At 40.8% G+C, this 72089-nt stretch overlaps 1 protein-coding gene and 1 pseudogene across 3 annotated transcripts; both read right to left on the bottom strand.

Annotated features, from left to right (window-relative positions):
* Window positions 1–4208: 4208 nt before the first annotated feature.
* Window positions 4209–4838, bottom strand: LOC308418816 (glutathione S-transferase P-like; annotated as a pseudogene). Its single transcript has one exon. The product of its transcript is annotated as a glutathione S-transferase P-like (transcript).
* Window positions 4839–13029: 8191 nt separating this feature from the next.
* ATL2 (atlastin GTPase 2) lies at window positions 13030–54840 on the bottom strand. Of its 2 annotated transcripts, XM_080914329.1 has the most exons (14): window positions 54707–54840; window positions 38938–39182; window positions 29807–29941; window positions 29465–29569; window positions 26554–26604; window positions 26221–26277; window positions 24869–24961; window positions 22238–22376; window positions 20566–20693; window positions 19207–19263; window positions 18305–18376; window positions 17067–17498; window positions 15437–15451; window positions 14836–15343 (listed from the first exon to the last, which is right to left on the bottom strand). In XM_080914329.1, the coding sequence occupies exons 1-14, from the start codon at window positions 54822–54824 to the stop codon at window positions 15236–15238; spliced, it is 1755 nt and encodes a 584-aa protein (XP_080770455.1). In that variant the 5' UTR covers window positions 54825–54840; the 3' UTR covers window positions 14836–15235. The 2 variants fall into 2 exon arrangements, with proteins under 2 accessions (XP_080770454.1, XP_080770455.1); XM_080914328.1 differs by lacking the exons at window positions 14836–15343; window positions 15437–15451 and adding an exon at window positions 13030–14829.
* Window positions 54841–72089: the final 17249 nt, after the last annotated feature.

Here is a 72089-nt window from a genome sequence, read left to right on the forward strand (position 1 = left end):
TTGGAAAGCATAACAGCCAAAGATTATCTCAAGCTTGGATGGGACCTTTGTCCTTAACAAACTCTCTTTCTTTCATAATAATTTGAGATTTGCAGGAATGTTGCCGACGCATTGCAGAGAATTCCCATGTGCCCATGGTCACAGCTTTCACTGCCTTTGTCAGAATGGACAAGCGGAAGCTTGCATGGAGGCAGTTTCCCATTGATGCACCAGAACCTCACATTCATGTCACAACTTCTTAGTCTTAGCCAGTCTGTGACACAGTCATTTCTCATTTGCCAGATTTCATGGTTTTAAAGGGTGTCCCGTGTTTGGTACAAGGTTCCTCAGTTCACTCTGGTCTGAATCTGTCAGATTAGGGCTATGAGGTTTTCAGGAAGGGGTGCCTGGGACAGATAACTTTTCGAAAGCAGGTAACTCAGAAGTTACCAGCTTGCCTTTAAACCAAATCCCCCTTTGTCTCATGGAGCCTGTTTTTAATGATGTCATATGCTGGCTTTGTGGTGAATTTTTCCAATTCAAGTTTCTAGCTCCTTTAAGTAGTGAGCCCCAGGCCTCTGCAGGAGCCACAAGTGGGTAAGCAGGTGGCTCCTTTTAGAGCAATGGTTCTCAACCTTCCTAATACTGCCACCCTTTAGTACAGCTCCTCGTGTTGTCATGCCCCCAACCATAAAATCATTCTTGTTGCTACTCCATAGCTGTAATTTTGCTACTGCTATAAATTATAACGTTAATATCTGATATTTCCGGGGATCTCAGGCTACATTTGTAAAAGAGTTGCTCAACCCCTCAAGGGGTTATGACCCACAAGTTCAGAGTTTTAGAGTTGGGTGCTACCTAGTGTTCGCAGAACCAAGACCCAGCTGCCATGGATCAAGGTGTTGGGCTGAAGCAGAATTTTCATCAAGTCTCTCATACTGTTTTCACAATGGAAGGTGACCCAGATAAACCCCCAAGTCAAGAAAAATAATGCAAGAGCAAAAGATGTGGCAGCCAAGCCTCAGAAAAACTTCATTTTCCTACTAATGGACAATGCATGAATGGAGTGTAGGGACTGACTGTCACTTTCTACCCTTGGTCCATACAGCATGACCTTTGCTTGTGGCTTGGAGTCTAAGAATTGCGTGTGACTCCCTATCCTCTGGTCCACACAGCATGACTGTCACTTGTGTTTGGCAACAGAGTGGAGGGTTACAACTCAAGGGAAGCTGGCTGAGAGCAAAGTCGATAAATGGACAGTGACAATCGCCCTCACTTTTACTTACTAAGCCACTTGCTGGGACAGGGCCACTCACTGAGGGCCACATAGTTTTACCTAGCCTTGTCAGGATCTACACTCCTGAAAATCCCAACCAAGAAGCTGGAGGCACAGAGAGAACCTTTCTGATGTCTCCTCCTCCCTTGCCCTCCGGCTATCAGTGTTCTGCCTCTCTTCAGCCCTCCATCTCTTACTTGATGGAAGACAGTGCTTCCTTATGTTGTCTAGGCTGGCCTGAAGTCCTAGGCTTAAGCAATTCTCCTGCCTCAGCCTCCCTAGCCTGAGATGACAGGCTCACGAACTACGCCCAGCTGCAGGGGTGTCGCAGAATCCAGAATCCCATCTTGGCTCAGATTTCTAAGCCCCAGTCACCTCTTCTCAGACAGTGAGACTAGCTCCATTCTCTCCTTTCCCACACCCCCCAGCTCCCTAGCTTCCCTGCAGGCATTGAGGTGACCACAGCACATTTCTAAGCCCCCCACTAATGTGATTATCCCAGTCAAAAGTAAACACAGGGCAGAGGAGGGTAAGCGAGTCTGGACCAGGCATCAGTGGGTCTGGTGGTCCTGGCTCCGATGCCATTGGTACCAGGCAACTACCTCACCTCTTCTTTCAGCTCTCAAATCAGACACCATTTCATCCCCCTTACCTGCCTCCTGGTTTCTGTGATGTGTACACATAAGCAAGACACTTAGAGTCTCGCTGGTCCTCTTGTCCCACAAGCCCATGCCAAGTCCTTCTCTGTCTGTGCCTTGGCTGGCCCTGTAATCATGTCACTTTGCTGCTTGCTGGTCACACCTGCACTCCTAATCCTCAGACAAGTGTGTTAAGGACACCAGGATCTCACTCGAACATGGGACCTGGCAGAGCATTCCTGTTCTGGCACTTGATGTAGGCAGGGCATGCACATATTATTGAATGAACAGAGAACCAAGCAGGTAAACAAGTACTGTATGTGAACATGCTTGTAAACTGTCGAGCTGTGCATGTACGTGAAGGGCCAGATGAGATTTGGACACCTAACATGTCCAGATCAGCTGCCTTCTCTCTAAGAACTTGTTCTGTTCTGTGGACTCCGTCTCAACCCTGACCCTTCCCTGTAGCCAGGGTCTGGCTGCAGCTAAAGACACCTGTCTCCAATCTGCTTATCCACTGACTGTCAGGTTGCCAGCAGGCTCTCCCACCAGCTGAACTCTCATCACCCAGAAGATGAAAGTAAGTGAATCGGAGTCAGAACTGGGACGACCATGTGGGTCCATTCCAAGCACTGGGATCCAACAGGGCAGGAAGAGCTGGGGAAAAGACGTGGAAGAGATCATCTGGACCTCAGGCCTGGAGTCTCCAAATCCCAATTGCACTTCTGGTTCCCTGGTCTTTGTTCTGTCATTGAAAGTCTAGAGATGACTTCTGGGCATTATACAAATTCTTTGGGTGATCTGGAGAAGGGTGGGGCTTGCCCTTCACAAAGGTAACCTTTCTTAGGGACCCTGGGAAATAGGAAAGACTTGTTAGCAGGTACAAACACAGCACAGCAAGGAAAAGAAAGCCACCATAAGGGCTGAGACTTCTGATGAAGTAAAAACAGAAGCAAAGACTCCTTCCTCTGGTGCACAGCAAACTCTGGTCAAGGCAGCTGCCTCCCAGGGATAAACCTGTGCTGGGTGAGTAGAAAGCAGGCAGAGTTTCCAAGGAAGTAGCCCTTAGCTGCCTGGCATGTTACTGCTAGAGCTGAGAGCTGGCTACTCACGGCCAGTCCAGAAAGTGCTCAGAAGTGAAGACTGGCTGCCTCTGAAGGCATAAGCCAAGCCAAGAGCAGGCTCACAACAGGCCAAAATGCTAATCAATCACATGAGCCAACAAAACCAAGAGAAGAGAGAGGTGCAGCGAACCTGAGGCATGGACACTTAGAAGAAAAGAACCACCATCCAGGACCAAACAGGAATGCTCTGCCAGGTCCCATGTGTTTATGGATTTTCCTTCTCTAAGAGGCAGAACCATCATTTTTGTTTGCCGTTGTTGAAAGCTCTCTGGTTTCTGCCTAATGCTTGAAGCAAGAATTAAAACAGGTACTTCTAAGCTATGCTCATCCTAAGCATACAGCAAGTACCCGCTCTATCAGTGGCTTCCACACATCTAAAATTCACATGTTCTCCAACTTGGAAACTACAGAAGAAGATGAATATTTATTCAATAACGTGTGTACCCTATGCACACCACAGCACAGTGTGGGGGCAGAGAATGACTCTGTGGGGCTGACTCTCTTCTTCCACCTTTACATGGGTTCCAGGGGTCAAGCTCGGGCCTCCCAACATGCTCCTTCACACTCGGCCATTGTGACCTCTCCGTCTTAATTTTTAGGACAGGCTCTCCCACTGAACCTGGAGCTCACCGGTTGAGTTACAGTGGGAACGCTTCCTCATGGAGCCTGAAGGAAGCATGGCAGCTTCAAAGACCGTAAGCAAATGTGCTTCTTACTTTGAAGAGGAAACATTATCTTCCAAGGTTGTTTCTAAGCATCCTTGAAAAGATGCTCTAAAACCAGGGGCAGTCAGCACTTCGCCAGCACACACAGAAGAAGCTGAGAGGCCAGCGGGAAGCTGCTCGCTCTCGGTAATGTGCTGTAGCAAAATAATGAACCATTAAAATCTGTTCATTCTTAGACAGTAGCTACACGGATGTCATTACACTATTTTCTGTCCCCAACCAAAAGAAAAGGAAACAAGACTTTCTGGAAGTGGAATAATTGTCTCAAGATTTAAGTGTTACAACAAAATATAGACTTCTCTTTGGGGTATTATAGATTTCTTTATTTGGACAAGTGGGTCGTTCTGATTCTTGAAATCTACAGACAACGTTGAATGTGCAGATCTGAAGGCTTTTCTTTCTTTTTCTTCTTACAAACTATTTGTCTGGGAACAGGGGAACAAGAAGCTCTTGTCTCTTTGGACCACTACTGTTTGCCATTGACGGGACAGTTCACATGGTCAGGAGAGGACAGAAAAGCCTTGATCTTGGGCCGGGCACTGAAGAGAACCACACAGGCAGAGAGCAGGGGGAAGCTGTCTAGCCATCCAGGGGCCAGGACTTGGTGGATCAGCAGCAGGTCCAGCAAGTTGTAATCAGCAAAGGAAATCTGGTCACTCACAATGAAAGCTTTGCCTCCCTGGTTCTGGGGCAGCAGGGTCTCAAAAGGCTTTGGATGCCCAGGCAGCGCTGTCACATCACATAGTTGTCCTTACCAGTCTCACAGTTGGTGTAGATGAGGATGCTATAGTTGCAGTGAAGGTCCTCCATCCTATCATTCACCAAATCCACCAGGGCGACCTCCCTCTGGTCTTTGCCATAAAGCCCAAAAGAGCGGCCCAGGTGCCTCAAGATGGCCTTAGACTGGTATGTGAGGTCTCTATCCTCAAACTTTGGGAGCTGCCCGAACAGACAAGTGGGCTTGAGCAAGCCTTGCATCCAGGTATCTATGGTAACCACCTCCTCCTTCCAGCTCCGGCCTTGGTCAGCCAGCAGCATGCGCACGGCCCTCACACCGCCCTCAAACTGGGAAGCAGACATCGGTGTATGGCGGCATGGCTGTTGCGTAGATGGTGACGTATCTCGGGCGCGGACCCTGAAGGCTTTCATTGAGGTCCTTCCTATTCCTCCATATCCCACATCCTCACAGATGAGGTGGGGACAAGTTTAAAAAAAAAAAAAAAATCTGCCCATCTCTTCAGTTTTCCCATGCACCACTGGGAGGACCGTCGCTGGGAGGACCGTCGCTGGGAGGACCGTCGCTGGGAGGACCGTCGCTGGGAGGACCGTCGCTGGGAGGACCGTCGCTGGGAGGACCATCACTGGGAGGACTGTCGCTGGTGTTTCCAGAGCAGTGGCTTATGAGAAAGTCACGGATGAGCACAGGCGAGTCAGAGGTTGGCAAGACACATGTGTCCTTGTCCACAGAACTTGCTGTCTTGGAGGGAAGAAAAATGACTGAACAGAATCACAGAGATGTAATTAGCTCTTATAAGCTAGAAATTAATTTCCCAGCACGCCAGCACCTCTCCACCCCCATCTCCACCTTCCTTTCCCCACTCACCTTTCTGGGGAATCGCCGGAAAGCTGGCTGTGATCCCGTGATTTTCCTACGCATAGTCACACACAATTTGCTTTCCTTTCACCTCTGAAATTTTCCTCTGGTCACTTTCAAAATATGAGGCTGTGGGAAAGGTTGTTAGTGTTGAAATATGAGGATGTAGGAGAGGCTATTATTGTTGAAGTTGGGACAAGCTAAGGGCCTCCTCCCAGCAACAATAAAAATGTGGCTGCCATTCACTGTAAGGAAACGCTTGAGTAAAACATCACATTTATGGGAAAAGTTTAAGTCAAATTTGTACTAAATCCATTTAACACTCTTTCTTTTTAAGGTGAATCGTAGTATACTAGGACCTCTTTATTTATAGACCTCTTCCAGCAACTACACCAGAAAAAAAAAAAAAATCTTTACTTTGGAAGATGAATGAATGACCCGGAATTGTTTCTGTCTAAAAGAACCACAGGGACAAAAATGGAGGAGAGACTGAGGGAGGGGGGGTCCAGTGAACAGCCCAACTGGGGATCCATCCACCTCATGGGGAGATACCAAGGCCTAACACTATTACTGATGCTATGGTGTGCTTATACCCAGGAGCCTAGCATGGCTGTCCTCTGAGAGGCCCAACCAGCAGCTGAAAGAGTCAGATGCAGATGCTTACGCTCAACCACTGGACTGAAGTCGGGACCCCTATGGCTGAATTAGGGGAAGAATAAAAAAAGCAGGTGAAGACCAGCAATCTCAACTCACCCAGAACCCTGGGAGCTCCCAGAGAGTGAGTTACCAACCAGGAAGCAAGCACCAACACATACAGCAGATACTGCCTGGCCTGGCCTCAGTGGGGGAAGATGTACAGAGTCCTCGAGAGACTTGAGGCCCCAGAGAGGGGAAAAGCTTGGTGGTAGGAAAGCATCCTCTCAGGAACAGGAGGAAGGAGGAATGGGGTGAAGAATTGTGGGAGGGGGCCTAGGGAAGGGCAACGGCTGGATTGTAAATGAATAAATAAAATTTAAAGAAAATAAATAAACAAATAAGAAGTGTATGTTTTCTGATCTAACGTCAGATTAATTAGAGTCAAATAAATAACAAGCACAAACACAAAGCTAGATTCTAGTTTCTCTCCAAAGTTGAACAGTTACAATATGGAAAAGGCTAGGCTGCCCTAAGTCATTTCATAAATAGGCTTGATCTGCCCCCTGCTGGACGCCAGGTGAATGACAGTCCTTGCTACATCCAGGTTAGCTGCCTCAAGAAAACGAAAAAACTTAAGACAGTGGTTCTCAGCCATCCATATGCTGTGACCCTGTGATGAAGTTCTTCATGTTGTGGTGACCCCTCCAACCATAAAATTGCTTTTGTTGCTACTTCATAATCGTAACTTTGCTACTGTTACGAATCATAATGTAAACATTTGTGTTTTCTGATGGTCTTAGTTGACCCCTGTGAAAGAGTCAACACCGGCACCGAGGAAGTCACAACCCACAGGCAGAGAACCGCTGTCCTCATGAGAAGTCATGGACATGTAGCTCATAAATGTGTCCCCACATGTAGCCTAGTTTAATATATGTTCTGGGTGAATGACTGAACAAGAAAAACATGCTTCCAACTCTGAGCAGGCATGGTAGTTCCAAGAGTTTTGAGCCTCAGCGCCCCTCAAAAAATAATAATAATAAATAAAGAAGAAGAAAGAAAACATGCAAATATTTCACAATGCCCTTATTTATACATTAACGGCCCTCTTTCTTGGCCCTCCTGTGTGAGACCATATTACACAGGTACCTCAGAACTGCATGGTATTTACATATGACGTGTTGGCTACTGAGTGCTGTGAAGTGCCTGTGTGAATATACACTGCTTTATTCACTATAACAGCTACACTGCTTCCACACCACTCCTCCACCACACCTCAGCCGCCGCCAGCACTCATACAGACTAACGCTATGGCCATAGCCTGTCTTGGCTCTTTGAAGTTTACTGTCTTCACCTTGAAAGTGTCTTCCTGGACAGGAAGTGATCCAGAGAGCTGGTTAGTGAGTGAGGACTGTAAGGTTTCCTCTTGGTCCATCGACAATCACTTGGACGGCAAACTTATGTTTGAGGTGGTAAGAAGACAGTGTAAAGGAGGTGGGGGTACTGGGATTCTCATTTGTTCATATTTAAAGCATACCGTGACCGATGAAGTCTAGAGAGATTCCTTCTGATGTGTATCTCTGGAGGAGTAAGAGGTAAGGAGGATAGATCCCATTCATCTTGTGGGCGATCGGTGATGTGCGGAGTCTGTGACATGTGAACTCCGAGCTTAGTCTTCTGTAGCAGGTCAGGGACTTTATAAAAATATTTATGAGACAGCGCGGAAGTTTTAGATGATGAGTTCATATTAAGTAAGAAGAATCATTTTCCTTTGGAAATGGCGGGTATTTTGCTTGCTAAAATTATGGTCTTATTTCACAACACATATGGAGACATTTGTGATTAAGGTGGTTCAATAGCTAAAAGTGCCTTTGGAGGACGTCGGCTGCACACATGAGAAGAGTTGGGCTGTGTGGCACGCCATTTAGGCTGCATGATGAACCAATGGCGATTCGTTCGACTGCTTTGTAATGTTTGGACATTTTCACAGAACGTCCTGAAACACCCCTTTGTAAAGATCTTCACTAAGGTCGCATATCACATACCTAGCACAGCAGGCAGCTCACAAGTGCCTGAAATTGCAGCTCCAGGGAATTCTATGCCTCTGATCTTCTCGGGCACCTACACACTGTGGGGGGTCTCTGTGACCACCACAGCCAGTGATGATCCAAGGAGGCAAGAAGGTAGTTTGGTTCAACACAACTAAGTAGCTAGTATTGGTTCAAACTTGAGGAATCTGACCCCCAACTAGTCTATTTTAGGCATATTTAAGCACAGCACAATTTGCTAAAAATTTCCTTGGTGATAATTCAGTCTCATGTGGCACAAAAAAAAAAAAAAAAAAAAAAAAAAAAAAAAAAGATGTGACCACATTGAAACTATGGAAATGTGATGTCTTTCATAGAAATGGGTTCTTGAGCTTAACAAGCTCACCATAGGGTTTGGAGGAGGGGCCTCTGTGGTTTTGGCCACACAGATACCATTAACCATGTTCATTCCCAGCCTTCTGGGTGGAGAACAGGTCATCTATCCCTCCGTTTGAAGGAACAGCCCAGTGAGTTTAACATTCCTGGTTCCCCCGCAGCTTGTCTGTGAACACAAGGCCCTCCATACTTCACCTGTGTTCACACCCACATACCACACAGATGTATAATTTAAAACTAATAAAACCATGTCTTAAAGATCTGGAAGTTTCATTTCATGTGTGGACAGGATTTTCTAAACACTGTATATTTCAGATGTTTTTGGATAAGTGCAGTTATTTTTCAGTGCCAGTTAGATGGATCCATTCACTTCTCAGGGCCTCTCTCAGTGTTTAGTGCTGTGACAGGTAGTTAGTTCATCCGATAGACTCTGCCGCTGAGGTGTGTGTTTAAAAACTGCGGCACATTTTAAAGGCTCAGGAAGTTAATATCTGTACATCATGTTCTCGCTTGTTCCAGGCACTGCTTAAGGGATGGAGATATGACTGTGAGCAAAAACAAGCCCTGCCTTTTAGAGGCCAGCACCCTCAAAGGAATGTAATAGTGAGTGCACACAGGGGGAGTGTGGAGTGTAAGAACCACAGTTAACATATCGTATTATGGTTGGCAAGATGGCTCAGTGAATATAGGTGCTTGCCAACAAGCTTAAGACCTGGGTTCAATTCCCCATAACCACATGGTAGAAGAAATCGACTCCTCAGGCTGCCCTTTGACCTCCACATATTCACCATGGTACATGTACACACAAATACTGACAGCGTAGAGATACTATGTAGGGACAGTCTATTGTGCACTGGGCAAAAGCATTAACACCTGTCAATAGAAATCTGATGGCCAATAAGCTGAGGCAGAATTAGAAGGCGGGACACCTAGCAGACAAAAGGGAAAAAAATCGATACACGTCTCTGTAATATCCAAACATCACAGCCCTCACATCATCCACAAAGCCCTTCATCACCTGGCCAGCCTCTGTACCCCACCTCCTCGTCCGTCCCGGCCCCTCCCCTCCAGCCACCTTACACCACGTCCGTTGTGTGGTTCTCCCCTCTTTGTGGTACTATACACTTAGCTTTCCATCCCAGACTGCCTTGGTAAATGTGACTTCTTTGAGCCTCAGGCAACAGTAAAAATGAAGGTGAATGGTTGGAGAGACAGCTCAGCAGACTAAATGCTTACAGGGCCTGAAGCTGGATCCCCAACACTCACGTAAAAAGCTTCGCATTAGCAGTCCACACATGAGACTGAAGAATCCTGGGTGGGGGAGGGGTAGGATGCTGGCCTATCACTGAGCTCTGGATTCAGTGAAAGACGCTGTCCCAGAAACAAAGCAGAGAACAATAGAAAAAGATACCCCAGATCAATCTTGATCCCACCCATACACACATACAAGTGAGAGGGAGCATGCCCACTCTTGGACTATGGCAGTGGCAGAGGCATAGACATAGTCTGAATGTTAAACCTTCACTCTTGTGCTAAGTAATGTGAGCATTCTTTGTCCATCCTCTACAAGATTAATATTGCCAGGACTTTATTCCAACAGACAGCACCATAAGCCTGCTTCCAGGTATAGGCAGACATTCAGGATGTTTATTAGTTTGCTATACAAAAACGTTAATCTAAATATTTAAAACCTTTCATCTCTAAATCTTCCACAGCACGTTACAAGGTTTTAGTTAACTACTGGATGCCTTAGTATACTGATGCCAAGGGACAAAACCTAGCCTCTGGTATCTAGGAGTAGTTATCAAACACCTTCCTAGCTCAGGAGCTGACACAGGTATAAAGAAGATAGGCATGGGGAATGACTATTTTAGCCCAAGGCTGTTACTCTGTATCTCAAACTTCATCCTGATTCTGACATTTTGTTTTCCTGTTTTTGAGAAAGGATGTCACTATGTAGCCCAGGGCTTGTCTTGAGTTTTCTATTTTCCTATCTTAAGCCTTGAGTATACTGGCCTAGCTCTCAGAGATCCTCCTGCCTCTGCCTGTGCCTCCAGAGCTCTAAGATTAAAGGTGTGTGGCACCACTTTTTTTTTTAATGGACTTGTAGGACCCCCTTTCGGGGACTCCCCCACTCGAGTCTCAGGACACGGGGTTACCCAATGAAACATGAGAGACCTTCTTGTTGCAAAAGCATGAGGTAGTTTAATGACGGGGCTCCGGGCCAATTATCTCACGCAGGAGTATCCAGCAAGAGGCTCGAAAGCTGGGGATTTTTATAGAGGGAGGGTAAAAGGGGAGGGGGGAGCTAGGAAGAGAAGCTCACCCAATATTCACTGCAGTCAGGGAGTCAGGAGCCCGAGCTCCACACAATGACCTCTTTGCTCCATTCCCCAATGTGGGAGCATGGGCTCTTCTCAAGGACCTGGCATTTACACAAGAACTAATTACACTCCAGGGTCCCAGGCAGGTTTATACAGATAAGTTACAGCTTCGCTAATGACTGTGAATTCTAGAGCTCTGCAATCGATGGTGTCCAGGTGTCTGAAGGAGGCAGTTAAGCCCTAAATTTCCTAGCTAACAACTGACAAGATACTCCTGTCTGTTCACTCCCGAATTCTATCTCTTTGTATAAGAGATAGCCTAGACAAATCATATTCAGACAATAGGAATCATTATTTCTCCTAAAAGAGCGAATTCAGCATTACAGAGACTGCCAGATAGTGGAAGGTCTTAATTATTAAGGACTGAAATATACTATGAAGAGAATACCAAAACCAGCAATAAAATTATCAGGCCTTGAGATTATCAGACCTTGAATTTAATTTTCTTTCAGACTGCCCCTTAATTTCATGAGTCTTTGGAAATGTTTTATTGTGCTAATAATATGTTATCCCTTTTCCAAACCCCTTTTGACATATCTTTGGTGACTTCTAATCTAGTCTTTGAGGAGCTCCTCAAGTCACACTGCAGAAAAGACATACTTTGTTGCCATGTGTTAAGGACAGTTTAATTCCTCTGCCTAAATCTAGCAAAATATATATTCCAAGTTGGGCCAATATCAGACTAGTTAATAAGGCAGCAATTCTGTGTTGCTTCATGAAGCTCCAATTTGGCTTTGACTACAAGTTAACATTTGAAGAATTCCCTGGAAGTCATCTGTTATGGACAGAGGATGAAGACAGAATCCAAGCAAGACAGAAGTAATTTGATTTATCAACTATAGCCAAGGGGAAACAAAGATGGCTGGCAGAACACAGCTGCCAACTCTCCAAGATGATTTTCACCATCCCAGGAATGGAAAACTATCAGTATGCACACATAAACTCACTTGGGCTAGCAGAAAAGAACTGAGACTGTGAGTTTTCAAGTCAAAGCCTAAGTGTGCAAGAGACGCACACACTAGCCCTAAGATGCTTATCAAAATGCCGTATTACCTACCAGGCTAAAACACCAAATCTGTATCTAAAAGGCCACTTGGGAGAGGGGGAGAAAAATGACATATGCAGTGTGAGTGTGTGGGGGGGGGCATAGAGGCCCCAGTATATAGCAGTCAGATGACAACTTGACATGGGTCCTCACCTTTTACCTTGAGGCAGTCTGCTGCGTACTACTGCATACGCCAGGCAATCTGGCCTTAACTTCCGGGCATTCACCTGTCTCCAATCTTGCCACAGGAGCCCCGGGATTCCAGCTTTGGATAGGTTCTAAGGACCCAAACTCTACCCCTAATGGTTACACCGCAAACACTAAGCCATCTCCCCAGCCCCATTACAGGAACCAAAATCAGACACCGCCCTCCCACACCCTTTAAAGGAGTGTCTTCAAAGTTCCTTAACTAAGCTAAAGCTTTTAAAAGCCCATAAAGAATGTACCCAAAACAAGCATTCATGCCAGAAGTGAAGTCACTAGCCTGCTTGGTTCAATTCCACAAGCAAAATAAAAATAAAGCCCTGCTCAGTGTTTGAAAACAAAAGCTGTGGTTAAGAGCACTTGCTGCTCTTCCAGAGGATTCGAGTTCTGTTCCCAGCACTCATTCTGGGCAACTCATAACCACTCCAGTTCAAAGGGATCAGATGTCCTCTTCTGGCCTCGGTGGGCACCTGCACGCAGGTGCACATACCCACAAACACACAAATACATAACTAAAAACCTCTTTCTTTAAAGAAAACAAAGCCTCAAAAGTGAAATAGTACTATTTAATTTTATAAATAAAAGGTTTGATTATAAGCAAAGGTGACTAGCAGTCTATATTCATTAAAAATAAGACTCGTCACCAAAGCCACAGATGGTTGTTCACCATCTGACATCAAGATATGTCTTTAGAAGATAAATCCCGTCACTGGGAAAAACATTCATCTTTAAAAGAAAGAAACACCTGTTTAGTACTGCTACCCGAAACTGTAGCAAGAAAACGCGCCAATACCAAATTGTTATTTCAATGTTTGTCACTGATCCTGTCTTCTAGCTTAACAATGGCCAGGGCTTTAGTCCTAAAGAGAATTCTTGAGAAAAAAACCAAGTTTTTGACAAGAAACACCATGGTGTCCGGTGGTAAGAGGAGTTAAACTGTTGAAGTTTTTAATTTCAGAACAATTGCTAGTATACAACAAACTTTTTATTTTCATCCATAAAAACAATGTACAGCATTCGTAAAACAAGGTGATCAGAGAAATAGACTTGTTGGATGGGTTCTTCCTGTATAGGAACAGACCGAGGGAAACGATGGCAGCCCATATGAAGCAGGACTGGGAGTGGGAGGAAAGTTTGACCAACCAAAGCAAACTCAGACCTTTCATGCATGCAACTCAACATCTCAAGTCTCTTAAAAACCAAACGAGTGATTTAATAGGTCTTTGTAAAGAAGGTTGTAAGTACTGAAAAAAGGTAGCTTTACACATAACACAAACACACATTCTCTGTCTCTCTTTCACGCGCACACACACACACACACACACACACACACACACACACACACACACACACACGCACACAATGGGGGTGGGGTAGAGATGAAGAATCTCCAGATAGGCTATCACAAAAAATATCCCTTACATATACAGACACAGAAAAATAACTTTTACATGCTTAGCTTTAAAGTACACGACCTTGAGCTCTAACTTGGTGCAACCTAACCCACACTCTTTTCATCATGAACAAATATGAGTTATATGGTGAAATACACGCTTGAAGGAATTCATTAAAAAAAGAATCACAACTTCCATTTTATATATACAACAAATTTTTAATTATGTACTGAAAATAAATTACAGGAAATAACTTTAAAATGCAACAGAAGACGAGTCACAATAAAACATTCCCATTGAATCTCCTGGGGGTGAGACTGCAGTGCTCAGGGGAGAAAGATATCACAAGTATATCAAAGCTTCACATTGTCTATGCATCCACACCGACATGGGCCACAAACACTCCTCTCACAGGACTGTACTTATTAGCCTACCACAGAACCAGATTTTGCCATAAACTACAAAACTTTTAATACAAAATTGTATTTATATATTTATAATTCATATACATGCCCTACCTGTAATTTTTAGAAAATAAAAGCTACACACTGTACAGACACTCTTAACTCATAGCTGTAGGCAACATTTTTGGATGGAATTTCTCCCCCAATAAAATTAATGGCATATTTTATGTACATGAAGGCTAAACTGCAAAAAAGACAGTTCAGTTTCCCAGATAATGCATCTCCTTTCAGGGCAGGTTTACAAATTTAAAAAGGCAAGACAAATGTACACCTCAGAATGACCTTCTCAGCTACAAGAGTTGTCATATGGTTTCTGTGACGCTTCTGATACATGCATCTATGTAATACTGGCATTGAAGGCAGTAAAGCAATATACACTTTTAATGTAGTGGCTCAATAAAGGCTTCATTGTCATTCCGATCTGATTCTTGATACAGTGATTCATAAATTCTCTAAAAATTAAAATTTCAATGGGAGACTATATTAAAGAGACTCTAAATAGATTTCTTAAAATATTTCCCTGAAATATCCTTTTACATAAGACAAATTTCACTAACATTAAATTTGGTAAAAAGAAAGAAAAGAATTAAACATGGCCCAGATGTGCATGATAAACCAATGCTCCTCAGCCAATCTCGGGTCTAAGGAGTCATCAAAAGAAGGCTGAGAACCAACAACAACGCTCACACTCTGCGGCAACCATCTGTAAAGCCAGTTACACTAAACTACTTCTACAGTTGATTGTAAACTTTGGTTTATTTATCTGAGTTCTCATTGTACAGCAAGCATGAACAAGGGAGAGTGGAGTCCGTGAGGAGATGAACTGTCAGTCTGTCTTTAGTCTGGCATGATGAGACCCCTGGTCAGCCAGGCCTGCTTTGATAGAGTTTGTTACAGACTGCCTTATGTTTTCCTCCATCAGATTATCACCCAGGGGCTTCAATACCTGTGGTATGAGAAACGTGCAAAACAAACAAAAACATGAGGTAAAAAAAGAGTACATATAAAAACAGATATAAAAAATTCCATTTAAATCAATGACAAAAATAATCAGGAATGTGAGAAATAAAAAGATGCTTCTCCCAAAAAAAGAAAGAAGAAAAAGAAAAAAGAAAGAAAAAGTTATGATGCTACAAACAATGCAGTTAAGACATGTTATAATGGAACAGAAATTACTTTCCTCTATTCAAACCGTTACAAATCCCATGAGACGGGTGTGCAATCCATACCCTATGTGCAGCATCAAATCTGGTATGTATACAGCATTATGCAGACCGGCCCAGACGGTCCTGCTCATTGTCCTACATGTGTAAGTGTGAACACTTCAGATAGAGAAAAAGTTAAAATACTGTCTAATTTTTCTTCCTGTTATTGTTGGATGACAGTCTCTGTCGCTGTACTGATGAAAGAGCACGATGAACCATTCGACGTCTAGTGACTTCAAACAGTTTGGAAAACACCTAAAACATGGAGTGATGTGTTAGGAAAGTGACTCGCATGCCTCAAAGCTAGAGTTAAAGACTAGAAGAATTTCAGACTTTGTAGTTTCTCACCTTCCTGGGACTCCTCTGAAGCAAAGGGAAAAAAGAAATGCAAAGCAATTTTAGACAAGGCTTGCTGAACACAGCACACGTCTTCTCTGACTTGGGGCTCATACCTCACTGTGCTACACTGAAAGTAACTTTAACAGGTGAGATTCTCCCACCAAACTCATCTATAATAATGGCACCTCTAAAGTCCTAGAATCAATACCCACAGAAAGCATTTCAAAAGACACTGTGTAATTATTAAAATCAAGGTGGGAGAATAGTATTGATTCAAAAAAAATTAAGCATATTATTTCTAAAGCAGTGAAGTGATAATGATTCTTAATTTATTAGAAAATATTACAAGAGAGCAAAGCAGTAAGACTGATTTTAAGAGACAAAAATCTGACCTTGACAAAATGTCCAAACACAAACTCCTGAAGAGATCTTACACAGAGGACTTTTAAGAGTCTGAGCTAATACAGTGGTCTGTGCCTGTGGTTCTCCACCTGTGCCTCACAGCCCCTTCGACAACCCTCTACTCACCCCCAAATATTTACATTACAACTCAATTACAGCAAAAGTACAGTTATGAAGGAGCAACAAAAATAATTTTATGGTTGCATGGTCACAACATGAGGAGCTGTATTAAAGGGCCAAGTATTAAGAGGCTGAGAACCACTGGTTTATGCAGTCATAATGATGCTATTATAATACCTAATCAATTTTCTCCAGGAAAAAAATCATCGACTCCTTCAGTCTTTGAACAGAAAACCAAAATAAACACGCACCTGCGCATCCGAATCTCTAATAAGGCCTCACTCGCTGGGTCGCCCGCCTCACTGACCTCTCAGAGGTGACATGGACCAGGCCTGCCACTGCATAGTGTAATAATTAAGCCCCCCTCTGTCCCCAAATGGGGTGAGATGTCTGCTCACTTTACGAGGATCATTTTAACAATGGCACGAGAGAACATCTGTACTCAAGCAATCGGTGGAAATATCAGAAACAGCTTTCCACAACAGGTGAGGGCTGAGCCATAGCTCTCAGCCTGGCCTGGGGCTCGGCTCTGTTCTGTGTTCCCAGGGAACACAAGTCAAACTCTCTTTGGGAAGAAACGTCTGTGGGATTTCCTTTGAGTACTGCAGTAAAGGGCTCCCTCCTCAGAGAAGACAAGAAGGCCTAACAGATCTCACTTATGTTGTTTCTTGTTAATATTGGTTAGAAAAAAAGTCATTTTCCTCCCCAAAACACTGACTGTACTTTTTTCTTACCTTTAAAATTGCTCGTTGACAATATTTTATTTGCTCAAAGAAAAATATTATTAGTAAATCTAGCCCTGCCCACAGTGTGGCATAATTATCAGGCTTATGAGTAAGAATCAACCAAAGATATTACAAATTAAAGCTAATCAAAGTAAACTGTAATTATGAACAAATGGAAGCAAACCTTTAAATTAGATTCTACATTAAAAACAAAATCAAAACACCACCACCACCACACAAAAAAAAAAAAAAAAAAAAAAAAAAAAAAAAAAAGACACCGAAGCCCGTCCTCGAGTGAAGGAATAAGTAGGCGTAGAAATAAGCTAGAGAGGGAAACTGGAAATCACACAGAGTCAGATTAGTCACTGCAAGATCAACAAGTAGATACCAACCTGCTCCCATAGGGTCTCAGCAATCTGATCAATCATTGTTCCAATTTCTCTGAACTCCCCAGAGTACTTAACATATGCCCAAGTACAAAGGGACGTCAGCGCCAGCCCCATGACAAGGTTGCATAAGACAGCTATAGAGTTCAGGCCAATGAAGCCAGTGAGTCCTGAGACTATATACATAGCAAACATGACTGCGAACAGTGTGGCAGGGGTGCGAGCAGCATAGAAGATATTTTTGCCATCATTGTGCTTTATAAAATTTGCATAGGTTTCTTCAATTTCAGCTTCAAGCTGGTCCTGATACCGGCGGCAGAATTCATCTCCACCCATTTTTTTCACAGAACGAAACTGTTTGAGCGCCACTTCCTTGAGATCCAGGTGTTTTCGCTCCAAATCTGAAGGTGCAATGTACGGCTTATCACCACCACATACCTGTATAGGCCAAGTAACAATGAGAGATTACATGCTAGAAGTAACACTTGAAAAGGGTTCCCTGCTCAAAGATTTTAGTCTCATAAAATAAACCACTTCGCAATCACATTGTGCTGGCTGATCTTATGTCAACTTGATACACAATCTAGAGTTACCAGAAAGGAGAGAACCTCAATTGAGAAGGTGCCTCCAGAACGTCAGGCTAGAAGACATTTTCTTAGTGATTGATGAGAGAAGGCGCAGCCCATTATGGGTGGTGCCATCCCTGGGCTGGTGGTCCTGTGTTCTATAAGAAAGCAGCTGAGCAAATCAGAGGAAAGCAAGTCAGTAAGCAGCACTCCTCCACGGCCTCTGCATCAGCTCCTGCCACCAGGTTCCTGCCCTGCTTGAGTTCCTGTCCTGACTTTCTTCAGTGATGTAGAAGTATAAGCCAAAAAAACCCTTTCTTCCCCAACTTGCTTTTGCGCATGGTGCTTCATGGCAACAATAGAAACCAAATTAAAGAGCAAACATGTAACACAGTACTTCAAAGATGAGCATGTTAGTGCAGAAATTATTATCGGACTCAAGCTACTATTACTTCCATCCCAGGATGAAAATTCTGAATTAAAAGTCAAAAAACATATGCTGCATGATAGCCTTGTAACTTATTTTCTAACAATTCGTTCCAACAGAGACTATAAAAAGACAATTACAGAATAACATAGCATAACAATATGTAAGTAGTGCAAATAAGTTAAATTTACTTTAAATGAAAAACAACATCTACTCTTATGTAGCATAAAGCTTAAACATTAGTTACAGACCTGCTCCATACTTTTACAATAGGCATCTCTTGCTCCTGCTACTGCTGCAAGGTTATTAGCCTCAGCTGTTGCCTAAAAGATAAAATAAAGCATACCATTACTGTGGGGGAAATGGCATGACTATAAACTCCTACTAACATAATGAATTATGTACAACAAATAATTATGGAAATGAACAGAAAGAACATCACTCTCTAGTTTCCTTTCCTTTGGCAGGTGTGTCAGGACTCCCTGACTGGGATTTGTGCTCAGATTTTCAGACAATATATCACCATGTGCTCAGAAAATGGACAGAGTTATAAACACATGTAATCCCAGAATGTGCCGAGTCTTGAAAATTAAGAATTCCTTGTGTGAACAACCAGATTCACACAAAAGTGTCTTTTGTTGCAAAGCTTTAGTATAATTACTATTAATCCGCTATAAAACTGAGGAACTACCCAAAGTGGCAAATTTTAGAATACAGGAAATGTATAAAAATAACAATGCCCCCAAAGAAAACATATACAGACAAAATCTAACTGCACTAAAGCAGCTCATTACTAGCAGATGAAACCAGTCATTTCAAGCAAAAGACTTTATCAAAGACTCTGAACAAAAATAGTTCACCTTATACAAAAAGCATTTGTGTTACACTTTTAGGATCTGAAGATAAAGTTCCAAGGCTCAGATTTCTAGCTGGCAATACTTGCTCAGGGTCAACCATTTGCAGTTACAAATATACATATATATATATAGATATAGATATATCAGAATTCATTTAATATGCTATCTTAAGCATATACAATTCATTTGTATGTAAAAAAGCAAAAAAAAAAAAAAAAAACAAAAAAAACCCTTTTTTGTTTCCTCTAAAGCCATGATTTTAATTCTCCACCCCCAACACACTGTCTTCCTCTTACCTGAAGCATAGATTTTGGATGTGGTAGTTCCTCTCCTTGATATATTTTAATGTATGCCTAAAAAGACAGAAGATTCACTGCACTGGTGCACAAGTTGGTACAATGTCCCCCCAAAGAAATATCATTAAACATAATAGTTCACACCATAAAAATAAAGTTCTAGGCCTTAAAATTCATACACTCTAAGTACAACAGTCAATCTTGTCCTGAATATTAACACATAGGTATGTTGCCAAATAAAATCTTCTACAGAATTTTTTTAAATATAATTCCAACTAAAACAAAATCCTAATTTATAGTCAAAGCATAAGAAGGGGTTTTTTAAATGTACATGAAATTTCAAGGAGTAAGTGGCGAGGGGCTAGGGGATGAGGTACAGCATGGGAACAAAGTGTGAATTTAATCAACACACATTACAGAAAATCAAAGCCTCAAACAAAAGGAAGAATGAAGAAAAAGGAAGAGGAAGTTCATGGCATCCAGAGAGGAGGTTTTACCTCAACTTTCTATGAATTCAAACTTAATTCCTAATTAAACAGCAACTGCATAAAAGTGCTAACTAAGCAGGGGAGCAGAGCCCATTAGCTTCCCTAGTGTGCTTTCCCACCCACCCACCCATCTCTAGCCATTAACACAGCTCTGTATCATCAACTTGTTCCAACAGAAAAAGCTCAAAAGGAGCAGAAAAATATCTCCACAAGTAACTTACCTAGACTCAAAACCCAGATACTTCTAGCTACTCTTACTAATCCTCTTATCTTCCTCTACAGGAAGACTCTGTGAGAACTTGGGTTACAGAACTATCCCAGGCACCACTCACAATGGCAGAGCTGTGCTACAATGTGATGAATAGCTCTTCTCTCCACAACAGAGATGCAGAAAAGGAAGGATATTCTGAGAACAAGTAGTGTCACTGAGTAGAAGACACCACATTCAGGCACAGCCATCTGTGAATGCTTATGTGTACATGTGCCTGGGTGCACCCTACGCTACCATGCAGAGACCAGAAGAGCTACACGTTCTCCTCTCATGCTCCGACACTCCTTCACGGTCTTTCTCTAAACTCGGGCCTCATATTTTTGCAGTGAGCTGGGAAGCAACAAGCTCTATCCACCCCACCCCCACTGTTTCCTCCTCACAGCGAATCATAACCATGTGAGATACCCAGCTTGTTATGTGGTCTCTAGGATATGACCCATCCCTCCAGACCCTTCTGCATCCTTAATGCCGATAAAATGAATTCAAGGCAGAAAAACATACATTTTTTTGCTAGAAAGTAAATTTCTTGTCCGAAAAGATGTGTTAAAAGTTTATTACATTGCTTTTTAGACAGAGCCATTTAGCTCAGAGTTCACCTACCTTAAAATACTCTACAAGATCTCTACACGTGACTTTAGATCCACTTATCTCTTTCTCAACAAGATTTTCAGGAGCAAGCAGCAATGGAACCAGATTTCGAAGCTCCCGTTTAAAGTCTTCATCGATATCTGATGGACATGAAGTTAACCACCATATTAGTCCAAAAACACAAACAAGTTCTCAATGACATAAACTTATGAGATTTTGTTTATGAAGAGCACAGTGATGTAAATTCTACCAGTGAAAATTCTTTTTTCTAAAAAGTTCATCTAAATATGCCATGTCTCCTACAGGAAAGAAATCCCCGTTACTCTCCTATTACATTTCTCCCATTCTCCCATCAGTCTTTCAGCTCAAATCAAATTCTAGAGTAACTAAAACACCTTTGTTCAAGCAAATCATATGGGGCACTATATTAAATTCCGGTACTAGGTTGTTTTTCTAGGTATACATGCAGATAGATCACTTATATACATAAAATAAGTAAATTGTTTTTTAAAAAATTTTAAGTAAAATGGTTAATCCGTATGCTATGGCCAATAGTATGCTAAAGAGTGGCAAAGCAACCAAAGGCAAAGCTAGAACCAATACAGGAGAACACTGCAGCCACATTCTAGTGAGAATGAAAGGGTTAAGGAAACATTGCAGGCAACTAAGAAATGCTGAGAGTGGGAGGCATAGTCTCCCTCAAGGAGGACCAGACCAAGCAGTTGTTGGTCATCCCTGAAACATGGAAATAACAATCCACAAGCTGAGCAGTTATACTTAGAAACAGGTATGTATATGCACACACACATATGTGCATGTCAGAACAATTCATGAAAAAAAGAGGCCATAAATTGGGAAGAGTAGGAAAAAGGGAAGGAGAAAATGTTGTGACTACATTTATATCAAAAATAAAAGCACAGCAACCCTATTTATAATAGCCAGAAGCTGGAAAGAACCCAGATGTCCTTCAGCAGATGAATGGATACAGAAATTGTGGTATATTTACACAATGGAGTACTACTCAGCTATTAGAAACATTGATTTTACGAAATTCCTAGGCAAATGGATATATCTAGAGAATATCATCCTGAGTGAGGTAACCCAGTCACAAAAGAACAGACATAATATGCAGTCACTGATAATTGGATACTAGCCCCACAAAGCTCTGAATACCCAAGAAACAACTCACAGACCATATGAAGCTCAAAAAAAAGAAAAGCCAAAAATTGAAAGCCTCTGTCCTTCTTAGAAAATAATAATAATCAATAATTAATAATTAATAATTAATAATAATAATAATAAGTGTATAGTACCCTCTCAGAGTGTGGTACACCTAGACCTTAAACCATTAATAATTCAAGAGCTAAGAATGTAGCCTTGTGGTAATTCTTGGTATTTAAAAATCATTATGTTTAATCTTTACACACCAAGAAAACTATTTCCATGTTATGTTTTGTTTTATGCTCATTATAACTAGTAAGATTTTCAATGCATACTATCAAACCTTTAAAAAAAAAAAAACAAGTACTGACAAAAGTATATTCAGTTTTATGCAAAAATGCTTTTAAAATCTGTACACTTATCTGTTTTTTAAAATAAAGTTGTTTAATTAAAAAATAAAATAAAAGCATAGTGCAATACAAACCTTCAAGTCCCTACTAGTTTCAGCAAGCATGAGACTCACCTTTCAGTCGTCCGTCAAAACTAGGGTTCGTGGCAACTTTAAGACCAGGATGTGGTAAAAGGAAACAACCCAGATTTGAGAAACAATTGTGAATATGCTTTCTGACATTTTGTAGCTCTTCATGCTGATTTTGTTTTACCTAAAAGAAGAAATAGAGTGAGTTGTGAAAAGTTTTTTGTTTTTTCTAAACTTTAAAAAGGACACATCCATACCCACATGCACACTAAACTCCTACTACTCCAGAGGGCTGTTTTATTCTCTACTTAAAAGTTTATTTCTGGCCACTTTTTATCAACTTGAAGGGCATTTTTTTTTCCTTAAAGAAAGTTGTCTGAAATTCCAAAACATACAAACAACTAATTATAATACCTGATACCTGAATAACTAGTTAAGAGGACTTAGAAATAAAGAATGTGCCTTTAAAGCACTTATGTCAAAATTATACTAAACACACTGAAGCCAAAAAAAAAAAAAAATCAGATCATTAATTCTCCTAAGATTAAGACAGCCTCTGAGCAAAATGTAAAGTCCAGTGCAAAGTTCCAGTGTAGAGGCTGGTGGTTCAGTGGTTATGAGCATAAACTACTCTTGCAGAGAACCAGCTTTTGGTTTCCAACAAACTGCCTGTAACTTTAACTCCAGAACATCCACACTCTGACCTCCAAGTGCACTGAACTCACATGCACACATCAACAGACACACAAGCACACAGAGTGTTTAGAGAGCTCAGTGCAGTCCAGACAAACACAACTTCAGAGCTCTCAGTTATCTATTGTTTATGCCAATCAAGATCTTTGAGAAAGAGACTACTACGTATTTTATTTAAGAACAGTCTTTAAAAACACTCTTATTACATTTTATTTCTTTCTTTTTGTGTGTGTGCATGTGCATGTAAGTGTGAGAAGGCATATGTGTGCTAAGTACGCCACACATGCAGAGATCAACCTTCAACAATTGTCCTCTCCTTCTACCATATGGGTCCTGGGAGATGGTACGGTCATTGGGCTTAGAAGCAAATGTCTACCTACTAACCAATCCCACCAGCCAATGAAAAACTCTTAAACATAAAACTTAACTATTTTTTAAAGTTTTTTAAATAATTCCTAGAATGTCTACATTAGGTTGTTTTCAGACAGGGCCTCACTATGTAGCCATGGCTGGCCTGGATGGAGCCTGCTATGTAGGCCAAGCAGGCCTCCATCTCCAACTCATGACTGAGCCTCCTGCCTGTGCGTCCTGTGCTAGGATTAAAGGTGTGTTCAGGGCCACTGCTCCACACCTCCGTCCAGGGGTTAAGTCATGCATTCTTCCAAGAGTTCTCCCAAAGGCCATTCTAACAAACATGCACTGTTCATAACTAAGACCTGTAAACTACCTACATCTATCTCCAACAACACAGTGAAAGGTATCTATCAGTATAATACTGTACATAGTAAGAGTGAACTAATAAACTATATGCAACAATATAGTTTAATCTCAAGAACAAAATACTGACACAAAATAAGACACAAAAAATAAGACACAAAAGAATATATTCTGAGCCAAGCATGGTGATGCAAATCTCTAATCCCAGCATTAGGAAGGCAGAGGCAGGTGGATCTCTGTGACCCTTTTTGTATTTTATATGAAATATAAAAACAATCAGTTAAAAATGGTAAGAGTTAGCAAAGTAAGCATATGGAAGTAGATGATTCTGGGCACAAGTTACACATCTATGATCATTTCACAAACTCTTCAAGCAGCACACTTAAAATGTGTGACTGGATGAATCACTCTGAGACCTTGTCTCTGAAGTACATAAGTCAGAGTCCAGCTATATGACTAATTGTTATGTTGATTTCTTCTAAATAACCCGAAAAAAAAATAAACATGATAAATTACCTCAGTCTGAGAATGAAATGCCTTCCAAATAATCTAGGAATTAATCTCATTTTAAGAATAAAAAAAGTTATAGTATATCCCAAGTATTTAAATGTGGTGAGAAATGAAATGTACCATATTACAGACAGACAAAAATCTTCTGAGTCCAGCACATAGCAAAAAGATCTCTTTCCATGGTCTTCTGGATGTGGAAATGTAATCTGGAATACCTGAGCATCTACCAGGAAAAAGCCTCTAAGGATAAAGAACCATGACCTTGTTCATGAGGTCATTTTCCAGGAATGCTTTGTGAAGCACACTGCATGGGAATGAGAATATCTGGCTCTTTTAAAAAGGTCTAGTGGCTGTCATGCAGGTCTGGTGACATCAGTTCAATATCAAGAATTCATGTAAAGGTAGGAGGGAGTCAACTACACAAAGCTGTCTTCTAAGCTACACACATACGCTGTGACATGCACATACCCAAACACACAAACACAGTAACTAATAACAACAACAGTCACTTTCAAAAGCATCAGTCTTTGAATATTTACTAGTGGGTAGTTCCCTCGAGAGGACCAATTGTTCCTTTATGGTTATTTAAGACTATCTTCTTTAGCAAGAGTCCTCCACTTACACAGCATCATCTGACTACACTGGGACCATCCGTCACTCTCTAGACAGTGAGCTGGTGAGGGTAGGGTAGTCCAGAAAGCCCACCCTTCGCCTAGCCTGAGGCATATGCTTTCCTCTCCGGGAAATGAGGCTTACCTGCAATCTCTTCTCAAGGAACTGCTTTCCACCCTCCAAGCCATATGAATGCTCATAAGGATAACTCCAATCTCGAATCAAAAACATTAACGTCTACATACAGAATAAATACAAATCACTTGTTAACAAAATCCCAAAGTTACTGAAAACTTCCTCCTATAAACGTTAACCAAGACTATAATGAGCAGCTCAGTGGGTAGAACATATGACACTGTCATTCTGTGGACCTCAGTCCAATTCCCAACACCAAAAGTTTAAAAAAAAAAAAAAACATGGTTCTTGTAGCCAAACAGTGAGTAGACTCTCTATGGTTACAATCCACACACTTAAAGCAGCTGCCCAGCCCTGACAGTACTGCTCAGCTCCACCTGAGGCCATTACTACACAGAAGGAGTCATCCGAGTAATAACACCCAAAGCCAAAAATGAACAGAAGGTATACGGGAGATCATTATTTAAAATCAACCTATATATCTATAACTACACTTTCAGATGGCTAATTCAACAATAGATTTGGTTATATATTTGGTATTAAAGAGACCAATTTTATAAAAGTCTTATCCATACAGTATTTGATTTCTCATCAATTACTAGTACATGGCTGTCCTTTGCATTATAGAGAACTATTTCTGGCCTCTACATTACGTGCCAGTAGCATTAACCACCCCACAAAACTGTGACAAGGAAAAAAATATCATAGACATTGGCAAATGTCTCCTAAATAGATAAATCGTTCTATATTAGAAAAACTGATATAAACTAAATATAGACTATTTTACCCTTATATACAAAAGAAAGCCCAATGGTTTCATAAAAGTGATTTGCCTAAAACAGATGTTTTAGATTGAAATGAGGCAAAATTAATGTAAGCCCACTAATATTATAATCACTAGGAAGCCAACACACAGGAAGCACTCCCTCCACACTAACAGGCATTATTGGCCCCTCCCACTCACTACAACTGAAACCAGCATGAACAGCAGCTTGCAAACCTGAGCCTGTCTATATGAAGAAAAGAGAAGCAGGGGGCTGACTTCAACTTGTAATACATCACACACATACAAAAAGGTAAGCCTATGACATTTTATAATAGTTTATCCTGCTAAAATAAATCTGACATACTGTCTTCAATTCGATACTGTCTTGAGTTCTAGAATTAAAAGAAGCACCCTACACAAAGTAAAAGATTGCAAACGAATCTAGAGTCATGTCTTTGTTTCCTAGACTGTTAGGCAGTAAGCTGATGATGATACATCAATAATTTGTTTTGACTTTGGCACTAAATGAGTTTATAATGTCTTTGTGGCTTGAAGCTTCTTGCAGGTCCATTTTTTAAAGTGCTAAAACACTTACCTGAAATGGCTTCTGGTAGATCTCTTCCATTGCAAGTCTTCCATACTCTGTAAATAACTATAAACCAAGTTAGTTAAGATAACGCCACCCAGCCAACTGAAAAGTCATTTATAAAACTGTCTATCAGATCAGGTGTCAGTCTTCACTCTTATCTCAACATCAGGAACTTCACTAGTTAATAAACGAGGTATATCAGAAATGTCCTCTAGTTAACCATCAACCATTTCTTTAAACCCATATAAAATTCAAATATATTACAGGCTTCTAAACATGAATTTACAATTTAAAAAATTAAGTTTTAATACTTTGATATATATATTCTCTAAGACATACTTGTAGGTGTTGAAGATCATCTTCTTGAATATTCTGAGACAAATTATATACCTGTTAAAACAAAATTTATTTTTTTAATGTTTTAATGAATATAAATTACCTTTTAGGAAGGAAAATTATTTTAGATCTCATCACAAATTAATCACTGAGTCACTTTATTAACCAATAGTATATGGAAAACATTTTCTATTAAAAGAGAAGCAGTAAAATTCATGAATGCATACATACTCATGGCCCAAGTATATCATGTACTGTTTTTTCCTGTTTCCCAGTCTCTTTCATATTATGTCATACCATTTTTAAAAATGACATAGAAAAGACAAGCTGAAGCCAGGTGTAATGATGCACTCTTGAGATTCCAACACTTAGGAGGTAGAGGCAGAGGAGTTGGATGGAGCCAATGCCACCCTAGAGTACACAGTGAGCTCCAGCCAGGGAGAAGCAAGGGTTGTTTCACCTACTGTGTGGTTAAAGAATGTGAGAGCAATATTTAAAAAATGTTTCATCTTGGTACAGGATATATATTCACTCAGTGGGTTCTGGGCTTTTTGGTTGTTTGGTTTTGTTCTGAATCTTTAAAAAAGATTTCCCCACTTAATCCAGACTGGTCTCAAACTGGCCTTTAAAAGCTCTCCTGCCTCTGCCTCCCATGTGCTAAGACGTCAGTCAGAGCACTGCAATGGCTGGCACCCAGCGTCATGCCTGCCATGGTGTCTTTTTGCTTGAGCTGATAAGCTTAAACAACATGAAATGTTTCCCAGGCCATAGAAACTAGTAAACTAGCAGTAGGTGGCACTATTTCCCTTTTTAGAATGTTCTGGAGGCCTTCCAAAACACAGAGCAGATCTGATAATGGCTGTTCTGTTTGGAGAGGGCGGGCTTGTCAGGTCCAATCCTTTGACAGAGCATTAGCAAAGGTCTACAGTGACACCTACAGACACCACCTCTATGACAGAACTCAGTATCTCAGTAAATGCAGCTGTTCCAAAGACAGCACAAACTGTTCTGACAAACTGGTGATAATCTAATTAAACTTGAGAGGTCAAGAGTATAAACCAGAAGGGTATGCTTAGTCACTGATTAATCCCAACCAAGGTATCTAAAATATAAAAAGCTAACAGCATAACCAGTTGATGTTTATCTGTGTGGGCCTAAACTTTTAGAACACAGGTGTAGATCCTTTTCTGAGGGGGTGGATAGTCAGAGTGAAGAGAGATGGGCACCTGGTATCTTAAATCATTGGGCCTCAGCCTTGGACTCAGTGCACTACAATGACTGGAAACCACAACTTAAGGAAGAAACGCCTTCCAAGGTCTGTACTGTTCTGAGGCTGGGATTGTAAGTAGCTCACTGTCTGCTGGCATCCATGATACCACATGTCAATCCCTATTACCACCCCTCACAAAACAAGTCTATATAGGAGATACTAGTTACATATTACTATTATAGGCATTATCTCATTTAGATTTCATCTTTCACAATACACAACAATTACATCTGAGATTGGCAAGGAGGGCCTCTGCTGCCTCTCTGGATCTACAGTAATGCCATTTTGTACAGGAAAAAACAACAAAGACCTCTGAGGGTCCTCAAGAGAATCTCTCGTGAACAAGGGCAGGTGTCCTTGACCTGGAACAGAAAGAGGGCTGAAAAGAACTCCTCTTTGCACACAGTAAAATCCAGGCTTCCTCCCAGTCAGGGGCTTCAAGTTATGGAAGAAGGAGAAAGGGAACTAAGTGAGCCACTCTAAAGTATTTCTTATGAACTAACTACCACTGATAAGGACAGTTTCCATTGTATGAGAATTTTCAAACACCCTTCCTCACACAGTATCACCAGCAGGATCTAGAGGCCATCCTCCAGCATCCATTTTTGAGCCAGGGGGATATCCATACAAATGATTCCCCCCAAAAACAGGAATACAAAATGATGTGTGTCAACTGACCTCACTTACCTCAATTACACAGAGATAGTCTATCTGAAGCAAGGAGAATTTGGTAGGACAAGGACAATTACAGCACACTGAGTAACACAGGAGAACGTCACCCTTTTCGAAGCCAAACCAGAGCTATAAATCCCTATCACTTGGGTTTTCTAAATTAAGAATTAATTGTTGCTGGGTGGCGGCGGAGGCACACAGCTTTAGTCCCAGCACTCAGGCAGCAGAGGCAGACAGATCTAAGCTGGAGGCCAGCCTGGCCTGCAGTGAGTTCCTGGAGAGCCACAGCTACACAGAGAAACCCTCAATAACACAAACATACATATATACATTCTTACTTTTTTTTTTTAGTTCAAACAATCAAGAACTCTCAGAGAAAGGAAACAGAAAAGCAGGTTGCTATTTAATTATTTGGTATTTTGTTTTGTTTTTGGTTAAGCAGTCATATGATTGATTTTAATTATAGACATTATTCAATAACTTTCCTCTAAAGATTTCTTAGTTTTTGTGTATGAATGTTTGCCTGAATGAGCAATATGCACCATATGTATATCAGCAGCACAAATTTGACTTCATAATTTGTTGGTATTTTTAAAATGAAGACACTGTGTAGGAAGGATCTAAAAAGCATGATCAAGATATAGTATATGAAAAAAGTTACCGGAAAAAGAGAAAAATGAGAACACAAAGTTGGGTGGATAGGAAAGGGGTGGGCTCTGGGAAGAGTTTGGGGAAGGGAATAAATGTGATCAAATACACTGAATGAAATTCTCAAAGAACTAGTAAAATTCTGTTCTGTGATTAAAACAAAGGTGGCTCTGGTGTAGCTTCATCCTTTATATCTAATTCAAAGTATATAATTTTACAGCTTATTACATAAGTAATAAGAAATACAACTAGTTCTCTAACATCTAATCCATTTTTCTTCGATCAAAAGAGGCTGCACAAAGGTAGGACTATATGAGCGCTCACCTGGACAGAGCTGGTCATAGTGCTCAGAGCAAACACTGTTGCACAGTCTTTGATGGTTGACTGGCTATCGAAGGCACCTTGGGTATCCATAAGGAGCACAGCCACCTAGGGATTTGCTAGGGTTAGAATACTTGGTAAAAGAATCACCAAAAATTATACTTTAAATAACAAAGTTCAAAGCAGCAATTAAATCAAGAAAAATATTTATATATTATACATTTTAACATACTAATCATTAAAGTTACTGACATTAATAGTTTTGAGTTCTTTAAAATTTTAAAACCAGAAAATTGCTCAAGAAAAAATATAGGAGGAAATAGCAAAATATAAGTAGAATTTTACTTTTGTTCCATTAGGTCTGTCAATCACAAACACTTCATTCCAAACTTGTATGCCTGTTGTTTCTCTTTCACAACCACCTCGCCATGTGAAGCCAGTCAACGGCTCATTGTTTCCACCAATCCAGCTCTGAGAATCCTGTCAGGATCAAAGAGAAATGTTAAACACACCAAAATTAGGAACTATGAAAACTTTAAGTCACCTATTCCATATCTCATTAAGGAGAAGTCAATGCCCAAAGAGCTAGAACGCCCAGCCTAGCATCGTGAAAACAGTCCTGACAACAGTTCAAGTCCTGTGAAGGGTGCTAGAGGAGCAGTCTCCTCAAATCAGCCTTTGTCAATGACTCCAGCTTCCACTTACTCTAGACTTCTAGGTAATCAGGATTACACACGCCCACTCTTCCTCTTTTGGCAAGTTTTTCTATGTTTAGAGATCATAAAATATGAGAACTAGCTATTTTAATATCTTGTTGTACAGAAAAGTAAAACCAAGTTCCAGACAGCAAGACTGTCAAACAGGAGCCCTCTCCTAGCATAGTGTAGACAAAAACACTTCACACTGCTGGGACTGTCTTTTTTTAAAAAAAATAACTAGAATTATCTGGAACTTGATTCAGGCAAACTAGTTTAAGGGGTGGAAGGTGGCTTCTTATGAAACAAGTAGATATCTGTACTCAAACTGTACTCCCCGTGAGATAATGTTAAATGAATAGAAAATTTTCTTCTATTGAAAAAGACTTTTTCATACATTATATTCTGATCAGGGTTTCTGTCCTGGATTTTCTCGCAGAGCTTCTCTACCATCCCACTCGCCCCCCCCCCCCCTCCTCAAACAAACAAATAAAAACAAAGTAAAACTTTAAAAAGAAAAGAAAAAACAGGAAAAGCACACAAAACACGTCTTTTGAGCAAGAAAAAAAGAACTGAGTCTTTAATTACTAGCTGTCTCAATATTTATGATGAAAATGATGGATCTTCCTGGCAATTGCTTTAAAAAGACCAGGAAACACACACACACAAGAAATAGACCACATGTCTACAGGTCCATGGCAGTTTATAATGCTATTCTCTGAATTTTGAAGTATGTTTGAGGATGTTTCTGTAATAAGATCTTTGGAGGTTGGAACATCTTAATGGTAGATAGAGCACCTGCCTAACAAGCCCAAGGCCCTGGGTTTGGTCCTCATCACCAAGAAAGGGAGCGGGAGCACATCTTAACTCAAGCCACTGAGCTACAACTACTATAACTAGACTGCGGTAGAGTCTAATGGGAGAGCACTTGCCTAGACACAAGGCTCACATCCAATGTCCACCACCATAAATACTTATGAACACAGTTAACACACACAATACACTTTGTCTAGAGTATTAAATATGTGCTGTCAATGACTAACTGCCATATGTAAAATGTCTATACTTTTAAAGTCTACATACCCTCTATTTAAAGCACCTCAAAAGAAAGATTTGGCTTATTCCAGAAATTTCCAATAAACTTGAATCTAATTCAAACAAATTACAGATATTTAAGACAAGAGCGGTATGGGACGGTGTGACTGACAAAGGGTACATACGGGGTAGAAAGACAAAACAAAGCCAAGTTCAAAAATCTGAGAAAACACAGCCTTGGCCTTGACTCATCTATTACCATCCACAACACTTCAACATTACAAAATTCTCTTGCACTCAGTTACTGTCCTCGGCTCAACACTTTAACCTATTAGGCCTTCATTTCTGCTGGTTACAAGAAAATCACACCATACAACGCCACTCACAGTATTTTCTGGACTTGCGTTTCACAAATACCCTTTATAGGTGTTAGAAAATCCGCAGTACCCCTAGACAACACAGGCAGTCTGGCCCGACCCAGCTGGATTCTTGTATCATTTTCATGTCACCTGCTTTTCACAAGAAACCCCTCTATCTCCTGCAGCACTACCCATGGCTTCCACAGAACCCGTCAGGCCATCTGAAGACCCACTGATCACAACAATACATCTTCCGCTTTTCCAATCTCTGTTCCCAGTATTCCAGAGACCCCAATACAGGCAAACACACACCTTCCTGTTTCTAACATGCCTGAGGAACAAACCAACCCTGTGTAAATATGCATCGTTCGGCTGATCTATCCCTTGTTCTATCTAGACTCAAACACTCTGACACTGGAAGGCTGAATGTTACATGGAAGAAACTATTACCTGCAATGCCCAAAAAACCTGCTACTGCACAGGTTCTTCTCTCCAGTCTCGCCTACAGGAATGAGTTAAAAGAGTCTGTTCTCAGAGGTTTTTACTCAGTCTGCTGCTCTCTGTTTCCTATGAGAATGCCGAGTTCATCAAAACTCAAGTTTTACTTCATTCTGCCTGGCTCATAAGGAAGCATTAAATGAATAAAAAATTTTACTCATAAATTTAATAAGCTCTCTTTAGAATATAGCTATCAGGCATAAAAAATATGATTGTTCTGGTCCTAGAAATAAGAACAGTAAAAAAAAATTTTTTTAAGCATCACAAAAATTATAGACCTATGTAACATGCTTGTAAACCTCCATGTTCAAAGAAACTAAAAAAGAATTGGTGTCTCACAGAATTTTACCACTATGCATAATTGCTTCTTAGTTCACTCTATGTCTAGTTAAAAAGATAAAAGTTTAAAAAAAGTAAATTAAGAATTCTAAATAACCAAATTCTCAAACAAAACTAAAATTATTATTTCTCTAGTAAATGAACACAGAAATCTTTAGAAAAATAATTATTCAGTCAACAAATTATTTACTGACCTACCAAATTCTGAACACTTAAAAATCTAGAGTTCTCTAAATGAACAAAAATCATTCCTGCCCCCAAAGAACATTCTAGTGGGCTCTGGAATCTGTCTTGCTTCTAACAGACCTTCCTCCTGGAATTTATTAAAAGTAAACCTAGGAATTCAAAGCACTAATCTGGTACCATTTACCACTATAGAAACAAAAACATCTCAAAAAACCAAATTCCTCATAGTAGAAATCCAATGTTCCTCATAGTAGAAAACACAAGCTTTTTAAAGGGATTTTAACTGAAAAGGCAATCTACCACACTTTGAAAGTGACACCAGACAATAAATGCAGCTCTCACCCAAAGGCTTGCCTACATAGTAAGATTGTCAGCAATAAACTCGGGAGCATGAAGCCCATACTTCTACGAAAAGGAAATGTTCCTCACAACAAGCATAATGCTAGGTAAACCTCACAGCATCCCAGCTCCCCTCAGCCAGCGAGCTCACTCCTTTCATAATGGTGAGGCCGGACGAACCTAAAAGCCTAACTCATCACAGCAGTGAAAGAGATGAGGTACATGGAATTAAGTCCTCAAATTCAGGAAGAAAATACTCCTTCATTTCAAGGCATTTCCCAGAATAATAATCACAAACAAAAAATCTTAATCTACATAAAGCTCAAATTAGCAGATAGAACATAGTTTTTTGACACTTTAACCACCTACTGTAGTTTAGGACTACTTGAGAGCATGAAGTACTAGAAGAAATTATAAATCATAAACATTCCAAACAGTTAAAACCACTTATTACCCAGGCTCCCAAACTATCCCATGTCTAACTCCTCTATATACTGGGGTTGGATAAATGGAAATTATGAGTGACCCAGATCATAAACTCAGACACCAGACAATTTTAGCATGTTGATTACATTCTAAAGAGAACTTTCTAAAGTTTCTAAGCTTCCAACCAGAAAGATGAAAAAATTATGAACAAAAGATTCATAACTAGAATCTGCTAAAAACAATGTGATTAAACTTAATACCACTGAGCTGTACACTTGAAAAATGGTTACTATGCTGAATCTTATACTATGAGTACCACTTTAAAAAACAAAAGTGCCTGAAGGCTGCTAGAAAGGAAAGGGAGCTAGTTTGGTCACTGAGTGGCACCTTCCATTAGACTTTCAGTTTCAGCCTCATTTGTAAAAGCTGAAATCTTTCCAGGTTCTAAAAAGGGAAAAGGTTAGCAAACTCAAAATCATGACTTTCTTTCCTTGGAGAAAATAAAAACAAGTTCCCAAGCAAAACACCACTCCAAAACCTGAGAGTCCAAGAGCTGCCCCAATCTGAGCTCCCAAAGAGAAGCAGCACTGGGCTGGGTGAGTGGCAGTAATACAGACACTCTCTAACTAGGGGCACACCGTACTTATAAGCATTCCTCACAGAGTTCATAGGACAGCTAGAAGGAAACAGCCATTTTTAAACTCACTAGACAAAAATGATTACTTTCAATTACATACACCCAGATGAGTCCTTGCAACAGAGGCCTGTCCTGCTGTTCAAACTAACCTGACAGAGATCTATGGAGAACTGCACAGGCACACTTAGCCAATTTCAGCCCCTGTATCCTTGTCTAGGATAAGGAAGGGTCAGAGCTGTGACCCAGCACTACGGAGGCTTGGGTAGAAGGCATGCACCTTCAAGACTCAGCCAGGCTATATATACCACGACCATATCTCAAACACTTAGAAATAAATAAAATAAAAAAATGATTAGTGGCGGTCAGAGCCAGCCAACATCGGCATCATTTTAAAAGGCACAGAAGAGGCTTTGACATAGCCTTACACCCTCTGATAAGAGCCTCAAAGAAGCTAGAAATAGAAAGACGCCAGTGCAACTATGCCCATAAAACCATATAGTCAATATTATACTAAGTCAAGAAAAAAAAATAAAGCATTTCTTCTAATATCAAAACTTGACAAGTATGCTTCCTTGCTCTACGCTTCCTCAGTGAATGCCTTAACGAGGTAACTAAGTAAGTCAGAGGGGACTCTCTTCTACATAAGAACCTGAAGACTCCATTAGAAACTCCACTGATGGAAACCCTCAGCAAAGCACTTGATGCAAAATCAACTTGAAACTTAGCAGCTTTTCCATACAATGACAAATATGCTAAGAAGAAACCACAAACACAATAACTTCAAAAAATAAAGGTAGGAATAAATCTAACCAAAGGAGTAAAATACTTCTCCTTTTAAACACTACAGAACAAAATTAAAGAAGGCATTAAGAGATAGAAGACCCTGCCCATAGATTGACAGAATACTAGCAAAAATCCAATATAATCAGATACAAAATAATCATCCTAAAATTTCTAGCAATGGCAAATAATACTAAGGATAGACAATGGAATTGTGTGAAATTAAAAAGCCTCTGTACCACAAAGAAGAGAGAAGAGAGCAGAGAAAAGCATGCGGCCCCACAACTGAGAGCATCAGACAAAGGCCTCTGGCTAGAGAACAAAAATCTCACATTAAAACCCCAAATCTCTTAAATTCCAATAATCTGATATTTCACACCTGACTTTCGGACATCCAAAACTAAAATACTATATGACAAGGGTAACATAATTTTTATAATACCCAAAAAGGCAGGACACATATTCTGAAGCTTAAGAGTGAAAAATGAAAACGTATTTCAAATGCTACAAGAACATTTTCCAAAGATTTGTATTTTCCAATCAAAAACAGCCTCTTGAAGCAGTGCACAAAGGGCAACAAATAACATCTAGAAACTTCTCCATCTCATCCTTTCAAACTTCTGTAGATTCAACAATATATAACAAAAATTTCCTAGCTAAAATGATTTACATTAACATAGGCTCTACACATGAAAATATACAGAAGACTGAAAATTTTTCAATCCCAAAATCAAAGTCTCAGAAAAAAAAAAGGGGGGGAAGAATATAATAGTTCAGAAGGTACTGAACAACAGTACCTAATCTCCTTAGTTTGTATTTGGGGGGAAAAGGAGAGAAACTAAATTTTTTATTTTCTTCACTGATTCAAAATTCTGAAAATTCAGATTATTTGCTTCTCACATTAGCAAAAATAATGAAAATTAAATTTTAGACTGTCATATTAAGTTATAATGTTTAACTTGTAATGAGTAAAACAATAAAAATCTATCAAGAGCAAAAACTAACCAAGAGTACCCAGAATTTAGGAAAGACTCAAAAATGTTGTATTAAAAGACATTATAGCTGGGCATGGTGGTGCACCTTTAATCACCGCACTGGGGAGTCAGAAGCAGGCCGATCAGACACTGAGGCCAACCTGGCCTACAAGTGAGCTCCACGGAGAAACCCGTCTCAGAAACAACAAAAAGACAGAGACTGTGAAAAGAAAAATAAGTGAGGTAAAGCCTGAGACTGATCTAGTATCTAGATTCAATTTCCAATTTGCAGAAAATCACAGGACAAAGGAACATCAACTATACCACTAGAGTAAGTAAGTCCAGAGAAAGAAACCGCAAGACCAACAATCAGTCTGTCAACAAATGAATTGCCAGAAAACAGAAAGATGGGGGTTAAGAACACTTTAAACTCCGCCTCAAGTGGAACAACATTTAAAGCACTGGAAAATGGATCAACTAGAAGGTATTGTAAAACCTTAGAAGGGACTGTTGGGGAGGGTTGTATTTACTGATGTAATTTATATGTCAGAGTTTACTTCTAAACACCAAGTACCGTATGGGTTAGTCAGATTATAAAGGGAAGACAACTGATAGAGTTCATAACTACAAAAAATTAAAATAATGGGCACATATTACCACTTTTATATATGCCTAATTTTTATCATAAATTTTGAGAGACAGCATTATGACCGAGATAAAGTAGAAGCAACTGTATAAAGACTCCTCATCTATGCTGTCATCACTGTCACCTAGTGTCAGGATTCTAAGTACTGTTAAGTTGTCCACATAGTATCTAATTTAATTCTAAATCATTTTTCCCTTTAAAACTGATTCCTAGAACTGAAATTTAATAAGCATTGCTCTAACAATTCCTACCACCTCTAAGATAACCTACTCCATTTTCAAAGAATGTGACTCATAAAGCAACAGACTAAAAATTAAGGTCAAAGCAAATTAAATACCCATTATCAGATTGATGAGTAAGTAAATACATTTTAATCACGTAGTAAAACAACCAGAGTGAGTTTACTGCTCCATGCATCAGTGCATCCCTGAATCTGATCATTACAAAATTACTGAAATCAGACAATAATTATCTATGGCACAGTTTCATTCACTGGAGCTCAAAACCCAGGAAGGAGCAGATGGGAAGAGGCTTACAACAGCAGTTACTTTTGGATGGTGATCATGAAGGTGTACAAAAATGTATAAGTTTCATCACACTATACACTACATATTTATGTATCTTTCAGTTTGTAAATCGAACTTATTTTAACGAAAAACATATGCATCTGAACTATCAGTATAAACAATTTAGTATTCCACACAACACTTGAGAGTAATAGAAAATCAACCATTTGCCATTACCACCAAATTCTGTCTCAGGTTGCATGATTTAATTTCCCTTCTATAACTCACATGAAGTGCCTGTCATTTCTCCTTTACCTACATTTCATAGGAAAAGCATGACCCACCACAAAATCAGTATATTATCAACAAACCAAAAGTCAGACACTATCTAATGCAATTTCTAATTAATAAAATAAGGTGACTTTTATCAGGCATTCTATTATATATATAGAAATAGTCTAGTTGACAGTTAAGGATATTTCAACTTAGAAGTCACTAAATAAGTATATATATAATGCTACTCAGGCCATTCTGTGTGCAGAAGCTCCTAGAGCAAAGTGTGTGAAAACCTCCTAGATCTTTAGTCCTGTGATTCTTAAACACACAATAAATGAAAGACTTCTCTCCCCTCTGGACATTCACTGACTACCCAGGGAGGTGAAGTGTCACTTGAGGTGAAACTTATCTGCTATTCCTACACAAGTGATCTAAGTTTCCTTCCCCTCCCAATAGTCTTATCTTTGCCCTATTTAGAATCAAAGGTATTTGTAGCTCACAGCTCACAATGATTAAAAAGTCAACTTAAGGAATTAGAGAGCCTCAAAATAGAGAGAATCTTTATTGCTCTGAAGTGTACAGATTTTTTTAAAAAGAACAATATGGCACTATTCATACGTTTCAGTATTTCAAAAATAAGTCTAAAGTAGAAAACTTTAAAATAACAAGCTTTAATTGGCTAAACACATAAAATATTGTTCACTAATATGAACTATATTCTTGATACTAAGGTACATTTAAGAATGTCTGAGGAGATTTCTATGAAAAGAATTTACTGCAATGCTTCCCAAAAAAACCAATGGGAATGTTTACCTTCTTTCTTATTTCAAGACAGATGCACTCTAGAGGCAAGTAGTCTGTCAGACAGGTGTTTAGATAATTACACAATTCAGCTAAATGTTACTTTAGTGTCTTCATATAGCTTCTGAGTGTCAAAAATCCCCATAAAGCAATTCCACGTTAGTGTCCCACTTTAAAATTTTCCAATACCTTCTTGCTCCCTGTCAAATTTCTGTTCCCTCTGCTCTACTTTTAACTATTAAAAAGCACTTTGATTAAAGTGAATCACTTCCCTCCACTTTTCTATAGGGAAGAAAAAATAAAAACTCTCATACCATCTAAACATGAGAATATGTAGTGGAAGGGAAATACACCTATCAAAACAGGCTATACATGCCTAGTCAAAACATCTTTTGTAGAAGCTAGAGTTATGTACTCAAGAAAAAGCCTTTCCCAGGAGAAAGTAAACTAACTAGAAAAAAAAAATAACTAGAAAGCATTATTAATTAATATACCTGAACTATGAGAGTAGAGAAGACCACATAAAAGCCTCACAAATATAGGAAGGCCTCTTAAGAAAAGGTCAGCCAGGAATAGGGCAAGATTCAAGAAACAGCATAGCATATTCTTTCAAAGAAAAACAAAAAACTATAGTACATTTAACTTACAGGAAGAGATGAGGCTCAGATAACATGGAAGCCACTCTAAAAGAAAGTTTAGCAATATAAGTGACCACGTGAGAAATACAGATATACAAGGTCTCTATCTCACTCACTGCACATTGCCTAAACAGGAACAGTAAGACAAAATAACAAAGAGGTGTGTGTGCGTGTGTGTGCGTGTGTGTGCGTGTGCGAGTGCACAGTACCTCAGTGGTCTTTCAAGATAAAATCAGATATCTGAGACATAGCTAAAAATTAAAAATAAAATTGTGTCTTTTTAGAAAGTTGGTTGACAATTGTTTTTATTAGTTGGAATCGATTTAAAAGACACTATTCACCTTGTTGTACATATATCTAAGCATGAAGTCCAGGAGAAATGATTTTCCTTTACGAAAAGCTCCTGCCACAGATACCACAACTATGTTAAGATCCCGTATGTGCTCCTGTAGCAGTATCTGCTCCAAAGCCTCTTCATCAAGCTCAAAGTTATGGTCATCTTCATGGGCAAGAACAATCTGTACTGGGCATGGTTTCTTCATAACCTCATCTGAGTTTACTAGGTCATCATCTTCATAATCCTCACCTAGAATTTAAAAAAGAAAGAAACAGGTTACTTTAGTCCCTACATTACTAACTTCTCCTTAAGTACCACACCCAAAGCAAAATTTGAAACACTCCCTTCTCTATAGAACATTTGAGAATCGTTATATAAAGGGATATTCAAGTTCCTTGGCTTTTCAATCCTTCCATAAGAGGACACACATGATCAGTAAGATTTCCATTTCATACACTTAGAGAAACAACCACATGAGGTCCTGCTTCAGTTAAGCGAATTGAGCCGCTAACGGAGCCAGAGCTGCTTGCCAGCACTCCACGAACACCTTTGGGTACTTTTAGTAACACTGCAGCTAGGTACAGACACAGACAAAATCAACTTCACTAGATATTTTAGAGACCAATGTTCCTTGTATTCATAACCTAGAAAATTATTCCACAGCACAAAGATTAAATCAAATAGAATGCAGTGATTTTCATTCTGGAATTTAAAAAGTAAAATTAGGGTTCTAAGGGTATCTAAATATGATCCAATAAAGTTAAGAAGTCGCAAATTTTTCAAGTAAGACTTACAGCTCCCCTGCCAAAGTAAGGTACACAGGACTGTTGTACTGGAGAAAAACGGCCACCAAGACCAGGTGCCGGTGTCCAGAGGCTTTTGCTCAAACACCACAACTACAACTTTAAGAATATGTAGCTTCTATAAACAACTAGACCCTTTCTCTGTTCACCACCACACAGGACCATGAGATAGCTTTTGCAGCAAGAGCTTTACTGAATAATAATGGCAAAATAATTATAGAAAATGTAACTGGAGACAACTGCCCAAGGTTTAATTTTCTGTTCTTAAAGAAACTAAGTGTCTAAAAACCGTTGATATGTACCTTGTTCAGTCTCTCTACCAACCTCCTGTTCCCATGGAGCAATTAAGCTAACACTAGGAACTTTATCAATGTTTCTACATCAAAAATTGCAAGCCACACTCCCTGGAGCCTGTCCACTAAGTGTCAATCTCCATTCCAAGGAGACCTCTGTGATCTACTGTGTTCCAGCAAGAGCTCTCCATTCTCCCAGAAGGGCCAATCTACTTAGTTATGGCATTATTAGCAATGAAACAATCATTATCCACATCAACACTATCCACAGAGCAGCACCTCTGATGACAGTAAGGATTTTAACAGATGAGAACACCTAGTTTTGCCTACTTGATTTGCCTCTCCTGATACATGGCAAGACACCTTCAACACTGCACAGTCAAATGAACAACCGTATTTCAAAATGTGCTTTGAGTGATAATAGATTACAAAGAGCAATCAAGTCTGAAGGAGAATTTTTGGAAGTAAAAGCGATCACCACTTAATTAAGAGAGGGCATTGTCATTTCCTTTCTCAATAACATTTGGCTGCAACCCATTACAATATCTGAATTCACAAAAGTTGGTTTTGCAGGACAGGTACAGTTGAGAAATCATTAGGAAAGACCAAACCAGATAAGTGATTAAAAAAAAAAAAACAGTATGCAAATTATATGATTAAAATTTTCCAAGGTTAATTAGTGGTTAACACCAGAAGAAAGTAAAATTACCAGATCCACTGAGAGTTTCTGTTTTCACCTGTAAATGGCAATCATGTGTCTAGCTAATGGTCACCCCAGTATTAAATGAGTTTATAGCACACAGTAAGCACTATGGGTGTTTGCTACTAAAGTAAAAATAGTTTAAAATAGTCCAACAGGAACTTTTATACTTTGAAATGCCAAAATACTACTGTGGCTTTCACTCATGTAACTACAAACTCACATCACCACATACTCGTACACATGTCCCCTTTCCCTGTCTGTTAATCACACCTATTCCTCTCACTACCTCTATCTCATATGTCATATTTATGCTATACTGGCTTTCCTCAACACACTTGCTCTCCTCTCCTCCCCAAACTAATCCAACCTCCAAAGGACAACTAAACACACACACACATACACACACAAACACACACACACACACACACACACACACACACACACACACACACATATACACACACGGGGAATGAGAGAGAGAACCTGTCCTACTTTAAAAAAAAAAAAAAAAAAAAACCTATGGTTGCCAGAGATTCGAAGCAAGTAAAGAAATAGGCAGAGAAGAGAAATGTTTGGGGGCAGTGAAATCATATAATTGTGAAAACCACTCATTACACATTTACAAATCAATTAACTAAATTTTAAAAACCAAAATATACAGCTCTAAGAGTAAAATGTGCTGTAAAATATATATTTTGATATCAATACATCAAAGGCTAACATTATTTTTTCATTAATTTTTATTGGATATTCTCTGTATTTACATTTCAAATAAATGTAACTTTTCCCTTTCCCCCCACTCCCATCCCCCTCCACTTTTTAAAGCCTTGGAGCACCTATACCTTGGGACCCCTATTTCTAGGAACCTGTGATAAAGAGAATAAACAAAAGTGGAGACAAATATATACAAGATTGTTTTCCACTGTTATTTTTAGTACTGAAAACTTAAACCTAAGTGTCTCAAAACTGGAAGACAAACCAAGTTTTAGCCGTAACTGACAAATTAAACAGCTTAAAATATATACTCTTAAGAATTGAGTGTTTTTAAGATCTATTGTCATACGTTGTGTGTGTGTGTGTGTGTGTGTGTGTGTGTGTGTGTGTGTGTGTGTTTCTTCTGTGTGTTAGCAGTGTGTGGGTATGTGCATGTGCCTTTGGCTCCAAGGTGCTGGGTCCTTTGGAGCTGGGATTTAGTTTCTGGAACCCATGAAGTAGGTACTAGGAACCCAACTCAGACCCTCTGCAACAATAGTATGCATTCTTATAATTGCTGAACTTCTACCCAATCCCTAAGAATGATTTGTAAATCAGCATAAAATTAACTGACGACAAAGCAGTTGAACTAGCCCCAATTCTTTTTTTGATTTATTTTCTTTTGCTTTGCTTTTTAAAAATATAAGTAAGCAGGTGCATGAGAAGTTGGAGACAAGAAATCTCAAAGAGTAAAGGGTGTAAGACAGGCACTCTGTTACAAACAAACAAGGCATTTTTTTTTCAAACACTGGCAAGCATGTAGCACATAACCATAAGCCCTAAAAAGGAAACTCATAAAGTGAGCACTATGCTCATTTCCAATCCCTTGGGAGGGAACAATTTCCTAACTACTGTGCGAAGAACTGGGCAACAGGGGAATCTGAGTTCACAATACTGAGGAAGCAGGAACTGAGGCTGGAGAGAAGAAAAAAAAAAAAAAAAAAAAAAAAAAAGCAGCCAGCAGCCCTGGGGCAAGGGCAACAAACCTCAAAGGTGCAGGAAGGCTGTACATGGTTGGAAGGGAAAGCAACTCAACGTCCCAGAGCAGGCCCTTTACAGTTGTGGCTCTGACAGACTGGGAGGATCTCATCAAACCTCAAGCTAAAACCCTAGAAAAATCCCCAATCCAGAATTAAGGACCTTGTCCTCAAATCTAGATCCTACCTAAGATATGTCCGAACAAAGCCTAAAACTAGGACTTAAAATTATAGGATGCAGTTTTGAAACTTAGTACAGGGACTAGGGAATCAGCTCAGTCAGCTGAAGTTTTTTTTCATTAAAGAATAGGACCAGATTTCAAATCCATTGCAATCAATGTAAAAAGCCCAGAAGACAATACACACTTAGAATCCTAGCAAGGGGAGTGGGAACTAGAAGGCTTCCTGGAGCCTGCTGCCTAGTGGGACTAGTCAAATCAGTGAGTTCCAGGTTCAAACATATGTACACAATACACAGAGAGGAAATTTAGTACAATTAGAAGTTCCTTCTCAGTTTTCTGGATATACTCCCCAAGGGTGAACCCTAATTTATCAATTCTGAATTATCATAAAGTATCAGAGAAGCTAATTTTATCACAACAAAAAAAGAAAACTAAGTAAAAATGCAGACTCTAGAATGCATAACAATATCATCAAGGAGGGATCCTGTCTCAAAAATTAAGGAAAGCACCCAATACCAAACTCTGGCCTCTAAGTAGGCACGCAAACACATACACACCTACACCACACCCATACTCAACAGGAAAAAAATAAATTTAGTATAAACACAAACTGCTTGCCACGCAAGCATCAGAAAGTAAGTCTGGATCTCTGGCACCCACAAAAAACACCAGGCACACACCTGCAATCCCAGCCAGCCTAAACTGGTTAGCTCACGGTCTAGTAAAAGACCCTATCTCAAAATGAGGTAAATAGCAACTAAAAAGACTTGTCAACCACTGGCCTTTGTGTACGTGAGCTCACACACACCAAGGAGGAGAGAGAGAGACTACGCCAACAAAAATAAAAGAAACATTTAGAACTAGATAATAAATAAAATATTCACTGGATAGACATAAGGAGATGGGAAGCCGCAGAAGAGTTAATGAGCTTGAAAACATCCAAGGAAATTCTGAGTAGCAAGAGTAAAAAGAATGAAGAAAAACTATGTCTCAGAGATGTGTGGCACAACATCCAATCTATAGCTAAGGGTCCTAGAAGAAGAACAGAGCCAAGAATAAGTTTTAAAAGAAGAGTGAAAGTAAAAATGTCACCATATTTGTTTTTAGAGACTTACAAACTCAGTATTCAGCATAAACACTATTAACACCAAATTAAAAATTACTGACTTAAAATCCTGAAGCTCTGCTTAACCCACACTATATACTGCTGCTCTGTACAAATTTTCTTCAAATTTTAATATTTTTTTACTTTGTCATCTCAATTTAAAAGGGGGGGGGGGGTAAATGTCAAATATCAAATTGTTTAAAGTAACCCAACTGTCACTCTGGAAATGTACAGTGCTATTTTAAACTTTGAAAAACAAGAAATGAAAGAGCATAAGTTATCTTCCAGCCTCAGCCAATGATATCAGCAAAGCATAGCTGTGAAGAACAAGACGACCTAGCTGAAGGGGTGCAGCTCCAGGTCAGTGCAATCACCAGCCACTTCTGTTAAAGCTGCCGGGTTGACTAATGATGTGAGAAACATGATAGCATTCCTGTCAGCAAACACAAAACAAAACAAGAAACACAGAACCAAAGAAATATTGTTTTCAGACATTTATTCTGCAATCTATAAAATGCAGAAATGCTACAATGCCAAGAAAAACAAGCAACAAATGGCTTTGAAGAACAGTTAGCTGAGTTACTAGACTCCCATTAAAGAAATTCATCACTAAAGCACTTTCAATGTGGAAAAGGGGGTATCGTTAAAAATACTTGTTCTCTGGTATCTACTACATTTTAGAACATTAATAAGAAAAATAATAACCAATTAGTAATAACTAAGCGACATTCTTAAATTGTTTGGAATAATGTAGGTTGCTAAAATCTACCAAGGAGAGGGTATCTTAGGCTTATTTTATTCTATTCCTAGAATAACTTTAAAAGAGGATTGATGACATCTCCATCAATTTAAGCCAATCTCATTGACAAAATTCCTTTAAGAAGCTTCATTAGTACTAAAAACATAACTACTATTCAATAAGCTTTATTTATTCTTAATAAAGACCTGCCAAGTATTTTTTAATCATTTATTTTCAGACTAAATGATATACAACACAAAACAAAATAGGTTTCCTAAAAGAATCCTAGCTAAAAATAATACATTTACAGGAACTAATAACCTAATTTAAGCCTGTTAAGTAAAAGTGTTAGTTCAGGGTGTAGAGAGATGGCTCACAGGTCTGAGCACTGGCTGCTCTTCCAGGAGGCAAGTTTGAGTCCCAGCAACCACAGAGCTCTGTAACTAGTTCCCGGTGAGCCGGCCCTCTTCTGGCTTCCACACATTCCAGGCACAAATGTGGTGCATGGGCATACATTCAGACAAAACAGACTACACATAAAATAGAAGATCTTTTTAAGAAAAATTAAATTCACTAACAGCTGGCTGACTAAAAGATGCTTATTAGTATTAAAGACCAAAAAGAATCAGCTCTAAAATCAAATCCACGGAATGCCTTCAAAGAAAAAAAAAAAAAAAAAAAAAAAATAGGTACAGATGGCTTCACTAGTTAATTATACCAAATATTTAAGGAAAAGAATAAAACCAATTCTATAGACTCTTCGAGGAGAGAAGAAAGGAGAATTCCTTCTAATTCACTTTATGAAGCCAAAATTATTACGAGTATCAAAACCAAAGACAATGATAGAACACAAAACTATAAATTAGTATCTCTTATAAGTAGACATGAGAATCTAATACTCGGAATAAACAGGAACTCTTACTTAAGACAGAACTACTTTTAAATAGACAAGACATTTCTGCCACAAAATTCAAAGATATACAAACAAGCAAACTGGCACAGAATTAAACACAATGCTATTGGATATTAAGAGAAATATAAATTAACACCAGACCAACAGCAATACCTTATACACAGCTCGTCAGCAATCACACTCCTAGATAGCTAGACAAGTGAGAACGTATGACAATAAAAGACTTAAACACAAATGTTCACAGCAGATTTATTCCCAATATACAAAACCTGGAAATAACCCAAATGTTTGTTCATTTACTAGAAGTAAATAAATTCTGTTAAATTCATAAAATAAACTGCTACTTGGCAATACAAGAAATTGGGTTCTATACTTACATTCAGATATGTATGTCTATAAATATCCATATAAACAGATAAGCCTAACAGTCACTTTGTATGCTAAGTGAAAGATGTTACGCATACATTACTGTACTATATGACTTCATTTTATAAAACTCTTGAATTAACTACAATCACAGAATGCTTAGTAATTATCAGGAGCTGAGAATAAACAAACTGACTATATAATAATATGATTTTTATAATTATGTAACAATGATTAAGAACAAATGTGTTGAATACAAAAGAACTTTTAAAAGGAGCCTTTTGAGGTATTATTCTATATCATGATTTCAGGTTATAAACTATACATTTGTCAAAATTTATCAAATATACTACCAAATCAGTGAATTTTATATAAATTATCTTAGCAAAGCATTTTTAATCAGATGTGCTTAATTCCTCATTTTCATTTCTTAATATAATCAATACTTTTATTTAAAATTTAAATTTTAAAATTTAAATTAAATAAAACAATTTAAAAATAATTTTGCAGAACAAAAACATTCTAAACAGTATTTTTCACTTCTATGAAAATGTTCAGAAAAATTAGATCAATGTGATTAAAACCTGAAGCTGGAGAAATGGCTCAAAGCTTAAAAGCACAAACTGCTCTTGGAAAGGACCAAGTTGACTTGGCACCAACAGCAGGCAGTTCACAACTCCACCTGTAACTCCACAGGCACCTGCACTCACCTGAACATACCCACACAGGGACACAGAGAGACAGACAGAAACAGAAACAGACACAAACAAACACACACACACACACACACACAACTTAAGAAATAAACATTTAAAAATGAGCTGTCCACCAATTCTAACACTCCTTGATTTAAAATACTTCCTAATGAACTAATTATAGGATCTTTTTTTAAAAAAGAATGTAATTTTGAAGTTTCCGATGGTGACAAATTTCTTGCCCACTTTAAAAAAGTGTAACTCCTATTTAAGTCTAAGCTACTCATACTAACCTCTTTGTTTGAAGTTAGTTTTGTTTTTCAAAACAGGGTTTCTCTCTATATATAACATCCATAGGGCTGCTGGAACTTGCTCTGTAGAGCAGGCTGGCCTCAAACTCACAGAGATCTGCCTGCTCTGCTCCAAGTGCTTGGACTAAATGCATGTGCCACCACTGCCTGGTATCACACTTAATTTCTTAAAGAACTCTTTTTAGTTTAGGAGTTTGGGAAGGAAGAGGAGAAGGGCATTTTTACCTAGGAGTGTCTTAGGCATAAATAAATTACACATACTCCCTAGAAGATATTTCATACACACAATGAAATACTAATACATGTGCCTAAAACTAACCTAAACATTTAAAATTAAATCCCAAGGGCTTTATAGATTATGTTATCTAATTCCTTTACTGTAAAGCTACATGAGTAGGCTAATGCAGGCAGGAGACTAGATCATGACATGTCTTCTACAGCAGTCAGTCTCAAACTCTTACTACAGATCTAAGGATCTTGTTAAAATGCATATTCTGACTCCTTATATCTAAGGGGGGAGGATTGAAAACTGAGTTTGTAATTAGCTTCAAGATGATGCCAAAACTCAGTCCTAAAAACATACGGAATAATAAAGCTCACAATGTTTTACCTGAAGTTTAGTATATACGTATATGTCATCCATTTAATCTCATTTCAGCTAGTCTCTAGTAATATTCAAACAAAGTCAAAAAGGGGAGAAGTTTTCAGGATATGTATAATATTCTTTTCTTCCTGGACACTGCTGATCTTCTTAGATATCAAAGTCAGCTTAAGTACTGAGTCTATGGGAAGCACGAAAAACAAAGAACTAAACTCTTCTTACAAAGAAAAAATGAAAGAGTGCTTTAAATGTTAACATGTTCTATGGCAGGACAGAAAACAACTGCTCCAGAGTGACTAGCCACTTAAGTGAGCGTTCACAGTAGGTGAGACTTGCCTCCCAGACAGATACAGTTCTAAGACAGGACACAGGCAAAGACAGAAACCTGAACATCAATTAAATGTTTTATTGAAGGAGGAAAGCAGTATTAACTAATCGGGCATTGGAAAACTGTTTAATTCCTAATTTGCTCCCAAAATAAAAATACCAGTAGGAATTTATAGTTAAATTTTTCTCTACAAAACTAAAGTATAATGTAAATGGGGGTAGAAAGGAAGATTCAGACTCCAGAAAAAGATTTATTAACAGCGTCAATAACCATATACTTCCCCCATTAGTCCTGCCTCTTGTCAGGAATATGCTACCCTAAGAACCTTAAAAATGCTTTGGAGAGTATATAATAGTTCATCTCCTTCTTCATTATACTCAAACCAGAAAACGGAGAGTTGTTTTTCCTGTAAGATTCACATATTATCTTCCATTTCAGATCTATCCTGTTTCCATAGCAACCAGCACTGATGCCATACCATTTTTGCTGTTCCCACTTAAAGAACACTATGGCATAAAATTCTTTTATGTATTTTATAAAACTAGATTAGGAAAAATGTGAAATATATGTGTGGATGCAAATTACTTTTTCCCAAAAGTGCCATGAAGTGCTGACCAGTTCTTTAAACAATATACTTGAGTATCAGATGCATTTTAGGATTAAGAAGAAAAACAAAACATTTAAATTAAGCTTCTGACCTGGTGGTAGCACCATTTTGTATTTAAAAATAGGTTGTCAATGAAGACATCCTAGAGATAAGAACATCTCTCTGTCCCCAGAGAGGTCAGGGTAAAGGCTAACTTTAAAACTAAGAATACAGTGCATTATCCCTAAGAACAGCCACGAAAAATTCTGCAGCAGAGGCCTGACAAGATCAGCGCTCTGCTGAGATAAACTGAGGTGATGAGTAAGAACTGTAAAGGATCTAAAAACAGGGAGATCAGATACAAGGCATGAGAAGAGCTTGCTATACGGCCAGAGCCCAAAGCCAAGATGACAGTGAAAATGGCAAAGACATACAAGAGCTCATTCATCAAGGCCCTTCTCTGGCCTAGACAATGGGCTAACATTAAAATGTTTGGTATTTTATAAGGGGTACGGGGTACCATGTTTTCTTAAGAGTGTTAACTAAGTGCCAATATACTCCGTTTCCACTTCCAAAATTAATACTGGCACAGTGACAACAGTTTTATAACACAGTCAGCAGGAATAAATCAAAAACCAAAAAAGGGCTCCTTGACTTGGACAAATAACAGTTCCCTTCTTGGCTCAAAAAGTAACTTTGTGGATGTTAAAGGATAACAAATCTGTGATAACTATCGAGCAAGAGAATCACACGTGCTTAAATTCAGAACAGAGATCTCAAGACTTAAGGAAATTTAAGGCACAAAATTCTATTTGCCCTATCTTTTCTGTACCTCAGACTATTATTACAGCAGCAGTTCAAACTCAGATTTGTCTCAAAATGCCTGGTATGAAATTGGCTATAAAGAGAATGGTTTCCCCCAACAAATAACTATCCTTCAAACTAAATAAAATGTAATTAATCTGAAAAAAACAAAGAATTTCTGAAGTCAGTTTTGCCTTCACTGGCAAAGTGGCACACCCTTCAGTCCCAGCACTCAGGAGGCAGAAGCAGGTGGGTCTCTGAGTTTGAAGCCAGCCTGGTGTACAGAGTGAGTTCCAAGACAGTCACGGATACAGAGAGACCCTGTCTCAAAAAACAAAAATGAAAACTGTTTCCTACTCTGCTCTCTCCTTTTGTTCCTTCTAAGACAATGGTGGGGTCCATGTCAGGATTTTCTACGATAAAACACCTACTCAAAAACAAGGGGAAGAAGAACAGCTCCCTGAGTTTTGAGCCACATTTTGAACAACCAAGTTACTCCAAAAATTATTCAGTCATCTAAGGCCAATCTGAGGGAGGGGAGGTTCTCTGTATAGCCCTGGCTGTCCTGTAACTTGATAAGTAGACCAGACTGGCCTCAAACTCAAACTAAGATCCACCCGCCTCTGCCTCCCAAGTGCAGGGATTATAGGTGGGTGCTACCTCCTCCTCCACCACCACCCCAGCATTAAGATCAAATCTCTGTTCCTCTTAACTACAAAAGAAATAGCCCATATTCCTTTGTTATTAAAACATACTTAATACCACTGGATTTTTGCAGTAGATTCCAGTTGCTTTTAAATACTTTTACACCTCTTTAGATTGAAAATTCTGAGAAATTAAAATTTCAAGAGTGCTATAAATTTCTAGAACGCTTAAATTGTTTTGTAAAAGAAGCAACACACTGCCTACAAAGGTATGTATTTTGCTAAGACCCACACAATCTTCAAAGCATAATCAAATCCTCACTAAAACTGGGAGGTGCCTGGAGTAAGAGCACTTACCACCAAGCCTAAAGACCTTAGCTCCATCCTGCGAGCCCACACCAGAGAAGCCCTCACTGCACGTGGAGCGCTAGCTAGTAGGCACACTCACTGCTTCTTTGGTAACTGACACAAGCTATAGAAAATGTCTCCATTTTGCCTGTAAGCGTGTCTGTGGGAATTTTCTTGACTAGTGATTGATGTGGGAAGGCCCAGCCCACTAGAGGTGGTGCCATCCCTGGGCAGTGGTCCTGGGTGGTATAAAAACAGCCTAAACAAGCCATGAAGAGCAAGGTAGTGGGCAGTAAGCAATGGTCTCTGCTGCAGTTGCTGCACTGGCTTCCATCAACACAGACTGAACAGGGCTCAGACAAACCCTTTCCTCCCCTAGTTGCTTGTGACCCGTGTATTAATACAACAGAAGCAACTAAGACACACACACAAATAAGTTTTAGAAAGTAACAAACATACTCCACCATGGGTATCCACAAAGGCCGTATAAGGAGCTTATGACTACGACAGACAGAACTTCAGTCAGTTTATAGTAACTCTTTCCCCTCCATTGCTATCCTCTACAATTAAAAACCATGATCCCAATTGGAAATTCTGCCAAAAAAGAAAAAAAGAAAAAGAAGAAAAGTACTAGGGATCCTAGATAACCATCTTTCATCAAGTGGGTATCTTTACACCTATCGTTCTAACAGTAAGCTATCTGGGCAGCCACTAACTGGTCACACTAGTTTCAGTGTCAGAGATGCAGTTCTATGAAATAATCTCCATTAAACTGAAATTAGAAAGTAAATCCCTTTTCTACTTGTACTGGCCAGAAAACCATGTACAAGTTAGTTAAAAGTGCATATTATCTCATTGGGAAAGCGGCAGATTATTAGTCTTTCATGACAATGTCATAAGCCCATAAAAATCAACAACTGTATAGCCATTTATCCCCCAGGTTGTGAAAACCAGTAATTTACTACAAAATCCTCTCTGGTGTGTGCATACACAAACACAGAGATAGACAATGTAACCATTGTGTAAAAACTGTAAAGAGCTGAGTTTGCACTATGGAACCCTAAGACCCTCACAGCCCTAACAAGTAGGGCTGCCTACTTAACTGACCTCTCTTCCCATGGCTCCACCTTTGCCTGCCTACATTTCAGTCCAAGGTAGTGTGACTACTACAGCTCTGTGACAAAATCAGTTGGCTCTTCGGGCAAGGGCCTGGGTCAATCTCAGGCACCACAGGCGAAGTCAACAAGAACACCCAGCCCACTTACTTCACTTACACAGCAGAGCCTTTGTCAGTCATCTCTAATCATATGTGGCAATCCGCTGAAGAGCCCTCACCTCCTCTAAACCTGGTGAGAGAGAGATCAAGTACCTGAGAAGTTTCTGTGACTGGAGAAACAGCACACACTCCCTTCAGTGGGAATAGTGACTGAACTCCCTCCCCAAAACAGTGGGCTTTAAGAAATAAAGAGCACGGTTTTTAAAGTACTTTGTTAAGCACCAAATAGTACTTGTCATCTAATGTTCAGGTTCCATATCTTGGTGGCAAAAGAGAATGAGAGATGAAACAAAACTTCAGAAATAAAGTCATTGTGAGATGAAGTTCAGTTTCTCTGTGGTTACATAAACCTCAAATGGCCATAAAATCAGAATACCACTGCATTTAAAGAGGAGAAAAAGAAAAATTGTTTCTCGGTACTTCCCCAGAGAAAACCCTCCTTATAAAGTCATTAAATCAACATTTAAAAGGTTATTCCTACTTCTGCACCTAACATTTCTGTCTTCTGAGGGCTTACCTGAAAAAGCTTTGCTCCCATTTGTTCATCAAAACTATGTCCCAACTGAACATGAATAACTGTTAGTGTGCCTCAGAGCTGAAGTGTCTCCAGCTTCAGCAACATCGCCTGGGCCTTCAGTCACCCAGGGAGCTGCCTAGTTCCAGCTGTGGAAAGCTATGATCTAGAAAAAGGTCTGACAATTTTATTTTGGAGAATAATCAGAAATTTTGCCATAAAGCTAAAAGCCAAACTAAAATGAAAGGCTGTAGAGATGGCTCAGTGAAGACAACATAATGCTCTTTCAGATAACCCATGACAGTTCCGAAAACCCACATAAAATGGCTCATAATAACCCATAACTCCATCTCCAAGGGATCTGACACCTCTGGCTTTTATGGACACCTGTACTCAGAGCACACAAGCACACATCCGAGCACACACACTTTTCAAGATAAATACTTAAAAAGAAACAAACAAAAAAGCCCCTGAAAACCTGTCCACCTATGTGGACCCACCTACAGCTACAGCCTCATTTTCTGTCCTGACTTCCTTCCTTGTAATAATCCCTTTACTGTAAAGTAGATTCTTCTCCCCCTCCCCATAAAAAGAATTCCACAGAATTTCAAAAGCACTTTACCAAACAGGCTGAGCATCTACTGAAGGAATCCTAGAATCCTATCAACTTAGGTCAATCATACTCTGCCACTGAGTGTCGGTTCCCAAACCCATTCTGGAAGTGGGTGTTGGAGGACCTTCAACACATGGAGGGAAATGACTTGGGGTTGTTTTCTTTTTTTACATGAGTTCACACAAGCACCCAATTTAGATTGTAATGCAGGTGACTCAGAAGCAAACTGGCCTGCCTTAGAAGTCATTTGATAGAAATGTTATTAAGTGAAAGTCTTCCACACATGACCACCAAATGAGACTCATCTCTATGAGCAGCAGCAGAACAGTTGATAAATGTTAGGCAAGCACTACAACAGTCTGTAGTGACAATTTTGGAGTTTTGGTTTCTGTAAGAAACACAAAAATATTGTCAGAATATGCTTTCATTTTAATCCCAGATGTTCGATATGGGGCTGCTTCAGACTGTCCACAGCAGCTGACTAGGATTTCCCAGCTGCAGATAGTTTACGTGATTGTGTGACGGTTAGAATTCTAGGGAGTTTTCAGAAGGTATATGCCAGGGCCCCATGAGGCAGTGTGGGTTGTTGGTCTTTGTTGTTGCTGGCAGTTTGTTAAACAAGCACAAAAAAGAAACAAGAAGAAAAAATTAAATGTCCTGACAGTGAAGATCAAATTTGCTCCAAGGACACCCCTAATCAGCAGGAAGTAGTCTAAGGATGTCCCCTTTCCCACCCGACTTTATTCAGGGATCTCTTTCCTCTCCTCTCTCTTATCTGGGGGGTTGAAAGTGTGAAAGAAAGAACCCACAAAGTAGCCAAAGGCAGCAACAACAGTTCCAAGACTCTCCTCTCTTCTCAGTGTCCAACAGCATAAAAACATGCTCTTAACTATGACTGAATCAAATGTACGGCAGAGGGCTACCATTGTAAACAGTTCTGACAAGAGTTTGTAGGTGACAGGTGACAAACTTCATTTCCTTTTCATTTTCTCCTAGGAAAATTCTAATTTATCTTCACCTCTGACATATATCCAAGAGCTACCATAAATGATGAAATGTAATCTAAAGTTTTCTATAAAATGTCTGTGGTAAATATTTAATCCAAATGTTTTAAATTTCATCCAGTAAGAGCTTTATCAGATTGTGGAAAAGGAAATACAAAAGCAGTTTCACACTCAAGTGTGTTTACTCTAAGCTTATCTTGACCTCACGTATCTAACCATAGGCTCTTACTATTTCTTTCTAAGCCTTTGAAAAACTTTATGCCTTTAATCATTACAACTCTCAGTAAGGACTTCGTGCGTTCAATTCGCACCACGGTGAAAGATCAAATGCTAAACTCCTAAAAATAGGGGTGCTGGGAGTGAGAGCAACACACAACACCGCGCTGCCAACGCAACTGCGTCTTCGAGGGGGCAGGGGCGCCATGTACACACTTACAGTAGGAGCTCACATTCAGCAAAACCCAGGAACGACGGATCAGGTGACTTCATACCAGACACTTTCAGCCTGAAGCGGATGACGAGCAGCCCCAGGGCTCCTAACTCCAGTTTGACAACCGAAGCCAACACTTGCAACCCTGGCCAATCCACGCACAACTCCCGCGAATGGGTTTGGCGGATCCAAGAGCTGGAGAAGCTGAGCCCGGGCCCCAGCCCTGGCCTGCGGACTGCGGCTCCCATCGGGAAGGGTGTGTGTGCGGACAGAGCTCTGCGACCTGGCTGCCAGGTGCCAGCGGTTCCCGCTTCCTCCGCCGCCGCCACCGCGGGGCCCAGCGCGTCCCGCTCGTCCCTCCCTTCCCGGACCGCGCTAGGCACCGAGGGCAGCGAGTGCCCGCCGGGTGACCGACCCCGCACCGCCCGCCGACCTCCGCGAGTCCCGGCCCCGCGACCCCGGCTCAAGGCCGCCCCCTCGGGTCGGGGCGGACACCGCGGCGGCCACGCGGCGGCGGCGGCGGCGGGCAGGGGGCCGGGCTGCCCGTTCACCCGCCAGCTGTGAGACCCGAGGCCCGCGGGCTGCCCTCTCAGGCCGCGCGGCGGAGCACGGGGCGCGGCTCAGGCTAGGCCCTACGAGCGAGCGAGCGAGCGGCCGCGGCGGCGAGAGCCGAGCCCAGACAGCCGCGGTCTTCGACCCTACCGGGCGACCCGTGCCCGCCAGCCCGAGCGGCCGCGGCCTCCCAGACCCCCGGCCCCGGTGGCCTCCGCCCTGCCGGCCCGTACCTAGGGAGGTCGTGGACGAGACGTGGTTAACCCCGACGCTCGAGTCGCTAGTCTGTCGCCGGCGCCTCAGCCCCTGCTGCGGCTGCTGCCTTCTCGCTGCCTCGTCCCCCTCCGCCATCTTGTACCGATTTAAAATTAACTCCCCACTGACGTCAAACGCCGCCGCCGCTTTATCAACCTCCCGGGAGCCGGCGGGGCGGCCTGCGGGTCCTAGCGCCGCCCTCTAACTGCACCGCCCTGCGCGGCCCAGCCACGCCCATCCGCGCCCTCGCTCCGCCTCCGCCCCTGCTAGTCTGCGGCGGGGTTCCGCTGCTCGCAAACTTCTAGACAGAATGGGGGACCCCACTGCAGCCTCCGCCATCCCGCCCCCCACCTTCCCGCGCTCGGTACCACACCCCCTTGCCGCAGGGAGGAGAGGGCATCTGTGGAGAACCACTTCCCTCCTTTCCCAATTCTCTGCGCATCTCTAAGCTTGACTGCACGCGAGGTTACATTCGCATCGTTTCCCTCCTAGCTTTCTTATCCCAAGCCCTCTCACCTACGAAGCTAGAGCCTGGATTCTCTTGATAGTTTCTTTGCCCCGCACAGAAAGGCACTGTCCTGCAATTTATTTGCATAAGCTCCCCACCGGCTTCTGAGAGCCTACTTTAACCCTCTCAACTATGTATATCTGGTTCCCAAAAAAGCGCTCTGATCAGAAAAGAAATCCTAATACATCCTTTCCTAACTGTGAAGAACCGTCTTCTGGGCATCCAGTGGCATCATGTAGAAAGTTCGAGAAACTTTATAACAGAAATGTCAACCTGTGGAGGCATCTGTTAAACACAGTCCCATTCTCATGATTTTGTACCACCACTATGGCTACATGAGAAATTCCTTTTCTCTGGTAAATGTGGGAGCCCAGGTGTCCAAATGACTGTCTCATCCTGATCTCTTAGGCCTGAACTTTGCAACCTTTAATTCCATGAAACCTCTAGAAAAGCGTTAGTGTCATCTCATCAAACCTTGGATGGCATCATGCCAGAGGGGCTTTTGTTGGACTGTCTGGGGATTGATTATTAAGTCTTCTGTTCTCAATCCTCGGAGACACAGATTGTGAGCTCCTTCTGCACTAACGCCCTGTGTGCTGGCTCCGTGTTTCCTGAGAAACCTAGTAAGGTGCTTGCTTGACAATAGGTTTGCTTACTTTTCTTTCTGGTTGGTTGGTTAGTTGTTTTAGTTTTTACAGACATGACTGGCCTCTAATTCACAGCACACGCTGCCTCTACCTCTTGAGTGTTGGGATTAAAGTCATGGGCCTCCACACTGGACTTTAGATTCTCTTTCATAATTTCCCATGTAATAACTGTTGGATGTTGTATACTGCAGCGTGCAGTCACTACCTGGAGCATGAGAAATGATGCCAAGACGAGTGTTCTTGCCTTCAAAGACTAGGCTCCCATTTATTGTTAGCAGTTACATGGCACTGAGTACAGCATACGAGAACCTGGGAAAGTTAGCCATTCCCAAAGCTGCGCTGCTGGTTAACTGATCTTCAGAGCAGGTTCTACTATCAGACACTGATCTCATAGGCTCAGCTACAGTGCCCCAGACAGACCCACGCCTCCTGGCTCCAGTGAATATAGAGAAACCTAACTCAGGTGGTCACAGAATGAACACTGTGACCCATGGTCACCTCAAATCCAAGTTTAAAAAGCCACCTTCGTTCGTTATCTCTCTTTGAAACCAAAGAGAGACACAGTCCAGCCTTTGTTCTAATGTTTCCAGCCAACAAGTCTTACACTGCCATTGTGACGGCCGAATCTCTCCCTAGCTCACTTCCTCTCCAGCACCACTCTAGCCTGTATTTCCATTCCAACCTCCCATCATCTCCCCAGAGTCCCCTGTAAGAAGACACTTTTCCTGTAGATTCCTCACCCAGCCACAGGTTTGAGATTTCATCATACAAATAGGATCACGGGGTTGCTCTGCTCAGGGTAGAGTCCAAACTGTAGTTGATGAAGGCTTTTGCAATGTAAATGTTGCCATTTCTCTTTGTTTCCCTGCCTTGTTCTTCACTCGGTCACTCTTTGATTCCACACAGCCATCTTCCTCTGGGTTGCCGAAGATGCAAGTGATAAAGCGGAAAAGCAAAATGGGGGTTCATTCCCCTTGTGGAGTATTCAAGGATGGGTAAACTGGTGAATTAAAATTCCGAGTCTCCTACGGATTCACCTGATGCTTCTAAACTTCCAGGTTCCACAGTGTTAGGGCCAACACGTTTTCATGGGATCAAATCAGCGTTCTGAGACTGTGACCTTCTATCTATGGAATGCCTCCTGTTCCTGGCGCTGCTTACAGTGCTTTGCACGTTGTCATTGTACCTGTAAAATGATCTTGAGAGGTTAATGCCTTCAGTGCCTGCCATGCTGCAGGTGTGAGGTGACCGGCAGGTGTTCTGTTGGAAGGTGAGCCGAGGACCTCCTACGGTCATCGCCACTGTCCCAGTGCCCTGCTTACATATTGAGAGCGTCTACAGGGTGCAATTCATGGCTAATCCACAAAACTTGTTGTCCTGCCTGCAATTAGCATGAGTCATATCAAAAGACACACTGCCAAATATGCAACTTGAATTTTTTTGGCTAATTTCAGAGGATAAAAATGGACAGAAGACATCCACAAAGTAACTTAAAAATTTCTAAAAATGGCCCTCAAACATATTTTTTTAAAAAAAAAAAGTTGCCTTTTTATTCCTATGAGGAACATTAAAATGGTAAATAGCAACTACTTCACACACAACTTGGCAAAACTTCAAACTTCAGGATAACACTGTGCTAGCCAAGACGTGCAGAATACTCTTGTCGAGAGTTGCTGATGACAGTCCGGAGCGGTGTGATCCTACACTTTTCAAAACAGCCACAAGGCCTGTCCTGCTTTCCTGCCCGTGCACCTGAGCACCAAATATAAGGCTCTGACTCCCAACAACTCACCGTGTGATGCCCAAGATTGTCCACTGCCATAGCTCTTGCAGCTGCAAAAGACTGAACACTAGATGTCTGAGCTAGAGAAACTATGATAAAAATGCATAATGGGTCACTTTGATGCTCTTGTAAGGGGAAAACAAAAAGGATCTCTGTGAATTAATCTGGAGTGATTTCCAAGAGAAACCCTTACAGTTTAAAGCAGATTATAGAAAAAAGTATGCAGTGTGCTCTTACCTTTTGTATGATGGGGGAAATAACAAAATACACATATGTTTATTTACTTATTCAAAAAGACATCTAGGAAGGCTAATAGCATACACTCCAGTGGTAGAAGGAATTTCACTTCCCTGTGGCAGGATGTAATGACACCTCTCAGAGCACACCTTTTTGTATATAACATTGACTTTTGAAAATACCTATTTTTTTCTGCACCGAGAGTTTTGTCTACCCAGTTAGTTACAAAACCATAGAGCTAAAATATTTGGTGAAGGATTGAGAAGTTCATAGGTATGGATACTAGCTACATCTTCTCACCAGCTATAAAGTCAAAGTTATATTTAGGCTTATTTGTATATTCTTTTGCCATATATTTTTATCAATGTTTCTAGAAGAAAGTGAAAGACCATATGTAGTCATATGCCAGTAAGAAGGCGAGCAAGGCCAAACTGTCATATTCTAATATTGGAGTGAGCAAACCAACACTGGCAAGTGAAATAAATATGTTTTGAAGAGAAAAAAAAGAAAATACCTATTTTTATTTTAAAAAGACTATAAATGGAAGCAAACATTGCAAATAATCTCAATAGTATTTAAAAATAGTGATAATCATCTTTAAAAAGAGAATAAAGGAAATTCAAATAATCCTAGTAATTTAAAATATAACATTGGACCACAACTATTCCTTAATCTTATTCAAAGTCAGGAAAGAACACACCCGATATCAGAATTTTTTAAAATAAACCTTTTTATAGAGATATAGACAATGCAATTGTGCTGGCTTTTTATGGCAACTTGACACACAACCTGGCATCTTGAAATAACGTTTAACTGAGAAAATGTCTTCAAAGTGAGACCTGTAGGCACGTAAGGACATAGCGCATTCTCCTGGCTAATGACTGAAGGGCCCAGGCCCCTGGTGCCACCCCTGGACAGGGAGTCCTAGGTGGTCTAAGAAAACCAGCTGAGCAAGCCATAGGGAGCAAGCCAGCAGCCAGCTTCCAGTAACCGCACTCTTCCATGGTCCCGACCTCAGTTCCTGCTCTGAGATCCCCTTCCCTGACTTCCCTTGGTGACAGATGTTAAGCTAGATATCAGCTGAACCAAACCATTTCTTCCTCGAGTTGTTTTGGATCAGTGTTTAGTCACAGCATTGGAAACTCTGACTGCAGTTCAATTAAATCTGAATTTATTTTAGACTTACTTCAGGATAAAGCAAGTGAGTTAAGAATGTCTTCGGGTGATTAAGAGCCATGGTTGTCGATGGGAAAGAGGAGTGCTAAATATAATGGAAGGGGGACAGCTAAATGACTCTTATGGAGTGGATTTAATTTCACGTGTTGAGATAGATTCAGGATTTCTAATATGCACAAGAGAGAGAGAGAGAGAGAGAGAGAGAGAGAGAGAGAGAGAGAGTGTGTGTACACTCATGTACAAGCATGAGGACCTGAGTTCAGAGTTCAGATCCCCAGCGCCCACGTAAATAAGTTGTGTGTTATGGTGCACACACATGTACATAACCTTGCCAGCTGGTCTGGAAAGTTAGCAGGGACAGGCAGAATCTGGAACCTTCTGACCAACCAGTCTAGCCAATTAGTGAGCTTCAGGTTCAGTGAAAGACCAACTCAAAAAGTAAGATGATGGATAAATTAAGACACACAGTATCCCCCCGCCCCGGCCTCCAAGCATGTCCTCATGGATGAGCACGCCTGAACATTTGCCTGAACACACAACTATTCAAAATACAAAGAAAATGGATATTTATTTTACAGAGTAAAACATTACCCTTCTAATAGATTAAGGATTAATACAAACACACATTACATATTAGTACAATGTTATGAAGAATCACTGTTACACACAATTTGGCACTAGAGGAAACATTTATAATGTCAGGTTAATGAGAAATAATAGAAGATCCAGCCACGTGAAACACGTTTGGATACAGAGAAACTTGGAAAGAGATGTGAAAGGAAAACGGAGATGAGGTTACACGGGATATACTCATGCCTCTGGCACTGTGTGAGGGATAACTAAGGTTCTAATTCTGAAATCTGAACCAGCGACATAATCCAAAGGGTAATTAGCATTCCTCCACCCCTTTATGGCAGGCTCATGGAGGCCTGTGGAGCTCTGTTGCTGTCTTTGGGATGTACAGTTTGGAAAGCTCCGTTTATGAAGATGTTATTATCCCCAAGAACACAATGCTTTTTCAAAGAGATTAGACAAGGGGTGGGGGGAGCCTTGAAAGGATGATTCCAAAACGGTCTGTCTACTGCCAATTACCATTCAGGTGAGAGGCACAAAGAATAAAGAAGGTGTTAGCTCACAGGACAGTTAAGAATTCAAACCTTCAGGAAGTCATTTCTAATGTCAAAATAAAAGCATAGCTTTTTGCAAGATTAAAGTTGATAGTTAACCACACGTGGCTACCCAAGAGCATTCCGACCTGTGTTCTCTCCCACGTCAGCTCACCCTCTGCTGTCCTGAGTAATCCTTCTTGGGTGACACTAACATCCAATACAGAAAGAGCCTGCATGGTGTTTGTCCCTCGCTTTGACTAAGGAATCTATTAGTCCAGGCTTCTGCAAGTCCTTGTGTTTTCCTTCCCTCCCTCTCTTTCTCTATTTTCTTCACTCTCTCCCCTTTCACCCCTCCACACCATCCCATGCAGCTCTCTTTTTTCTGTTTTCCTTCCCTGATCTCGTTATTTAAGAAAACCTCTTTTTGCTATTCTACTTACCTAGAGTCCCAAACCTACCCCCCTTATAGTCTTCAGTAACTACACCTGAATCAAGATGAGTCAAACTTTGATTTAAAAAAATAAAAATAAGATAGATAGATAGAGAGAGAGAGAGAGAGAGAGAGAGAGAGAGGTAGATAGACAGACAGACAGACAGACAGACAGACAGACAGACAGACAGGAAGCTAGAGAGATGGTCAAGAGTACTTGCTACTTCACAGAGGACTCAGGTTCAGTTCCCAGCTCCCACATCAGATGACTCTCAACTTCCTGCAACTCCATTACTAGAGAATCCAGTGCCCTTAGGTAGCTATACACGCATTGTGCTCTTACATACACCCAGGCATACAAACATACACACAAAATAAAAATAAATATTTTTTAAACTATAAATATATAGAACTAGGCATGGTAGCTCAATCTCTAATCTGAACACTTGGAAGATGGGGGCAGGAAGATCAGTAGTTCAGGATTAACCTGGACATATGATATATATACCCTGTCTCTAAAGAATAAACCAGCCTGTACTATTTTTTTTATGTGTAGAATGTTCATCAAAGGGGGCCATTATTCCTAAAGAAAACTTTCCCCTTCACTTCTTAGAGAGTAAAGGAGAGTAAAGACCTGGTGAGAATTTACCCTGCCTTCTTGTTAACCTTGAGAAGATGGTATAAGGTAGAGAGACTTTTCCGGGACAGTTTTAGGTCCCAACCCTAGGACCACATAAACAAAGCATGGTGGCATACACCTGCAACCCTGGTACTCAGAAGGAGATGGGGGATCCAATTTCCAAGGTAATTACTAGCTACTTAAGAGCAGTCTGGGCTGCTTGAAACCCTAGGGAAAGAAAGAAAGGAAGGGAGGGGGGAAGTGAACAGAAAAGGAAGGGAAAGGTGGGGAAGGAAAAAGAGAAAAGATTCTCTCTGTAAGATGTAGAGATTTGAACTACTTCCTTGAGATCAGAGAGATGGGTTTGGCAGGGGAATCGACAGGAAAAATATGAACCAATGGCCAGGATAGGAAAAGTATTCGATATTGTTGTTAATCAAATAAGTTAAGACTTCCTGCGTTGGGAACAACTGAATTCTCTGTAGACCTGGCAACCTTTTCTGTAACAGGCTTTCTGGAGGAACTTTGGTCAGATACAAGGACAAACTGCTGCTCCCGGAGATGCGTGGCTCATGGGAAATGGGGTCGCTCCTTCCCTGGGACAGGTGGAGCTCTGCACACTGGCACAGGCACTTCAGGGTCCAGAAGATGGAAGGCAGAACCAGGCTGCTAGGGAATGACCTTGGGGATAGGACCATGAACTTGGCCCAGGTGGACTCTGCAGGAGGCTTCCCTTGACCTCAGGAACTAGCAGTCACTAATTAATCCTAGAAAATGAACAATGATTGTTTCTAATAAGCTGGTTGGCCTCACGAAAGGCTTCCTTTGGGATTAAACATTTCATGGAGTGGCCAGATAGGAAATTTTTCACAGGAGTGAGGGAAACTGGACTTCCTGCTCTGGTAGATGTGCATGAAAATCAAGTATCTTAGGCAAATGGATGGAACTAGAGACTATCATCCTAAGTGAGGTAATCCAGTCACAAAAGAACACTCATGGTATGCACTCACTGATTGGATACTAGCCCCACAAAGCTCTGAATACCCAAGAAACAACTTTCAGACCATATGAAGCTCAAAAAGAAGGAAGGTCAAAATGTGGAAGCCTTGGTCCTTCTTAGAAAAAAAAAATAATAAGTGTATAGCACCCTCTCAGAGTGTGGTACATCTAGACCTTAAGTCATTAATAATTTAAGAGCTAAGAACGCAGCCTTGTGGCAATTCTTGGTATTTAAAAATCCTTACGTTTAATCTTTACACGCCAAGAAAACTTTGACTATTTTCATGTTACGTTTTGTTTTATATGTACTTTATGCTCATTGTAACTAGTGTTTTCAATGCATACTATCAACCCTTTTTTAAAAATCAAGTACTGACAAAAAATATATTCATATAGTTTTACGAAAAAAATGCTTTTAAAATCTGTACATTTATCTCTGTTTTTTAAAATAAAGTTGGTTAATTTAAAAAAAGAAGAAAATCAAGCAGTTGTTTTGTTACTATAACAAATGACTAAACTAATCTATGTATAAAGACAAAGGGTTATTTGGGCTCAAAGATTTGGAGGTTCTAGTCCGTGATCAAGCCAACTCACTGCTCCCCCAGGTATCTAGTGGGATGCTCGGTGACAATTTTAAAGAGTGTATGACTGAGCAGACGGTCACTTCATCACAGAGAGGAAAGAACCAGAATTCCACAACCCCTTTAAGGGTCAGTCCCAAAGGCATCTTAGGGGCCTTTAACCCACTCCCTCCCCATCTCTTAAATGTCCCCACCCTTCACTAGGACCACCCTGGGGATCCATTCTTCTTGAGGTTAATCTCTATGGGGCAGAAAGCTGGGCATGCACTTCTTTACTTTTTTGAATGTTTATTGTTCATTTACTCTTTTAAATTTATTTTTATTTTCTATGCATTCATGTCTTACCTACACATTTGTCTGTGTGACAGTGTGGAACTGGAGTTACAGACAGTAGTGTGAGGTGCCGAGCAAGTGAGTGGTGGGAATCGAACCTGGGACCTCTGGAAGAATACTTAACCGCGGAGCCATCTCTTCAGCTCCTAAATAGAGCATTTCCTACCTGGGCTTGCTTCTAAGCTTTAGGAGTTCGTTTCTGCCCGGAACAAGAGGCTTCTGTCCTCCGTGAATACAAGAGAAAGCTGGTGATTCCTCCAGCTCACTTTCATCTTAAACCGGGACACATGAGTTTCGCACAAATAAATGGAGATCCAGCCATTAGATGTAGCGAAAAGAACATCAGCTCTGCCTCTTGGCTTTATGCACATGAGAAGATGGCTAAGCTTCCTGACCTCACCTCGGTTCCTCTGCTGTGAAGGTCTCTGACCAGCAGTTTTCACTGTCATCACAGGTAATATAAAAAAAAGTATTCACCCTGCTAGTGACGCGTGTCGATAAACGAGAGCTATCGCTATTGTTTTTCCTACAGAATGATTCCATGAGGCGAGACCCACAGACATCAGACATAGCCTTTCATAAAACAAGACGCTGAAGCTTAAAGGGTTGCAGAACTTGTTCGGGCTTGCATGACTAGTAAGCTAAAGAGCTGAGATCCAACCTGTTTCTATCTGTTTGGATTACCCATGTGTTTAAACATGTGATCTTTTCCTCCTCATAACACTGTCTGAAAATCTTTACTCATCCGGGCCATTAGACAGCTGTTTACATGGGTTCCGGATGTCTACAAGACTGTTTCAGCAGGAGCAAATGAAGTCCAGACTGAAGGCATCCATGGGAAGCACTGTGCTGGATGAAAGAGGAATCGACTCTCCATCAAATGACTGCTACGGAACCCCAAAGGATCTGGTAGTGTTGTGGTAAATATTAAAATGATGGCTTATCCTTTTATCACCCCCCGCCCCGAAGTTTCACTTGATGGACACCGCTTTAGTGTGGCGAGGAGCACACGGACTTTGTCACTCGGTCCGAAAGCCACCCTCTCCACTCGGTTGCCTTCCCAGGTGGTTCACTGCACCCGCCCTGTGCTTCTGTCCCAGGTGGATATGACCGCCTCGGCGCGTTCTGTTCCTCCACCGCCCGGCACAAACATGACTCCAAAGCCCAGTAGCTTAACAAGCAGGTCTATATATTAAATTCTCAACCCACAAACCCTATACACAATAAGCTTACATCCAATGGACAAAGATACAAACTGCCCTTCTATATGAGATAAAATGACCTATAGAAACCCTTAAAAATGTTTGTATCTACCTATCGCCAATTAAGATCACCTGGATCTAGATCCTCCTTCCCGACTCCATCTTGATTCCTCCCCAAATCTCCCTTTCTCTCCTCTTCCGTTTTCCTAGCCTTTTCCCCGCCTACCTCTCCACTGTCCAATCACATCAACCCACATGGTCGCCACTGAAGTGTTAACAGTTTAGAACTAGCAGGATGCCTCAAGGTTAAAGGCCCTTGCCGCACAAACCTGAACACCTGAGTTCAACCCCAAAAACCCATGGTAAAAGGAGAGAATACAAAAAAAAAACCCTCAAAAGTTGTTGCCGACCTCCAAATGTGTGTCATGGGACACACAAACACATAATCGGTGTTTTAAATCTTGAAGTGTTTACAGTCTAGTAGCGAGAACAGCAAAAATGCAAACCCATCAAGTAGATCTGCCTGAATATTTTTTGGAAGGGCACAAACCAATGGTTTTTACATCATGATCTTCATTCAAAATAATACCTGTCAGGGCTTTCTAAGAACTATACCACACTCTCTAGCACTTGTCTCAAAAATAGTGAACGAGTGGAAACAGCCGCCATGACAGGGAAAAGGGGGCTTGCGACGTGAAGCAAACAGTGCCTTATGCTTTCAGCTCCTCTGAGAATGGGATACCGTATGATCTCTACTTCAGACAGCCGTGCTGACAATGCCTGTTGTGCTTCCACAGCCTGTCCACCCTAGGGGATGCTTTTGAAGTTGGTGGGAAACCCAGACTTCATAGAGAAGCTGCAGATCCATGTCTCCTAGTGTTAAGATAATGTCTACATTCAGATTATTATAATCAACAAACTTCATTCACAAATGCAAGACAGCCATATCCTCCTGTCTCACACCCAAGCATAATTAACTCTTAAAAACTTACTAGCTTGCTGGTAGCAAAACCATTCCACCTCCACGATGTCCTTAGACTCCATTCTCCTCACAGCCTATTTGAATCTTGGATTTACTCCCACCAAAGAAGTTTCATCACTGTGCTTTGGTGGCTAAATCTCACCTAACCCCCAACACTTTGCCCCACTTTAATGCCATGTCCCTCCTTGCTCAGCATCTTTGAAATCTGTCTTCTACTATAGTTGACTAGAATATAAATTCCTTCTTTCCATTTCGTGTAACAGTTCTTTGATTAATCACGCCGTGCCATGCTGCTGACTGCTGGGAGATTTAGCAGTTACCTTTCAGTTTTGTCCTGACCACCGTCCAAGGGGAGGGTTAGTAAAATATAAAATGATAGTAATTTGAAGTTTTGGTTTAGTTTTCCATGCAGCAATAGATAACAAACATCGTTTAATGCTACTCTATCAATAATAGAATATAAACACGCAAGTAAATGCATCAAAACGAGAACCACTGGGTTCTGCTGTCCAGAGCAACGGTTCTGCCAGACATGGTGATATACCTGGAGTCATAGAACCGGGTGGAGACAGAAGCAGCTATGAAGCCAACCGGGGCTACAAAAGGAAATCCTGCGTCAAAACACAACAGAGCAAAACATTTCTTAGTTCTGTTTTGTTTGAAGACCAGAAGTAACATGTAGCATTCACCTGAAGGACATGTTCCCACAGGTGTGCCCACGGGTGACCATTGCCAATGGGTTATGGGTCAGGCAGTGCCCATTAGGAACAAATTCAGAATTTGTATCTGTAAACATGAAACACTTCTTTAACCAAGATTATTAAATTTAATGCTTAAATTTTTAAAACCCACCCTGCATTTCATCCAGCCAATACGTATCACAGACATCACAAAATATACACACAAAAAACTAATTTTTAAATTTTACTTTTGAAATATTTTCCTAAACATTTTCCTCATTTCTTAGCTGTAGACTCTCTGGTCAGCTTCTCATTCTGTATCAATTTGAGGGTATCATTTCTCTGAAAAAAAAAAATAGAATTTATTTTATCCTGTGTCATAACTAGTGAGTTTTCACTTATCTCCCCCTTGGAACCCTGAGCTTCATAACGTTTTATTATTTGTATGGTATAAATTTTTAGAAATACTGTCAATCTTGGGGAGACCTCTCTCTGGATCTGTTTCATATAGAAGCTTCAGATATCTGGACATAACAAATTTCCTTTTTAGTGACAAGTTTAGAAACGTTTGTGGTTGAGATGTATGAAACAGTCACAGTCGTATATAATGAAATTTACAGAATATTACCAATAGGAGAAATTTTTCATTTTTAGTCATCGGTGAAGACAAGATCCTTTGTACAATTTGATTCATATAACAATGGAAAGGATTTCTTACATATTGGTTTTTGTTTTGTGTCCTTAAAATATTGTTTTCTGCTCCCTAACTCAGTGGCTGGGCTGTGTAAGATACTTTTAACCCCTGACCTGACACATGTGTATATCACCTTTGAACCCAGGAACAAAGGCATTGAAAGACAAGGACACTTGTGTTCTGGTTTTTCCCTCGCCGGGCTTCAGTCCAAGAAGGTGTTATTAAAATAGGCTGGGGAGAAAACAGAAAGTCAAGGGGTTTGTAAGCCTTTCTTCTGTGTAGCACTTGAGGAAGGAATTTATGCTTTGCAAGACATGGTCTTATTCTGTTAAAAAAAGGAAAATGCAGCAGATTAAGAGAGATAGTGAACAGCGGTTAATGAAACGGTTCTCAGTTATCGCTCCTGAGCATGCCCTGTGTGAGGCAGAGGTCATCCATGCTATCAAGGACCGGGAACGCAGCAGACTTAAGAATCAGAGGTCATGGTGCTGCTGATAGTGTCTAATCCATGCCAGAAACCAGAGGGCGATCCATCCCTGACTTCCATGAGCAGACAGAAACAGTGGGTCCTAGTAAACACCGAGAACAAAACACAGATGGGTGAGCTCCAACCAGTTCCATAGATGTACACAAGGTACTAACTAGACAAGTCACAGCAAAGCCCAGTGATGCCCACACAAGAGCTCAGGAACCGGATCTCCACAAGGAAACAGTCACTATCTGGAGCCATGTTCCTTCAGCTGTTGCTCCAGAAAGAGTCTTAATGTACCAGAACCATAAGGGAGGCTCTTTAGACTCTTCCATGAATACTTTTAATTACATCACCAGGAAATTTGTATTACCATAACAATGCTTTGTTTTTTAGATTATGTCCCACAATAACTCTAAAACAGAGGTTCTATTGCAGTTTGTATGAAGAAACATAAAACAAGAAAAAAAAAAATTCCTAAGGCCGCCTTGTACTCAAACTCACCTGCCCGAAAGCAGCTTAAAGAACTCTGGGTGTCTAATACCAGTAGTCCCATCTACTTGGGTTGACTATTCTCTGTAGAAAAATCCTTTCTCCGAGTTAGGATTTAGTGCCCTTCAGGATAAACAACCCATCCAAACAAACATCCAGTTAAGGTCTGTCTTCATACCAACGTGGAGTCAAAGGCCAAGGTTGAACACCTAGAGAGTTTCCCTTAGCTTTATTTTGCCACCATGGCCAGCATGTGACCTAAGTAACAGACCTGTAAGAAAAATTACTGCTCCTCCAGTGTAATCAATGTAGCCAGCTCCTCACAAAACGGAAGTTGAGATGTTTCAAGGAGAAATACTTTCTGGAGAAGCAGTGAGTGTCTGTCATGATTCTGTGGACCCCACACTGGGTCTGTGTTACCAGGTGCTACCCAATACCCTCTGCTCTGTTAAAGAAACCTGTGATGGGACTCAAGGCCCGTTCTCTCCCAACAGGACTGTGATACACATTCTAATTCATGGAAAACCGTTAGGAAACTGAGGCAGGGAGCCCAGAAGCTGGCAGCGCAAGCCGTACAGACCCCATTCTCAGGTTTATGATGACAACTGGTTTCTGCAAAACGAAAGGGGGGTCAACCATCACACATAGGCTCATAACGTTATATTGCTACTATATAAAATTCCCCCGTTATTCCCTGTGGAAGAGGAGGCAGAAAGAGTAGATGACCCAGAGGGAATGGAGGATGCTAACAAAACACGGCTCTAAATCAACACGATCAAGGGTCATGTGAACTCACAGGGACAGAGACAGTGTGTGCAGGGCCTGCATGGGGTCTGCGTCAGGTCCTCGGAGTATCGATTGCAGTTTCCGGTTTACTGTTTTTATGGGATCCCTGGTTCTCTGATTATTTGCCGTCTCTTGAGCTCTTCCGTTTGTCTTTTCCAACTTTGATGTGATAGTTTTTGCATTGTCTTATTATATTTTATTCTGTTGTGTTTTATTATTATCCCTTAGAACCCTATTCTTTCCTAATGAGAGACAGGAAGAGGGTGAATCCAGATTGGGGGGGAGGGAGAGAGGACCTGGGAGGAGTTGGATGGAACCACAGTCAGGATATATTGGATATATTGTGTAAGAAAAGAGTGTATTTTCAAAAGAATTTTTTTCCCTCGGGGCTACTGTCAAAGTTGGGAAAACATCAATCCCCTCTCAGCCGTGTAGACGGTTTGAGCGCGGTTTTTGCTCGAGAAAGCACTCGTGTTAAATGTGCTCTGCCTCTTCAGGTCAGAGGCTCCAGTACTCTTCTCAGACCTAATTCTCAGAGACAGAGTCGCAATTTCTGCTGCTGCTGACCTCGTGCTCACAAAGTGCATTAGCGGCTGTGCTGAGCAGGCAGGCGTTGAAGTCCTTCAAGCCTCTGATAAGAACCGTACACAGAGCGATACTTTGTTCCTGAGCAGTTCTGTTTCTGTGTAAAGACTCCCATCCTCGTGATTAGATACATAGTTTTTCTATTCCCAGCTCCTAGCCTGGAGTGCCTCCGAGTCTCAGGAAGCCAATTCTTGTAACTAGAGGATTCTCACCCCTTGCTAGAGAGCATTAGAGACTGAGTCTCTTCTCCACCCCTCAACTGTCAGACGGAACAGAAAGTTCAAAGGGTGAAGGTCTCAGGTTCTAGATGGCTGCTCAGTAGCTCAGTGACATAATAAAGGCAGCAGAATCCTTCCTGTTTTCTGTTCTCCATCTCTCTGTGGGCTGACTTTTGTTTGCACGCAGAAACTGGCAGCCAAGGTTTTAAATGCCCCGTAAAGACACAGCAGAGCAAATGAATGAAGATCTGTTTTCTGTTTTGAAACTTTTGTCGTCTGAAAAAAAAAAGGTTCCTAAAAACTCCCTAGTGCTCCCCACAATCTTATTGTTTGCGCCTATTGTTAAGCTCAGTGTTGACAAGCAAAATGCGCTCTCTCTGGTTATGCTGAAGCCGCTGTCGCCGTCAGTGCCAGCCATGTGCTGCGCCGAGTTTCCTGTCAGTCCCAATGTTTAGAGAGTTCCTGAGTTTCTCAGCATGGCTGAGAGTTCTGTTTACTTCATTGCCACACAGGTCCCTACTATAAAGCTGCCCACATCTGGAAGTGACTTGAATGAACAGTAGGTTTCTTCCTTTAAAAAGCTGGTTTAGTCAAGAGGCCCGGGGCGGAGATGCTGAATGAGTCATGAATTGTCTTATTTGGTGCTTAAAGAGTTGACTTGCGAAATGATCTCCCTTTTAATTATTTGAAATAACGGCTAAAATCAGAAAATTATAAACATCTAAAAAAAAATACAGATGTCTGTCTTTTCCTGAAAAATCATATAACAACAAACAGGCCTCCACACCAGCACAATCGTCTCCCTCTGCAATAGAGTAGCGGGGCTTCCTTCTGTCAGCTTGCCACAAACCTCATTTTGAATTTTGCTGTTTTCCCGGGCCACCCCTAAGTTCTTGAGCTCAGCGTTGCTGGCAGATAATCAAAAATACCCACAGGGCTTTTCAGTGGGCCTGATCATAATAGAATCAAGAGTCCGGCGGTTCTCAGTCTGTCTTCGAAAAGTCAACACGTAGATGAAAGAAAAAACCGTCAGGAGATCTGAGGCCTAAGGGCCATTCCCAGAGGAAAACCATCCTGAAATTCATAGCCTGCTTCCTCTCCCCACACATCTTGGGAAGCAAGCCAACCCTGATGGGAGAGAAAGAGGAGAGAAAGAAACCTCCCCTTGTTTCTTGGTCTAGTCTACAACAATCGCTGTGTCACAAGAGGCCCGGAACACTGGTTCTGATTACCTGCTGATCACACCGTCAGCTTGCAGAACAAGCCAGTTCCCACTAGTGACAGTATACAGTTACTATCTGCTGTGCTTGCTGGATCTTACCACAATATTCTTTTCAGGAATTTCGTACGCAGTCCACCACTCCCTGAACACAGGCACACTCTCCCTATCTTGATAGGCCTGGTGGCAGGTGGCCCAAAAGGAGTCTGAACACTGTCTCAAAGAGATTAGGGTTTTCAGTTGTCTACGTTTTTCAAAGTTCATTTTTCCTTCCTTTTGTAAATCCCACATTCATCATTATGACCATTAAAATTCTTCTTTCTTTCTGAATGTCAAAGTCCAAGACAGGAAAGGCCTGAAAGGATATTTCAGTAGGTGGCTAATCCCAAACTAAATTAGAACCAAAACAATAACTTCTCAGAATCCAGAAATGTCTCATATTCAAAATAAATAAGACTGTGCATAGGGGCTGGGGAGAAGGCTCATTGGGTAAAGCATTTGTCACAAAAGCCTGGCCTGAGTTGGAATCCTCAGAACCTGTTTAAAAATCAGGCAAGATAGTAAGTATCTATCTGTATCCCCAGTGTCTTCAAAGGGAGGAGGAGACAGAAGACGCTGGAAGCTTCCATGCCAACTATCTTGGCATACTCAGTAATGAACAAGAGAGACCTTGTCTCCAACAAATTAAAAGGTGAAGACTAGCACCCAAGGTTGTCCTATGACAGTCACATGTATTCTGTGTCATGTATGTACCCACATTTACACACAGAAATACACATATGTGTACACACACACACACACACCATATACTAACACAGAAAAAAAGTTTAAAGTACACAGCACAGCACAATGTTACAAGTTAACACAGGTAAATGAATACAGATCCCTTCATTTATAAGATGACCAAAATAATGTTTTAAAATTGGGACAAAATTTTTTTCCAGATCAGAAAAAGATGGGGAATTACACATCCTAGAGATCACCACGGCTTTTGGAGACATTTCTATCAAACTGGATTTGGCCATAGGGAAATCAGGTCAGTGTCATGAGATCAGACATTTTGAGTTCAAAGCACCCCTTGAAGCATGCAGAACAGCGCTCCTTCCTGATGCCAAGGTGACAGTCAGTTGTCTGTTCTACTTCCTGGTGGTGTGGCATACATATTTCAGGAAAAGCCAGCTGAGTAAAAGAGTCCCTTCTACGCAAGGAGTTTCAGCATTTGCAGGGAGGGCACTGAGGAAACAAAGAGGACTTGGACAGCTCTAGAACACCTCTCAGTCACACCCGCACCCTGAAGTGGCTGTCGGTCAGGGGTGATTAAGCATGGAGCTGGGAACATCTACATCCCACAGATCTTAACCCGTTCTCTTCTATCATTTAAGTGAGTCCAGTTCAGTTGGAAGTTATTAAGCAGTTAACACAAGCCCAGTACTGTGCTGAGGACTGTATGAACTATCAGATTTGCCCATGGCAAACTACTTGTTACGGTAAATATTACAAAGTTCTGTTGTTATTGGCACCGAGGTCTCACTCTGCGGATGCCGCTCTAGTGCGGAGCCGAGCCCACGACATATACAACTCACACAAAAGATTCTTGGGATGCATAAATGTT

Source organism: Micromys minutus (assembly GCF_963924665.1).
Source record: "Micromys minutus genome assembly, chromosome: 3".
NCBI classification, from domain to species: domain Eukaryota; kingdom Metazoa; phylum Chordata; class Mammalia; order Rodentia; family Muridae; genus Micromys; species Micromys minutus.

What these genes read in the sequence shown, in the direction of transcription:
- ATL2 (XM_080914329.1), bottom strand. Translation starts at nt 54,824, where the DNA reads ATGGCGGAGGGGGACGAGGCAGCGAGAAGGCAGCAGCCGCAGCAGGGG. An exon ending in ATGATCTTCAACACCTACAA is followed by an intron (nt 26,278 to 26,553) that starts GTATGTCTTAGA and finishes CTTGGTTTATAG; the next exon opens with TTATTTACAGAGTATGGAAG. An exon ending in TTTTGACGGACGACTGAAAG is followed by an intron (nt 20,694 to 22,237) that starts GTGAGTCTCATG and finishes CATGTCCATCAG; the next exon opens with ATATCGATGAAGACTTTAAA.